Genomic DNA, 61,616 nt, shown 5'->3' with positions numbered 1-61,616 from the left:
GGCGGCGCAGCAGTTTATCTGTGGTGATGACTTCTCTCCGGTAGTTGATTCCCTGGTGGGTGGTTCGGCGGCGATGGCAGCTCGTCGCGGTGGCAGACAGTCCGGTGGCAATTCCTGACGTGGTGGACAGTCCGTGAATTCTAGTCGTGGTCAGCGTGGCGGTAATCGTGGCAGTGGCGGCCGAGGGGCTCATGGTGGTCGTAGTGGCAGAGGACCGCGGTGTCAAATTTACAAGGCTCATGGGCACTCGGCTCTCCATTTTTATAGCCAATTTGACTCGCAGTTTGGTGCACCGGAGGTTACTACACCGCGTTCCGAACCGTGGGCTACTACACCAATTGTAACGGGCCAAGGAAGTGATGTCTCGACTACGGTTACTGATGGCGCTAGGCAGATTCACAAGCTCGTGGCGGCTTCTGGCGGTGATGCCACTCACGGTCACGAGCAGTCCGCATCGAGTGAGCGGACTGTCTCGGACCAGCAGGTTGAGCAGCGCGGTAGGCCGCGCGGACGTCATCGACATGCTACTCCGCCTCCTCGGTCGCATCGCATGAACACTCGCAGCTCCGGCCCGCATCAACATTTTGCCTTAACCACTATTTCCACTATATTGCCTGAGCCTACTTGTTACTCTCAGGCTGTCAAATTTCCTGAGTGACGTGATGCAATGGACGCGGAGTTCAATGCCTTGGTCCATAATCATACGTGGCGTCTCGTTCCATCTCAACCAGGTATGAATGTTGTTGGTTGCAAGTGGGTTTTCAGAACCAAACGGAAGGTCGATGGTTGAATAGACCGTCATAAAGCAAGGTTAGTAGCCAAGAGTTTTAATAAGGTTTTTGGAGAAGAATTTTTTGAGACCTTTAGTCCTATGGTTAAGCCCACTACGGTTCGTCTTCTCTTATCTTTAGCCGTATCTCGTGGGTGGTCTATTCGCCAATTGGATATTCACAACGCCTTTTTAAATGGCCAGCTAGCTGAAACTGTTTACATGCGACAGCCACCTGGTTATGAGGATAAGTTGTTACATAATTATGTATGTTTGCTTAAAAAATCTCTATAAGGTCTCAAAGAGGCTCCACGTGCTTGGTTCACAAGGCTACATGATTTCTTGTCTCTGTGGGCTTCTCGCCTTCTAAGACGGATGTGTCTCTTTTTATCTATTCTCGTGACAATATTCGTCTTTAGTTCTTGGTGTATGTTGATGACATTTTAATTATGGATTCTGACTCAGATCGTGTTACTACTCTTATTGATAAATTAGCACTTGAATTGAAGGTTCGTGATATGGGTGTGCCTTCTTTCTTCTTGGGAATAGAAATTGTCCTGTTATCTGGCGGTATGCTTTTATCCCAACAACGGTACATGAAGGATATTCTCAAACGTGCTGGCATGGTGGACTGCAAGCCAGTAATCACGCCTGTCTCTTCTGTGAAAATCACAGACGACGTGGCCGTTCCCTATGCCGATCCAACACAATACAGGAGTCTTGCTGGTGCTCTCCAGTATCTTACGGTAACCCGTCCGGATCTATCTTATGATGTTAATCTATTGTGTCAACATATGCATGCTCCCACTACTACAGACTGGGTCTCTCTAAAGAGAGTCATGCGGTATGTCAAAGGCACCCTGAATCTTGGCCTGCGTATTTCTCGGTCTACATCTATGGATATTCACGCCTATTCTGACTCAGATTGGGCTGACGATCCGAATGACCACAAATCTACTAGTGGCTTTGCTGTGTTCTTGGGCAGTAATCTAATATCTTGGATTTTTCGGAAGCAACGGACTGTGGCATGTTCTTCGACTGAAGTAGAATACAAGGGACTCGCTGATATATATATGCAGAAGTTACATGGCTCGTTTCTCTGTTACATGAAATCGGCGTCCCTCCTGCGTCTCCTCCTCGACTATGGTGTGATAATTTGGGAGCTACTTATTTATGTGCCAATCCAGTGTTTCATGCCCGCACGAAGCACATTGAGATTGACTATCATTTTGTTCGCGATAAAGTAGCCAAAAAGGAGTTAGAAGTGCACTTTATTTCAACCAAGGATCAAATAGCGGATATTTTCACAAAGTCTCTGTCGTCTCTTCATTTTAACTCTCTCTGTGACAAGCTCAATGTTTTGGCTAGCCAACCTTGTGTTTGAGGGGGAGTATTAACACTATATTATCCATATTAGACTATGACTATATTATCCATATTAGATTAGGACTATATTATTCTTGTTAGACTAGGATTCTATCTAGCATCTCTATATATTCGCTACATGTACTCTCAGACATTATTATTAAATATTTGAATACAACACAATTATATTCTCATCGTATACACGTTCTAATCTTATTCTAAATGTGAACTATAGATAAATTAATAAAATGAAAGTATATTATTTAAAAAAAAAATGGAAGTATATAATGTGCTAATTAGAGATTATATTACATCATTTGGACCAAAGTCTACAATACGTATGATGGACCCTAGACCATGATATAAGGATTATCCAAACCCGTCCCCAAAGGCCAAAACAAACACCCTAAGTGCAGCAAGAAGTCAAGAACCACAGCAGCCCGCAGTACCTGCAGCCAACCCCTCTACTTGCAGCTCAGTGGAAGCAGCAAACCCTGCATCAAACAAAATAAACTTCAGACCCCCACAAGTATCATAAACCCCACACTGATATAATAACCTAAATAAACTTACAATAATAAAACCTAAATCACATGCATTTGAACTTGCATTATTGCAATTCAACCAGCCAACCTAAACATGCATGCATGCATATGTAGAAATTTCAAAGGCCTGATGCTTCCAACCATTACACTCATCCTCTACAAATTTCATTCCAACTCTGCAAGAATTCAAGAGCAGCCAACATATATAAACTTAGGATTGTGATGAATCCACACTTCTGAATTTGATATCATTATTCCTCAAAATCTCCTTCACTATCATCCTTCTAGTTCCTCTTTAAGTTCACCTTCAAGTACCTCTTCAGCATTTCTCTGAAATTTAGATAGATACAAGAATATATTAAAGATGGGAACGGAAAAAAATTAAATAAAATTAAAATAGCACACAAAAGTTTGAGTGATGAGTTATATAGATACCCAAATATTGTAGGCACAAACAACAAGTTCATTATTTCCATAATCTCTTTGCACTTGTTGTATTTGGTTGGCAGAGTTGACAAGCCGAGAATAACAATGACACAACTCGATCAACTCTAGAGTGAGTATATCTTCAAAACTAGAAGGGATTGCTTCCAATTCATAACATTGTTTAAGAATTAGGCGCTCAAGAACAGGGAAATCATTACTAGTGGCTTCCCAGTGCCTCAAATCTGATCCATAAATAAGCAACGATTTTAACTGAGGAAAACTAGCTTCACTTAGTTCCCAATGTTGTCCCTGGCAAGCTCCATTTATAAGTTTAAGCAGCTGGAGGTTAGGCAACATACCAATAACTGTCATAGCATCCCATGGCACCAAAGTTCCCTTCAATTTCAACTTTTTGAGCTGTACTGGAAAAGCATCCACAACTGGAAGCAAAACAGGATTACTGTGTCTGCTTTCAATTTTTAGTTCCTCAAGTTGATGTAAATACCTCAAATTATCCAAACAATTCGGCTCTCCAAATTCCACACTGCCCTCCATGAAAACTCCCATCACTTTTGCATTCGGAATCCTTAAGAACACTTGCTCTGTACATTGGAATGGGCGCAACCATTGAACTGTCTGTATGTATTGATGAACCGCAGTTGGAGTACCCAACACAAATGTTGTGCAAACTTGGAGATGTCTCAACTTTGGCAACTCCCAAATTTCAGCAGGTATCAAAGGATTGGGGTCGTCGTCTGCACTTGTACTACTGCAACCCCAACTTTCTAAAAGCACAAGAGTTTGTAAATTCCAATCCTTTAACACAGGTAAACTATTAAGAGACTTGGATGGGCGTAGAGCTATGTATCTCAAAAGAATTAGATCTGCAACATATGAAGGTATACCATTAATGAAGTGGAGAGAACCTAAATCTAGTACTCTCAACCTCTTGAAATGAGAGTTTGCAGGAAGTTGATAACCTTGACTCATATGACAATCATCATAAAAGCAAAAGAGGGAACCATACCGGTTGAAGCCATTGTGCACATCAAGTTTAGGATACATTGATTCAAAACTTAACCAACGTTGAGTCGTCCTTACAGATGAATGTGGTTCATCAAAATATCTACTTATTGCAACATGTAGGAGGCCCTCCTTCATTGCTTCATTCCTACAAAAATCATGTACGATGTCATGCACCTTACATGACTTAATCTTGCCATCTAAGCTCGAACTGTCAATCAAAACTAAACTCCTAGATACAAGATCCTTTAAGTAATCTTCAGCATCTTCTTCTACCTTCACAAACCCTTCTGCTATCCATAATCTAATAAGCTTTTTCATAGGGATTGCACTATCTTCACGAAAAACTCCCACATATAAGAAACAAACTCTCAAGACATTAGGTAAGTGGTTGTAACTCAACCTGAGAATCTCTGAAAAACTATCAAGAAGGCTGTTGGTCACAGTGGCACATAATATTTTCTCAATCTCCTCTGATTGAGATTCCCATAGTGACTCATTGATGGCTTGTACAAGTCCTGCAACTATCACAATTGCAAGCGGCAATCCTTTACAATACTCAACAATGTGTCTCCATATCCCTTCAAGTTTCATAGGAAAGCTTAAGCTTAAGCTTCCATAATTGAGAATCCACTGATTAAATAATTCCCAACTTTCATCTGGATTTAAGAAAGGCAAGTTTAGCCAATAATTATGTGATCCTCCTGTAGAAATGGCCACTTCTTGAAGTCGAGTGGTCACCAATATTCGACTTCCATTACTATCTTCTGGGAAGCACCTTTGGATTTCATCCCAGAAGTCTGTGCTCCACAAGTCATCTACAACAATGAAATACCTCCGACCCATTAAGCATCTACGTAATCGGTCTGCTAGTTCTTCGTTGCTTTTATTGATGATTTCCTTTTCCTGGGAGATTTGCATAGTAGACAAGAGCTGAAGAAGCATTTGTCGCATGACAGGTTGTGCAGACACAGTTGTCCAAGCAACAACGTCAAAATGTGATGAAACTGTTGGATGTTGATACAATGTTTGAGCAAGCTTTGTCTTGCCTATACCTCCCATGCCAACAATGGGCACAACCCGTCTTTCTTTCCATGAATCTTGAACAAGTAACTCCGAAATCATATTCACTTCGTCATGACGTCCTACCATTATTGAGCTCCAAAGTAGCTTTGAACTAGCAGAATGATGATGATGCTCAATCTTTTCACTGGACGAAGAAGGAATGTCATCATCTTTTATTTGCAAATCTTTCATCCGCTGTTTGTTCTTCACCAACTCCATAAACTCTCCGGAGCCATTTTGCAAGGTTGTAAGGAATCTTTGAGGTTGTATGCAGTCGTCAACTCTTCCAAGGAATCGCCATCTCGGATCCTCTCTGCCAAAAACATCAATTATTTCTGATTCAATTTTGTGTTCTATTCTTAGTGCAACCTCTTTAATTCTCCCTTTCCACTCTTTGGTCGTCTCGTCATCATCATTCAATTGATTCTCTGAAACATTATCAAGAAAGGCTAGCATCTGAGCAAGCCTTCGATGGAGAGCTTCCACTGCTTCTGTCTCTGTATGGTCAAGAACAAGACGCGGATGAGGTTGCAGGAACTCAAGCTCTATTGTTCGCATCAGTGAAGTTGCAGCAAACCAAGCCATAGCGAATACCAAAACTTGTTCCTCTGTGTGTGTGTTTATGAGTGTGCTTGTGTGCAATAATTATGCTCTTTAATCTGTATTATTATTATACAAAATCTGTGAACAATGCTCTTTAATCTGTGTTCATATTTATATTTTTCTTTTGTTATTTTTTCGGTTTCAATTGGTTTAAATGGTTTAGGATTTTACTAAAAATTGGTTGAAAAATATGGTTACTAAAAATAAGAGGTTACCTAAAGTTCTAAACCAATTAAACTGCTCGAAACCAGAAAAATTACAAAAGAAAAATATAAAGAGACAAAAATGTCCTTACTAAAAATAGAAAAAGTCATGAGAAGGACTAAAAGTGTCCAAAAAATAATAGTCTGGGATGTAAAATGGCAAAAATGATAGGCTGGGACTAAATTTAGAATTGCCACAAAAAATAAAGGACCTCTAGTGAAATTAACTCTAGAGCAACAGGCCTCTCGGTGCTCGTTAATGGTGTAAGTTGTGGTTTCTTTCGGCCTTCAAGAGGTGTCAAACAAGGTGATCCGCTCTCCCCGTTGCTTTTCATTTTGGCCTCTGAAGCTCTGTCGCGGTCTCTCATTCTGAAGATGGGTGTCGGTCTTCTCTCGCCATATTCCACATCCCCGAATTGCCCGATCATCACTCACTTGGCGTTCACGGATGACATTGTGATCTTTGTGAATGGCTCTTCGGGTCGTTGAGAGCTTTGGTCGAAGTCTTGATTAAATACCAGGAAGGCTCTGGCCAAAAGATTAATTACACCAAAAGCTAGCTTCTTTGTGACTTCTACGAGATTCACACACGGTAGAGCTCTGGAAATGGCGCGCATTTTGGGCATGCAACAATCGGCGTTGCCTTTTCGTTACCTAGGTGTGAGTCTGCTTAAGGGCAGGAATAGACCTATTTATCACCACCACTTGCTGGAAAGAAAAGACAAAAGATTAATCAGTTGGCAACGCAATCTTCTTTACCCGGGAGGAAGGTTGATTTTGATCCGCCACGTCTTAAGCACAATACCCATGTTTATTGCAGCTTCAATCCCTCTCCCGCGACAAACGATAAAAGATCTGGAATCCAGGTTCGCCAATTTCCTATGGGGATTTGAGGGGAGAAAACTGAAACACCATTGAGCGGCTTGGCGGAAGATCTGCTACCCAACAGACGAAGGAGGACTCGGGATTAATTCGCTAGAATCAGTGCAACAAGCCTTCTCTGCCAAGCTTCTCTTCGGATTCATGAGGGGTGGAACTCTGTGGAGTGAATTTATACTCCCTCTAGCAGTCTGATCGGCTTGCGGCATCGATTACCTGGCGTCGAATGCAGCAGCTTCGGGATTTTGTAGAACACAACACGCAGTTTGAGTCTGGCACCCCAATTTGGATGCCTGATTCCTATGGAGACTTCACCCTATCGTCGGCCCATGAGGAGTTGCGTTCCAAGTCAGCCAAAAGCCTGTCGTCCGATTGTATTTGGTGTAGTTGGATCCCGTCGAAAATTTCTGTGTTTATGTGGAAACTGCTTCAGAATTTTCTACCGTTCCCAGATGTTTTGCAGTGTTTTGGGATATGTATGCCGTCGGTTTGTCCACAGTGTAATCATGCCTCTGCGAATATGGAGCATTGTCTTTATCAATGTCGGGTGTCTCGCCAGGTTTGGTGCCACTTTCGGGGTCTCTTTGAATTGACGACTGCTGCTTCTTCTATTCGCTCAGAATGCCACGCCTGGTGGCTACTCTCTCCTCCGGGTTCGGCGATCAATTGGTGTGCCAGGTTGTTGCCAAGCGTTGTTTTATGGTGTCTCGGTGCTCTTACAACCGGGGCGTTTATGGCGAAGGAGCTGCGTCAGCCTTGCGTTTAATTGGTCAAATCAAGCAAGAGATACTATTGATTGCTCGGCAGGTTTGTCACATGGGTCCAGCTGATGATCTGTTGCTGTCATCTGGGTTGCTGATTGTAGCAAAAATAAGATGTGAGCTCGGGTGTGTTATGTCGTCCTCAGGGGATTGGGGATTATGGCACGCAATATGCAATCACAAGAAACTAGACACTAGCATAAGGAAATTAACAAGAAGCTAAGCAAATCATAGCGAGATTGAGGCTACGGTAACTAAACAAAGTAACACAAACACATATTAACAAGATGTAAACACGAAATAAAGAAATAGGACTCAAGCTAGGGAGCATTATCATCTAGATGCTTTAACAACCTAAGGGATTAGGGAGAACAAGTAACCAAGGAATCAAGCGAGAATGCATGTAGGTATCCTAGTCTACGAACCATTCTCATGATTAATAAACAAGGATTAGAACAAGGAATTGCCCCACTTTCGTGGTGAATCAATTCCAAGTCCATCAAGCACACAAAGCATCTAAAGCCCCCAATTTCCCCTATTTCCGTAGGAAGAAATCGGGTCTATGCAATGGGTGGCTTGGATTCATCACCCAACTCTCGTTGAGGCAAGGAATCCTCCAAAAACAAGCTAATGAATGTGTACATCAAACATTAACAAGATATAAATACAAAACCTTCACAAACACATGAACCCTAGGTTGGAGTTCTTCCCCTTTTTTGTAATAATCACAAATCAAGAATCAAGATAGATAATACAACCCTAACTCAAGTCCAAAAACTAACTACTCATGATTAAATAGCATAAAGAACACAAAAACATAAGCATGAAACATAAATCTTGCAAAATAAAGAGATAAAAGGAAGAAGAACTTATGTATTGAAAATGGAGGAAGAATCTTCAAGTGTTGGAATCCAAGCTTCAAATCCAAGATTAAAAGCTTCAAAAGTGTTAAGAAACATAAATCTAAGCCAAATCTAACCTAAAAATATGAAGGAGAATGAAAGAGAGAAGCTAGGGCTCAACCATGGGTCAAAACCCGAGCTAAAATGAGTGAAAAACGCAGATTATAAAGTTGCAGAGGGCTGACCACGGGTGTGGCCACGCCCTTGGCCAGCCCTGTGGCCAGAAAGGCAGTTTACACTGCCCAGTGGCCACGGGCGTGGCCAGACCCGTGGCCACAAGGCAGTGTGCACTGCCTGTGCACTAAGTTTGTCTTCTAGGTCATTTTTCACCCTCTAAACGTTTGAATTAGCATTTGGTTCTTGAATCAAAGTTGTATCCCTTCAAGTTATCTTTCCAATGGCGCAAGAATAACTTCATTTGGACATTCCTAGGCTGATATATGGTCCAAAAACCAAACAGTGGTCAGTTTTGAAGTGTAAGTTTGGAACTTCAACTTCAAGGATAATTTCGACCCCTATGTCTTCCTTTTTAGGCTTTGATGTCGAATATAAGTTGTAGCTCTTTGAGTCTTCTTTCCAATGGGACAAGAATCACATAAATTGGATATTTCTAGACCGAGATATGCCCCGAAAACAGAACAGTGGCCAAACCATGCGAGAATTTCAACTTGTTGACACTTGTTCCACTTTTGCCTTTGGTTTAATTTGTCCATATGATCAACACCATTGAAAACATCACTCTTTGGCTCCTTTGGAAGTGTTCCATCCATCTCCTTAGCTTCACATTGGCTCCCCTTGACTCCAAATGCATCCAACATGATCTAAAATCCTTCATTTCTACTCAAAGATAATGAATTGTGCATAATGGATCAAATGAACAAAATAAAGATCATTTTGAACAACATTGTGAAACTTCATAAGAAAAACAAGGCTAAATATGGGGTAGACATGGGTATAAATATGAACAATTATGCACTTATCAGTTGCTGCTGCGGTTTCAGCCGCCACCAAGGAAGATCACAGTCTGGGTTAAATGGTTAACCCCGCCAGCGGGCAGACTCAAGCTCAACACGGATGCGACTTTTGGAGCCGCTGGGGCTGCGGGAGGAGCTTGCTTGTGGGACTCTCGCGGGAGCCTTATAGCGGGGCTTTACTTTCGTATGGAGGCCTCGTCGGCTTTGGAAGCCGAAGCTTTATCTCTTCAGCGTGCTTTTTATTGGTGTACTGCCTTTGCCAAAATACCGTCCGTCGTGGAGGTGGATTCTCTAGCCCTTGCTACTTTGTCGGGGTCCGAGACTTCCAGGATTCCATGGCGAATTGAACATGCGGTGCTCTTCATTCACTCTTGTCTGAGTTCATGGGGTTCTACAATCAGACATGTTTATCGGGAGGCCAACCAGGTGGCGGATGACCTTGCAACGGCGGGTCTGAATGCTTCTTCCCCTAGGCTTTTTACTTCCGTTAATTCTTTGCCGGAAAAGGCTAAAGTGGCTTTATTGTATGATCTTGGAGGTTTCGCCTCCCTTCGGGCAGTTAATAAAAATGACACAACCACAAAAAGAGAAATAAGAGCTTAGAGGATCATGAAAACTATGACCAAATAATTGACCTTTTCAGTAATTCCTTAGTTCATCATTAAGATGATTATTATTGTATGGAACCACTCGGTACCCATTTATGACATTTTTTTCCATTTGTGATTTACAAAATAAGCTACTTATTTAACTTTTGTAGAGGCTTTCACTTGATTTTGCTTTTTAATTAAACATTCTAAGTTTGTCAATGATGGATTCCTTCTTCAACAAAGGGTTCAAAGCAGCCCAATGGTAACCGTTTCTTATTTTTCTTCAAAATTTCAGTTTTTTTTTTCCATAATTCACAATTTTTATGTGGATTTTAATTTGAATATTATGTGCGGAACAGGTTTTGATTTGCATTTCGATTTACTGTAAGAACTGATTGAAATTACTGAACAGGGTTTTGAATGTGTGTATTAGAATGTGATTTTTCACTTCGAGTTGTGAGTGATGGCAGTTATTCATTTTGATTTGCAGTAAAACCTTATTGAAACTAGCGATTCCTCGAATTAAGCATCTAAGGAACCGGAGAGAGATTCAGATGAAGCAGATGCACAGAGAAATAGCAAAATTTCTTGAAACTGGTCAAGAAGCTACTGCTCTGATTTGGGTAAAAAAAAACATGATTCTTTTTTGTGGTTATATATTTCCATTGATTCCATTTCGTGAGTGAAATGATCATAAGTCAAACAGTTCATTAAGGTGGTTTTTTGTTTTATTTCAGGTAGAGCATATTATAAGAAACGAGAAAATGATGGCTGCACAGGAGATACTTGAATTATTTTGTGAACTTATATCCATTCGCCTTCTAATTATTGAGGCGCAGTGGTAAAGATTTGGTTTTCTGGACTGTACTTTCAATGGAGAAAATGAGTTTCTATTTTGTTCCTAAACCATCTTCATGTCTTCTTGTACTAATTGCTTTTCAGCAAATACTTAATTTGTATGTCTTATAGAATTGAATTCCCCTGCCTTCTTCAATTGTTCCAGGGAATGCCCTCTGGATTTGAAAGAAGCGATTTCCAGTATATGTTTTGCTGCACCGAGATGTGCAAATGTTACAGAGTTAGTGCAAGTTTAAATGTTGTTTGCTGGAAAATACGGGAAAGAATTTGTTGTTGCTGCGGCTGAACTGATGCCCGAGTGTGGTGTCAATCGCCAGGTTATACACATTCTGGTTTTATGACATAGCTAAAGAATCAGCTCAACTGAGCTTCATATACTTTTTAAAGGTGTTTTTATTACTGCGTATTTGCAGTTAATAGAGCTATTATCTGTTCGAGCTCCTAGTCCCGATGTGAAACTCAAGCTGCTAAAGGAAATTGCTTTGGAGCATGAACTAGAGTGGGATCCAAGTGCATCTGAAACTGAATTATCGAAACCTTGTGAAGACCTACTTGTATGCTTTATCTTCTAACCATGTCATTTCGCTTTTATATTTAACATTTGTAACCTTGATTGTGCTTCTGTTTCTTGTAGAATGGACCAACGCAATTTAATTTCATTTGATATTTGTAGAATTTTAAATTTTATTTTTTTGTTAGTAAATCTTACCGACCACCTTAGTGGCCTCAAATTTTAATTTTTTCTTTGTAAATTTTACCGACCACCAGTGGATAGTAATTTCGACCAATTACCGACCACCAGTGGTAGGAAATGTGCTCCTTTTATCCGACAATCACTAGTTTCAACGACCTAAAAAAGAAAGTCGGTATTTCCGACCACCTTGACTAGTTGTCGCTAATAGCTAGGGCTTTTTTTTCGAATCCATAAAGTGGTCGCTAAGTTGGTCGGAAACTGCATTTTCGACCGGAAATGCCCCTTTTCTGACCACTTTTTGGTGGTCGAAAAAATGCAGATTTCCAACAGTGAAAAGTGTTGGATCCGTGAATGTTGCCGGAGGTGCACATTCAGATGGTCGGAACGGCAACGATGTAGCACATTCCGTGATGCCGGTTGACGGCAGCAACGTTGGAAATGATATTTTCATGGGAGTTGCAAAAACACACGATGGTGCTCCAGAGAACGTTGGTTCATGAACCGGTAGACCTGTGGCTCATGGCACACAATTGGTACCTATTGTGTTGCCTAATGGATCGGCTAAAAGCCACGAAGGATCCTATGATGGTGTGAACACAGTACTACATGGTCTGAGGACTACTGTAGTGTGACCAATGACTTCAACCGTAATCAAAGAAAAGGGAAGTGGAAGCTTAGCTTTCAAAAAGATTATGAGAAGAAGGAGAAATGCCACTATGAAGCGAACCGTCATCCTGGTGAAAAGGTTGAGGACAATTTCGCTATGTTTAAAACATGTGGATGGTTGGACGAGTGAGGTCACAACCGAGGTACCCCCGATGTGCGCTATGGACCACCCTTCATGGAGTGGACGGTTGGAAAATGGAACAAGGCACACGGGTTGAAGGACTACTACGAGATAGGAATAAGGAATTTGTTTCCAATTTAGTTTTTCCTATTTATTTATTTTGAATAAATATTGTAGTATCCTTGTAATATTTTTATTTGAATTAAAAATATAATTGTTCCATTGAGTTGAATCTTGGTACATACGAATTATTTGCTAGAATAATGTCAAATGTATGAAATAACTCAATATGGGTGTGTAGTGCATCATGGAGCATTATGTGGAAAATGCTAAAATGGCTTAACGGCCGGAACGAAATGTAACAAGCGTGTTACATGTTTGAAATCTCGTAAAAGGACTTCGGTTCTAGTTCATGTTGAACGATACAGATTTCAAAGTATGATCAATTTGTCAAAAATTGGGATAACTATATAATCGTGAGCGTCACAACTCAATTGTTGAATATTTTATATAATATTCTAAGAACGATTATATGAGTTTGATTCAACTAGTTGGAGATTTGGTTGATTAGTTCTTGTTAATTGTGTTATAATGAACTTGATCAAAATTCCAAATTATACTAGTATGAAATGTGATTTGAGACAAATTGTTGGGACGTTAAAATTAAGCTTGAGCTTAATGAAAAATGCTAATTAAACTTAGCATTGTTGAAGTGCTAATTGTGGTGCTTAATAGCACTAGACGTCCAAAATGTTGAATTAGCACTATGCAAAAGGCTAATTAAATTTAGCATTGTAAAAGGTATTATGTGATTAGCACAGAAGGAGGTTTGGTTAATTGTGTAATTAACTAATAATTCTAGTGCTACGTAGCACTGGAATTATAAATTAAGCAACGGATGGTTGTTGTGAGTTTATAATTTAAAGCAATAGAGATTGTTTTAGAATCGGTGCGTTAGTTTGGAAGTAATGATTTGTGCTTGGTATAGCATGATTCGTGCTTCATTACTGAGCACTGATTCGTGCGTCAACGTCGGAAGCACTGATTCGTGGTCTTGGCCTTTCGGTCAATCCCGAATGGTTTCGTGAGGGCTAATATGTTAGCACCAACAAAATGTGTTAATGTGTGGCACATTTTTATTCTTTATAAGAATAAAGAGAAAAACCAAATTAATCGTGGATTAATGCGGTTACGAATGATCGATGTAGTGAATATGAAACACCTATTGGTGATTTCTGCGCAAGCATTGGTATTGTACTCGAGAGTACGGTACGGTATTCACCTCAATCGAACGTTGTTGCCGAACATAAATATCAAGACGTTGATAAGTTCGGGTCTACCTCAAAGTATGTGGGGTGAGGCAATACTTTGGACAAGTAAGTACGTTTTAAATAAGGTTACCCGCATGGAATTCTTACGAATTATAGGTACGTAGGAAGTTTTCCTACTAATGCCTGAAATGTGGGGGTGTCTTGCCAAAGGCGTATATTGGGTTCATAGTACACGAGTCATATAGTTTGGATGTACATAAGAACACAATAAATTGAATCGAGAAATTCATCGTTCTTTGAAGATGTATTTTGTGAAGGTTCAATAAAGGACCTAGCACGTTGTAAGGAACTTTCGGCGTAGCTATGGTTGAAGAGTATGAAAGATAACCCGAGCTCGAAGCTAGACGTAGCAAGAGAGCTAGGATTGAAAATCCTTTGGTCCATATTTTCTGACGTACGTGTTAGAATGTAGTGCGCATATTCTAACTGGTTTACTAGAAAATAATTTGAATTTTATGACATGGTTGTTAGAAAAACGAGCCTCGAACGTATGTAGAAGTGTTGACTTCTACAGATGGACCAACCCGAGAGAGGCTACCGAGAGTGAAGTAGATTCGATCTTAGAGAATCATACTTGGAACTGGTTGTTCTTCCTCCAGGTTGTAAAACCTCGGGATCCTAAGTGGATCACTAGTCGGAAGATAAAAACCGGTTGATTATATTGAAGTAAAATGGTCGAGCCTGTAATTATAGATTACATGCAACGCGAGTGCCACGATTACTTCGATATAAATATTCTCTTGTGATGAGAATGAAATCCATTAGGATGATACCTGCCAAGAGCTGCTTAGCAAGACTTGGAAGTTCATCGAAATGGATGTATCGCTTTCTTAGTAGACATGGAATGACCTAAGGGTTTGTGGTTCCACGATGTGAAAAGAAAGTGTGTAATTGGTGAGATCATTGTATGGTTCGAAACAATTGCCTTAGTATTTGGCATGTGAGTTTGATCATACAATGATGACCAACGAGTTTGGTATAAACGAAGGTGACAAGTGTGTCTACGTAATGCGTACGATAGACAGAGATATCACTGTTTGTTTATAAATGATGAACTCATTCTGGGTAGTAACGATCAAATGATCAATTCTACCAGGAACATGTTAAATTTGAGATTTGACATGAGAGGTGAGGGTTTGACAGATTTAATCTTCGAGATTAAAATCGTGAGAAGACCGTACCGTATGGTCTCGTGTTAGACCAATCTCATTGTGTTGATTAAATCCTTCCAAAGGATATTAATCAAGTGGCTTGGACGCCGTTAGATACTAACGTAAAACTAGTCAATAATCACGACGATTGTACTTCTCACGGAGAATACATTCAGATTATTGGTAGTTTAATTGTATCTAATGGGTTGTACTATGCCTTTGCGGTTAACGAACTCGATAGACATACGAGTAACTCTAGTGTCACTCACTAGAAGGTAATAGTGAGAGTTATGAGATACTTAAGGTATGCTCGTGACTCTGGACTGCACTACGTAGGATATCTAGCTGTACTTGGAAAGTATAGCACGGATATCAAAGGATACTAAGTCCATTTAAGGCTACATGTTTACGTAGGCCAGTGCAGTTGGTTGAATGGAAATTCTCGAAACGATTTGTGACAGCTAAGATCTATGACAGGATCTATGCTGAGAGCCTTAGACTCGTGTCGCGAGTGAGTAGGTCGAATGGCTATGCCATTTTTCGGGAATGTTCCTAGAGATAAACTCGTACCTCCAATTGTGTGCGTTGCGATAGTCAAGCCAAAATTGGTTAAGTACAGAGTTAGATGTGCAATGGTAAGTCTAGACTTATGAGTCATAGACATAATACCATTAAACAATTTCTCACAACAGGGGTTATCTCTAATCTCTATTGACTACGTGATGTCAAAAGATAACGTAGCGACCGCTAACTCGCTAACCCGAGGGTAAGCAAATGGTTGTTGAGAAGTTGGAACGAGGAATGGGTCTAAAGCCCTTGGACTAAAAGTTCTATAATGGATACCCAACCTAGCTGGCACCTAGGTTCAATGGGACAACTAAATTGTGGAACGGAGCGTGTCACTGTGGGGTCTCGGACTCCCTACCACTCCTCGTTAGAAACAGTGACTCCCACACGAGGCTAGCACGTTAATGCTTTAATGATTCGAATGTCGGTTGACATATGTGAGTATGTGGGATACTCGAGAAAGAATCACCTATGTAAGAGAGAAGTGAGGGTCGCTTCAAAGGATAATTGTTGGGTACAATTCTTTAGAAACTCTCACAGAACCAAGAACGGTGACCCACGACCAAAATGGGCACACTCATGAGAACAGAGCATGGTTGGGAGGTTCCTGTGTGAGATATGTCATCGTCTACACAAACGGCAGTCGGTTCAAAGACATCGTGTTTTATCGTACGGTCAGTAGAGTAAACATATCTTCACAAGGGAAGGTTCAAAGGGTATAGTGACTCCCTACATATCCTATGCAGAGATCGACCGTTTGAACACAATTTTTCCTGATTTCAAAATAGCCTGAAAATCAATTTTTCATTCATGTGGGAGATTGTTGGAAAAAATAGCATTAAAATGGCACTTTAAGTGGCTATTTTGTGGTACAATTATCAGTGGGGTGGTACTCATTTGTCATCATTTGCTTGCATTGTATTTTAAAAGTATAAGTTTATACAAGCAAGTTGCATAAAGTAGGAGCAGATATTAAAGACTTCTAAGAGTTTGCTAGAACAAGAATGAGAAAAGTTGATTCAATGATGTGAAATGAAATATTTAAAAGTGCAATAACAGTAAATCAATAAAATTATTAAGTATACATTGTAGGAAAATCCATATGGCATTAACTCTATTGTTTTCTCTTGTATGTGTTTCATCCCAATCCATAATTCTTGAATGTAACAAAATTCCAGGGGACTGTTGAAGATGAAAGAGAATGAAAAGGATTTTGAGGAACAAGAACTCCCGCCTAGAAGGTTTGTATCAAACCTCTTGAAATTTTAGGCTCGTTTGAATCATTCAAAAAGAAAAAAGAAAAAAAAAAGAAATAAATTAAAGCTATTCTCTGAAGGAAAAAAAAAAAAAAAAAAAAAAAAAAAAAAAAAAACCTAAACTCCAAAATTGGTAGAGTCCTGAGAAACAAGACCAGATATTTCTTTTGAAAAGTTAAAGGTGTCCAAAGATTAGTGTGGTAAAAATGTGAATGTTACAGCTTATTATAAAAGCTTAATTGGGAGTTTGAGGTATCTGGTGGCAACAAGGCCAGATATTTCTTTTGGAGTTAGAATACTTAGCAGATTCATGGAAGAACCAAAAGAATCACATTGGGCTGCAGCAAAGCGAATTCTGAGATATGTCAAAGGTACGAGTAATGATAGACTTTTTTACTCTACTAATGAAGCTGTGGAACTTGTTGGGTACACAGACAGTGATTGGGCTGGAGATGTTGAGACCAGAAAAAGCACATCAGGGTATGCATTCTATCTTGGTTCAGCTATATTTTCTTGGTCTTCAAAGAAGCAGCAGATTGTAGCACTTTCAACCGCAGAAGCAGAATATATTGCAGCAGCAAACTGTGCTACTCAAGCAGTTTGGTTGAGGAGAATTTTGGAGTTCTTACAACACAAGCAGGAAGCACCTACCTAAACTCTACCAATTTGTCCAAGAATCATGTCTTTCATGGTCGCAGTAAACACATTGATATCAAGTATCACAAAATCAGAGAACTGGTTGCTGAAAAACAAATCAACATTGAATATTGGTCAAGTGAATGTCAAGTTGCAGATATCTTTACGAAGTCATTGAAGACGGAGACATTTCTTAAACTGAAGAAAGATATTGGAATGACCAATATATCCAACTTGGTTTAAAGGAGACAATGTTATAATATTATTATTATTATTATAATTATAATATTTGTTAAACCAAGTCTTAAGCACAAACATGGTAATGGAATACATGGGTGTACGTGCAGTGTGGCAGCATTACGTGGAGTTGTGCAAGCTTTATTTCCCTAATTTCATGCTTAATTAGTTTCTTCTTTCACTATAAATAGGATGTATTACTCATTTTAATTCATCAATCAAATTCATTTCTCTCTCTCTTTCTCTCATATATAAATACATAGATATTAAATATTTAATATATCTTATAGATATATTATATTTAATATAGATATATTATATTTAATATATCTAACAAGTCTTTAAAAGTCGTGTGGTATTCTATTAAGACTTTTAAAGTGTCTTTAAAAGTCATGTGGTATTCAAAAAGTTATGAACTTTTGTAGACTTTTTAATTTTAAGACTTTTGTAGACTTTTCCTTCTCAAATCTAAATAGTTGAAATCCAACCATCAACCCCAAAATTTCAAATTTTCTTTCTAACAACTTTGAATGTTTTCTCTCTCTTTTTAAACTCTATTTTTTCTCCATATTTAAACTCAATAAACCTATCTAAATTCAATAAATAAATAAAAATTCTTCACTATCCTATATTTTCCTCCTACCTAAAATCTACCAATTTGTCTCTCTCTCTCAAACTTTAGAATCTTCATCTAAAAATACGAAATAATATTATTTTTACTTCATTATTGCTTGTTTATATTAATTTTTATTTTTTTCTATGAATTTTTTATCCCTAACTTTCTCTAATTCTCCCTAAATACATGAACAAAGCAAAATTTTCATCGTAAAATTTTATTATATGTTTCATAATATTCATATAAATACTTATATATTTTAATTTTTATTCTTTTTATGTTTATATTCGTAATATATATTTTTCTTTTTCTTTTTTAACAACAGGTTACTACGAATAGCGAATTACTGTTCGCAACAACAATTTAGGGTTACAAACAATAACACCTTGTTGTTGTTTATATTCTCAAATTGCTATTTCAAATAATAATTCTTTGCGTGATGCCTAGCAATACATCAAGTATAATTTTATATATATTATTAATATTAGATTTTTTTTTATGCAACTTATAATTATATTTTTAAAATATTTTATTTGACCAAGTCTTTTATTATAACTTTTATTGTTCAATATTGTTATGAATTTATAATGAAATAGTCTTTTTTTTTTGTTGATGTTTATTAATAATATATATAAGTAATTAGCATATAAGTCTCAGCATACTATGTATAAAAATAATAATGTTGATATGGGTGAAGAACTATGTAATAAGAAGAATTTTATGATATATTATAAATGTTTTGTAAGAAAATTGTAAATGATAAGAATCAAAATCATTGAAAGTTTGTAAGGATGTATTCAATTTAGAATTTCAATGACTTTTGTAGACTTTTTAAAATAAAAAGTTGATAAAAGTCTATAATTATTTTTTATACAGACTTTTATATAGTCTTATAAAGTTTTAAAAAGTTATGAACAACTCTGTGAAAGTCAATCAAAGTTTATTAAAATCTACCATTTTAAAAGTCTTTAAAACTCTAGTCATGATTGAATACACCCCTCTAAGACCGAGTCCTTATCCATTTGTAGATGCATACATGTGGTGGCCCAAAAAAACAAATTATTTAAAGCATCATACTCATTTGTCATCATTTGCTTGTATTTTAAAAGTATAAGTTTATACAAGCAAGTTGCATAAAGTAGCTAGGAGCAGGAAAAAAAAAAAAAAAAAAAAAAGACTTCTAAGAGTTTGCTAGAACAAGAATGAGAAATATGATGTGGAATGAAATATTTAAAAGTGTAATAACAGTAAATCAATAAAATTATTAAGTATACATTGTAGGAAAAAGAAAACAATGTCATTTAAAAGTAAAATAATTATCAGAAAATATATTTGGGATAAAGTACAAATAAGTCACTGAACTATTTGGGAAATAGTAATTAAGCCATCGAACTCAAATAACCATCAAATAAGCCATTGAACCCAGAAAAAAAGAGCAAATAAGCCATTGAACCCTGAAAAAGGAGCAATTAACATTTTTTATAAGTTAACTCCAAGTTTTTGCTGATTGGATTGCCAAATGTTTATTTTATTTACGTTTATTATTTTTTTATTAATATTATCCACTTGGATAGTATTATATTTTAAAATAATTATAATCAAAATAGTTTTATCTTGTCAAGATTTGATTTGTTTATTTATTATTATTTTTTCACTAGATCTTTTGTTTAAAAATAATAATAATAAATAAATAAATTAGATCTAGATAAGACAAAATTACTTTGATTATAATTACTTTAAAATAATATTACTATGTAGATGGATTATAATAATAAAAAAACGTAAATAAAATAAACATTTGGCAATCTAGACAGTAAAAACTTGGAGTTAACCTGTTAAAAATGTTAATTGCTCTTTTTTTCCGAGTTCAATGGCTTATTTGGGTTATTTGAGTTCGATGGCTTAATTGTTTTTTTCCAAATAGTTCAGTGGCTTATTTGTACTTTATTCCAATATATTTATATACATATATATTTTAGAAGTATAATTTTATACAAGGTAAGACATGGTAAGATTTTTTTTTGATGTATCAAGAACTTGATGGTGTGAGAGATGAGTACTCTAAAAAAGGGATGGCCTGTAGTACTGACAAAAGGTAAGCGTGATTTTATATTGGAAAATCTCCAAAGTCTTCTCTTGCATACGTCTGTAGAATTTTATATTTAGATTCATTGGCGATTGCAAAACGTAAGCCAGATTTCAATCGAAAGAGTGCAAACTATTTTAATGAATTAAAAAAATACAAAATAAACAGGTTGACTAATCTACCTAATCTCTTAACTGCTTGAATAATTTATATTGTAAAATACCAAAGGCACAAAAAGTGTATACTTGATAAATTTATCTTGCTTCTTTCTGGGAACGCATTATTCTTTCTGGGATCGCATTATTATAGAAACAAGTGGGTGATTTGATGGCTTGGTTTACTGTAACTTCGTTGATGCGAACAATAGAGCTTGAGTTCCTACCACCCAATCCACGCCTAGTTTTTGATAGCACAGAAGCTGTGGAAAAACTCCATGGAATGCTTGCTCACTTGGTAGCATTTCTTGAGGAATCTGAGAATCAATTCAGCGGCAATGACGGTGGGACGATGGAAGATTGGAAAATGAGAGTTAAAGATTGTGTTCTAAGGGTAGAAGATGAAATTGAATCACAAGTGATTGATATATGCGGTGGAGAAGAACACGCAAGAACTCCGCCGTCGTCTCTAGTTCAAACACTTCTCAGGTCTTTTCAACGGGTTTCAGGGCTTGATAAATGGCTTCTAGCTCAGAAATTCCATAAACCCTTGCAAAATGGGATTGAAGCCATGGGAGAATTGATGGTGTTTATGAAGAAGACCAAACAGTCATCAGTGAATGATTTTACTATTCCTTCACCGAGGGAAGAAAGGGTTATTCTTGATGGTGGTTCCTCCATTTCTGGTCTTCAAAACGCAAAAATGGTGGGACACGTTGATGAATTGGATGAGATGAAGAAGCTGCTCCTTCAAGAGAGCTTTAAACGAAGACAGGTTGTCCCGATAGTGGGCATGGGAGGAATTGGTAAGACAACTTTCGCTCGGAGATTATTCGAAGACCCATTAGTCTCATCCCATTTCGATATCGCCGCTTGGACCACCGTGTCTGCACGTTACGGGATGCGAAGAACCCTTCTCGAGCTTTTGTCTTCCATTACGCCAATCACCGACGAAATCAACGCTAAAACCAGCGAAGAACTGGCAGCCCAATTGCGCAAATGCCTAATGGGTCGTCGGAGGTATCTGATTGTCCTGGACGACGTATGGAGCACTAATTCTTGGGATGAAATCCAACGTTGTTTCCCAGATAACAACGATGGAAGTCGAATATTGTTGACCTGTCGGCTTCACGAAGTAGCTAGCTACACAACAAGCTCGCATAATTCTTTCCTAAACATGCGATTCCTTACCTCGGATGAAAGTTGGCAACTATTCCAGCAGAGGGTTCTCAACAATGGAAGATTATTGCCTGAAAATCTCGAAAGCACTTGGAGACACATTGTTGATTACTGCCAAGGATTGCCATTCGCAATCGCCTTAATTGCTGGACTTGTACAAGCAACTGACGAGTCGCTATGGGAATCCAAGGTTCTTGAGGGAACATTATATGCATTGGTGTCTTATGATCTTGCTGAAGGTATATCAAAGATTCTTGGTTTGAGTTATAACCACCTGCCTAATTTCTTGAAAGCTTGCTTTTTATATTTCGGAGTTTTTCCAGAAAACACTGTAATCCATGTGAAAGAGCTTATTAGGTTATGGATAGCGGAGGGATTTGTAAGGGCGGCAGAAAGTAGTCAAAGGAGCTTAGAGGAAGTTGCGGAGGATTTTTTAAAAGATCTTGTGTCTAGGAGCTTAGTTCTGATTAACAAAATTAGCTTAGACGGCAAGATTAAGACGTGTAAGGTCCATGATTTTGTACATGACTTTTGTAGGGAAAAAGCAATAAAGGAGAACCTCTTATATGTCAGAAATAAATACAACACTGGATATGTAGGTTCCTATCGTTGGACAAGTTTCGAAACAATGTACCCTAAGTTTGTTGTGCCTGATACCTTCAATAGGTCCCGTTCCCTTTTTTCCTTTTGTGACGGTCATATGACTCGGGGCCCTCAAATGTTTGCAAATAATTTCAAGATGTTGAGAGTACTAAACTTAAGTTCTTTCAGCATCATGAAGGATATTCCGTTACATATTGTGCATCTAGTTCTTTTGAGATACCTAGTTCTGCGCCCATTCGAGTCTCTTAAAACTCTACCCGTGTCGAAGAATTGGAACCTACAAACTCTTGTGCTTCTAGCAAGTAAAAAAGACACAAGTGATGAGGTAGCCAGTTCGTTGGTATCTGAAATCTGGGACTTGCCAAAGTTGAGACATGTCCAAGTTTGCAAAACATTTGTGTTAGATGCTCCGAGAATGGTTCAACAATCCCTGCAAACAATTTATTGGCTACACTCTTTTCAATGCACAGAGACAGTGTTTTCCAGGTTTCCGAATGCAAAGGTGGTGGGGATTTTCATGGGGGAATTTGGATCACTACACCCCAATTGTTTGGATAATCTTAGATGTTTAATTAGCCTTGAGAATCTAAAGATCAAAAGCCGACAACATAGTCCTGTCTTGCTTCCTAGTCTTGAAGCTTTTCCAGTCCATCTCAAAAAGCTGAAACTCAAAGGAACTTTACTAGCATGGAATGCTATGACAGTTGTTGTTGGAATGTTGCCCAATCTCCAAGTGTTAAAGCTTAAGGATGGAGCTTGCCAAGGACAAGAATGGGCAGTAAGTGGAGGTCAGTTTCATGGATTAAAATCATTGGTCATTTATGGAACAGATTTGATGCATTGGACAATCAGTAGTGATGATTTTCCTGTACTTGAACGGTTAATACTTAATGGATGTTATGACTTGAAAGAGATCCCTTGTGGTTTTGGAGGTGTAGCCAGTCTGCAATTGATTGAATTGTGTCATTGTTATTCTTCACTCGTTGATTGTGCCAAACAAATTCAAGAGGAGCAAAGAGATTATGGAAATGATGTGCTTGTTGTTCGCAACTATAGTACTCGGGTATAGTATCTCCACTTTTTATATATTATTTGTATCTCCACTTTTTATATATTATTTTCAAGTTAATATAGTGATTTTGTCACATTTAATCATAAATTTTCAAATTGATTACTTGTGATTCTTCAACTTTGAAATTGTTACTATAAAATTTAATCATAAACTTTCAAATTGATTACTTGTGATTCTTCAACTTTGAAATTGTTACTATAAAATTGTTACTATAAATAATGGTCCAAGTTAATCATCCATAGTTCTTCAATTATCAAATTTTAACCAACCGTGGTCTTTCCAGGAGGAGCACAGCTGGTTAAATTTTGAAAGTTGAAGGACCGGTTAACTTGGACCATGGATGGTAACAATTTGAAAATTGAAAAGTTTAAGACTAAATGTGACAAAATCATTATAGGCAGAGGATCCTATATGGCATTAACTCTATTGTTTTGGGACCTTCAGGTCCTCCCTTTCACCAAAAAAAATTAACTCTATTGTTTTCTCTTGTATGTGTTTCATCCCAATCCATAATTCTTGAATGTAACAAAATTCCAGGGAACTGTTGAAGATGAAAGAGAATGAAAAGGATTTTGTGGAACAAGAACTCCGGCCAAGAAGGTTTGTATCAAACCTCTTCATAGTAAAATTTTTATGCTCGTTTGAATCATTCAAAAAATAATAATAATAATAATAATAATAATAATAATAATAATAATAATAATAATAATAAAGCTATTATTTGAAATCTTTTTTTCTCCTTTTTTTTTCTTCTTCTCTGTTTAGGCATATAGTCATTGTTTGGTTGACCCCTTTATTTAAAAATCTCATTTCCTAATTAAAAAACAATATATATATATATATATATATATATATATATATATATATATATATAATTATCAAGCTTGAACCAAACTCGAGTCGACTTGTTTCATAACCGAGCCGAGTTTGAGAATCAATTTTCTAGCTCGATCGAGCTCGAGCTCGGCTCAACTCATTTACACCCCTCTCCTAATCTCACAGTCTCCACCGATAACTAAAGATAAAAATAAAAACAAATTAAAATCCAATATGTTATCTAATCCAGTAATTTATACCAAATTTGAAACTTTTTATTTTGGTTTTAATATTTACCCTCACTGATTTTTTTTTTTTGGTCTACCCTGTATGCATATGTTACTCAAGTTTAAAAAGAAATAATAAAAAATGCATGGAATAAGTCTGTCATAATATTTACGTCAATGGTCAGTTCCACACAATTACGCTTTGAGAATTAAAAATTAGTAATGAGACAAATTAATTAAGAATCCGATTGAACCAAACACTTGTAACACACCCAACAAAATTTTCCTAGAATTATGTTCATATTCGTGGTAGCAAACTTCTCTTCTCACCTTATAAATACACACTCCCGATCATTTCAATTTCCCATCAACAATCCATCTCTATCTCAACCAGTATAAAGGAAAATAAAATAAAATAAAATAAATACACAAAAAAAAAAAAAAAAAAAAAAAAAAGATGGGTTCCAATGCGATTCAAGCTGCATTGATTTTTTTCTATGTGGCATATCTTGTAGCAACAGTACAGGGCGTTGAAGTTAACGTTAAAACATCTGGTGCAAAAGGTGATGGGGATTGCGATGATACTGCGGTACAAACATACATGCAATAGTATTGTCTCTTTCTCTCTCTCTATATATATAAATATATAGTTTGATTGTGTTTTGTGGTTTATTTGAGTAGGCTTTTAAGAAAGCTTGGGATGAGGTATGCAAAGGGACAGAGCCGAGCACGCTCAAGGTTCCGAAAGGCAAGTATATGTTGGGTCAGATTGGGTTTCTAGGTCCTTGTAAGAGTGCCGTAACATTTGATGCGGCGGAAGGTGCCAAATTTATCGCGCCAACCGATCTCAGTCAGTTCAAAACAAAAGATGGATGGATTTTGTTCAGCATGATTAAAGACTTTACGCTCTCCGGCGGTACTTATAACGGCCAAGGTTCCGCCGCCTGGAAGATAAACAAGTGTAAGGAGAATATGAATGCTCCCCTTTGTAAAAACCTCCCCATTGTAAGTACTCGATCTCATCTTGGATATGATTTTATTATTATTTTCTTTGCTTTTACTTATTATTTTTAAATAGAACATGAACTTGGGTACGTTGACGAACTCGGTGGTGAAAGGAATAAAGTCTGTGGACAGCAAGTTTTTCCACATGAATGTGATACAATGCAAGAACCTGACGTTGAATAAAATCAAAATCCGTGCGCCGGCGGACAGCGCAAACACCGACGGAATCCACATCGGGCGTTCCGAAGGGGTTTCCACATGAATGTGATACAATGCAAGAACCTGACGTTGAATAAAATCAAAATCCGTGCGCCGGCGGACAGCGCAAACACCGACGGAATCCACATCGGGCGTTCCGAAGGGGTTACGGTGGACGATGCCGAAATTAAGACCGGCGATGACTGTATCTCCTTCGGGGATGGCGCCAAGAAGGTGACCATCGAAAATGTGAAGTGCGGCCCTGGCCACGGAATCGCTATCGGAAGTTTAGGAAGATACCCTAACGAACAACCGGTGGAGGACGTGTGCATCAAAAACTGCAAACTCACCAATACTATGTTCGGAGTTAGGATCAAGACGTGGCCGGCATCTCCAGAGGGCGTCGCCACTGGCATGCACTTCGAAGATTTGAAGATGGACAACGTGAGCACTCCAATTTTGATCAATACTGCCCCTGGAATCAATGCAAGGCTGGCGTCCCGTCGAAAGTAAAGATCAGTGACGTTATCTTCAAGGACATAAAGGGGACGTCGGCGACGAAGGTGGCAGTGAAGTTACTATGCAGCCCTGGAGTACCGTGTGAAAAAGTAGAGATATCCGGGGTGAACTTGGAATACCATGGAACCAATGGCAGCGCCATATCGGAATGTTGCAACGTGAAGCCAACACTCTCTGGCAAAAACGTCCCTCCAATTTGTGATGACGTTAAAGCTTCTGCGTAAGCACGTCTCCAAGAAGAAGTATTAGACTTTATTTAATTTGTAAATAAACAACTTAGATCTGTCAGTGTGGACTTATGTATAGATATGGATGCACCAGATCAGATAACCCACAACTGATAAGGTGAAATTTGTTATGCTACTATTTATCAATAGTACCATACATTTTTTTTCAATTTCAATTCTTTCCAACTTTATATTTCAATCATTATTAAGTGGCAAGCAATATCTAGATTATTATGGAAGTGTTCACCACGTCCATCTGTAAGGACGACTCAACATTGGTTATGTTTAGAATCAATGAATCCTAATCTTGATGTGCACACTGCCATCAACAGGTTTGGTTCCCTCTTTTGCTTTCATGATGATGATGATCATATGACTCCAAAAGTTTATCAACTTCCTGCAACCTCTCATTTCAAGAGATTGAGAGTAGTACATTTAGGTTCTCTCAACTTTATTAATGTACCTTCATATGTTGCGGATCTAATTCTTTTGAGATACCTAGCTCTGTGCCCATCCATGTCTCTTAACAGTTTACCAGTGTTAAAGGATTGGAATTTATCGTGGTTTTAGAAAATAGTGCAGACGACGACCCTAATCCTTTGGAATACCCAACATTTGTGTTGGGTACTCCAACTGTGGTTCATCAATACATACAGACACTTCAATGGTTGCGCCCATTCCAATGTACAGAGCAAGTGTTTTTGATTGAGGATTCCGAAGGTAGTTTTGATCAGTTAAAATCATTGCTTATTTACGGATCAAATTTGAGGCGCTGCGAAGCCTCCCTGTCCTTGAGCGCCTAATTCTTAATGATAATTCTTAATGAATGTTATGAATTGGAAGCAATCCCTTCAAATACCTTACTTTTGTATGCTATTTTAATTCTTATTTCATTCCCATCTTTAATCTTTAATTAATATATTCTTGTATCTAACTAAATTTCAGAGAATTGCTGAAGAGAAACTTGAAGATGAACTTAAAGATCAAAGTAACTAGAAGGAAGTGAAGGGGATTTTGAGGAATAATGATCTCAAAACTGTGGATTCATCACAGTCCTAAGTTTATGTTGGCTTCTACCTCTTGAATTCTTGTAGAGTTGGAAAGAAATTTGTAGAGAATAAGTGTAATGGTTGGGAAATTTCTACCCATGCATGCATGTTTAGGTTGGCTGGTTGAATTGCAATAAGTTGAAATGCATGTGATTTGACAGATGAGATTACAGGTTATATTGTAAGTTTAGGCTATTAGTGTGTACTGGGCAGGTTTACGTTCTTAAGCAGCTTCATTATTGACAATTAAAAATAATGTGTTCATTACATACAATTTTTTTTTTTTTTTTTTTGCTTTTGATTTGTAATACACAAGATCAGAGACGCAATTAAGTCAAAGTAAAAGAAAAATCCAAAAGACAAGCTAGCATGAATCCAATATTATATATAAGACAAACCAAAATCCTATGGTTTATTATTTTTCCTATAATTTATCTTTAGAAACAAACTTCTTTAGTTTAGCTGTATATATATTTTTTGAGTCCGTGGATGTCCCCCTTCCTTTAAAATCACTGCTAAGCTTATTAAAGGAATGTGGTTGAAGCAGTGGACAGCTAGCTACTGACAATATATATATATATATATATATATATATATATATATATATATATATAATGCTTTCTCTATCATATTCTAGAGCGACTTATCATTAAACATTATTGTATTCATTTTGCAATTATTTGAGTTGTTTGGTAGTTTGTTTTTGCCCTTTTGGAGACCGGTCTGGACAATTCTTATATTGTGGTCTAGGGTCTACCATACGTATTGTAGACTTTAATTCAAATGATGTATCTGCAATTAGCACATTATTATGTACTTTATTTTATTTACCTATCCACATATGAATTTAGAACAACATTAGAACATGTATATAATCAGGTAACAAAAGGTACATATATAATACATTAAGAGTTAATTCCAGTGGCTAACTACCATATAGTTTGATAGCATCTTGGTTACCATTCTAAATGGGTAGTCATATTTTATTATTATTATTATTATTTTTTTTTTTTTGCATTTAACACCCTAGCTATCATATTCTGGACATTTTTGTCCTTCCAAAATGTTTTCGGATGACTTTTCCGTTGAAATTGTATTTTAAAAAAGAGTATTTTTGTCTCTTCAATACTTTTTATTTTCTCAATAAATTAATTCCACCGGAAGTCTCGTCTTTAGTGGCAATTTCAAATTTAGTCCCAAACAATCAATTTTGTCAGTTAACAACCTAGACTATCATATTTTAGACACTTTTAATCATTTCGATGATTTTTTCATGTGAAATCCTATTTTAGGCAATGACATTTTTCGACGACAAAGAAGATGTTTCTTTGCTTTTTATTTTTTTTTAGTTTTTTTGCTAATAGTCTAATTTTTATTGTCAAATTTAATTTGTACTCATGATCTTGTGGTCAGCTTTGGGGGGCTAAGTTCGACAACGGAGCCTTGGGCCCTTTGGTGAACTATGGGGTTGAACTATTCCGGGTTGTTTTGACCTGCATCTTCGAGTCGATTTGCTCTAAACACGTCTCAAATATATCTAGGGTTGTGCATAACTCGATCGACCTGAAAAATCCGCCCAGTCCGAATTCCGAAACCAAGCTCCCCGACCCAATCCGCATCCGAACATCACTACCCGAACAGCAACCCTAAACGATGCCGGATAAGGAATTTCGGGTGGGGTTGTATATTTTCATATCTGACCCGCCCGAATATTCGAAATATATTAGGGTTAGGTTTGGTATACTATGATAAAACGTGAAGCCAACACTCTCTGGCAAAAACGTCCCTGCAATTTGTGATGGCGCTAAAGCTTCTGCATAAGCACGTCTCCAAGTAGTATTAGACTTTATTTAATTTGTAAATAAACAGCTTAGATCTATCAGTGTGGACTTATGTGTAGATATGGATGCACCAGATCAGATAACCCACGACTGATAAGGTGAAATTTGTTATGCTACTATTTATCAATAGTACCATACATATTTTTTTCAACTCTTTCCTACTTTATATTTAAATCATTATTAACTGGCACGCAATATCTAGATTATTAGCTGGAAGTGTTGAATTGAGTATCTTATTTTAACTTAATTAAAAAAAAAAAACCTAAATTTTTTTATTCAAAAATTGAATAAAAAAAATAAATAGAAATAAAGGAGCAATACCCCATCTTGTTTAGAACAAGAAAGTGGTTATTGCTCCCTTATTTTCAAAAACTCCTATACACTAAGACCGAGTCCTTATCCATTTGTAGATGTATATAATTGGTGGCCAAAAAAAAATTATTTAAAGCATACTCGTTTGTCATCATTTGCTTGCATTGTATTTTAAAAGTAAGTTTATACAAGCAAGTTGCATAAAGTAGGAGCAGATATTAAACACTTCTAAGAGTTTGGTAGATCAAGAATGAGAAAAGTTGATTCAATGATGTGAAATGAAATATTTAAAAGTGTAATAACAGTAAATCAATAAAATTATTATGTATACATTGTAGGAAAATCCATATGGCATTAACTCTATTGTTTTCTCTTGTATGTGTTTCATCCCAATCCATAATTCTTGAATGTAACAAAATTCCAGGGGATTGTTGAAGATGAAAGAGAATGAAAAGGATTTTGAGGAACAAGAACTCCGGCCAAGAAGGTTTGTATCAAACCACTTTATAATAAAAAATTTAGGCTCAGCTCGTTTGAATCATTCAAAATAAATAAATAAATAAAGCTATTATTTGAAATCTTTTTTTCTGTTATAGTCTATGTTAACTATGAGATTTGATTACTCATTTAATTAAAAATCTCATTTCCTAATTAAAAACAAGTATCATTTCATCTTATGGGTAATTCAATTTTTAAGTTTGAATTAGTGTTTTTAGATTTTTGTTTTGATTTTTTTTTTGTTCAGCTTTGGATAGATGTTATTATATTACGATTATGATTTGTCTTGATTTTTTTTTTTTTGTATTTTTAAAATTTTTATTCACATAACCAAACATCAATATTAATACGTAATCATTCCAATTTGATCCACACTACTACCAAACACGAAAAATACTTTCATCAATTTCACAGAAAATACTACCAGCACCTAGTGCAACATAAAAATATACATGATACACAAAATTACAGAATATGCATGTAAATTATTTATAAAATTATTACTATTCGATTGACATGGACGATTGTTGGTCTTGAATTTTGTATGTTAAAAGAAAATGTATTGGGGACAATCAAATATTTTTTTTTTTCGTATACATCAATTCCTATTGTTTATGAAAAAAAAAAAAAAATTAAATGAAAAGAACAGAATAGGCGGCATTGGGTGAAACACTTAAATAGTAACCTACAAATAAAACTTGCAATTAAGTCATTTATCCAGAAAATTAAACACAATCCAACCCTTTATATAATAAAGCTATATGGTTTGGAAAATAATTAATGTTATAATTAATGCCACAACATCCTTTATTATAAAATAAAATAAAAATAAAAAACACAACATTTAAAAAATAAAATAACTATATATTATATAATCATATAAAAAATATACTTTTGAAAAATAAAATAGCTATATATTATATAATCATATAAAAAATGTGTTCAATTAGAGTTTAAATTTACACATACAAAATTTGAAATTTGCTTTCCAAATGTAATTATCTTAGTATAGATGAAATACAATTAAGAATAAATCAATGTAGAGCACTGGTCTAGCCTCTGTGATTAATGTTCAGTTGAGTCACCATGATTTACAACCTCCCACCGCTTTGTCGGGCCGGGGTGTGGGAGCCCTTAGGGTTGGGGTTCAACCTTTTTGGAAGAAGAATAAATCAATGTAATTATGTAAATTATCTCTATAAGTTTATTTGAATATGCACATAATTAGAGATTATATTAACCATACAAAATTATAATTATAATTATAATTATAATTTTAATTGTAATTTTGTATTCTATAAAAATAATAACTACTTGACCAATGGAAGCTCAAAAATATTATTATATTAAATAATTTAAAATATTTTAGTTTTTCTATTTTTTATTTATATTTATAATAGCATAATTTTTTTCCGTGCATCGTGCGGGTGAATTACTAGTATAATGTAAATGCATAATTTGATCGAACAATATATCTTCATTAAAAATAAACAAAATTTTCATTTCAAGCCGCTCTTATTTTATCATTTCTCAAAAAAACTAAAAGGACAAAAAAAATAACAGGCAGCATATATGGGCATGCATGGGTATAGTTGTATGGCCTAGCTAGCTCAGTCTTCTTTGCCTTGACGGACGCATTTTGCTTGGACGGCCAAAGTCTTTACGATTTTGGGGCACAGATCCTTTCCCTCCACGAACAAGCTCTTCTCCACCGGAACTTCGCACTCGGTCTTCCCCAAACACGCCTTCTCCACGATTTTAATGGCGTTGGGGAAACTGCAGCTTCCGGTCATGAAGTTGCCGCAAACGCCTTCGGGGTTGCCGTAGCTGGCGAACTCTATTTTCTTCATCACTTTGGCATCCGGGCAAGTGAGGTGCATCCTGGGTTTCAGGTCGTCGGTCGTCGCCCGGAACTCGTCTCCCTTTCTCTCCCAAATCTTCACGTCGGGGGGATAGTTCTCCGCTACGGAACTGCAGATTGTGTCTCTATTCACCAGCATCACCTTTATGCTATCCGGGTCGCCCCCGAATTCCTCGAACACTACTAAAAGGTTGTTCTTGGGCTTCAACCAGGGTCTCGGGATGTGATATTCTGTCTGGGTTGGCTGCCCGAGTGGGGTCAGGAATGAAACCCAGTAGCGGCCGATGCTTTTCCCGTTTACCCAGACCATACCCTTGGACATTTTTTCCATGTTCACTGCTATAGGGTCATTCCCTTCTGGGAGATCAAAGTGGGTTTTGTACCATGTTGCTCTCCGGGTGTTGTGGTTGCCGGTCACCGGACCCCATTTCGCCTTCTCGGCGCCCTCTTCCGTGAATAACTTTAGCTTCTCCCCTTGAGTACCAATGGAGTAGGACCAGGAATTCTTGGTGATATCCTGGTTTCCGGTCATTAGCGCAAGCAATAACACGGATTTGGGTCCGGCGTATCTCCTCTCCATCCAGGCGCCGCTGTTGGGGTAACTGAGAATGGAGCAGAGGAAGGTGATGTCGTTAGTTCCGGGCTTCAAGTTCACCGGCTGAAGAAGAATGAATTCCTTGGCGACGTTATTCCCGTGGTTGTACCCCGCGAACTCCCCGTTGATAAACACAATCATGGCGTGGCCCATACTCTCCACGAAGAGAACCGGGTGGATGTCGGGCCTCATGGGAAGATCGCGTTTGTTCATCACGACCCTCGTACTGAACCAGACGTAATCCGTGGTGTGTTTTGTCAAGGTGTACATCTCCTTTGGGGCGGGGGACTTGGCGGGCAGAGTATCGATTGTGGGAATGGATTCTTGGAACATCTCCCATTTAAGATTACCGGCCACCTTGGAAGGGTCGAAGGTCCTGTGATTGTGCTGGGCAAGGATGTGCTGGGTGTTGAAAATCATGTTCTTGCAGTCGGGGAGAATGCTGACGGATTTGGCCGGAAGGTAGTAATCTGTGCCCCTGAAATTAAGGGTGGTTGGTTTTAAGGTATTGTTGTTGGACAAAAAGGCGGCGCAGAGTTTAAGGTCAGTATTCTCGAAGGTAGTGATCTCGTGATCGCCGTTGATTTTGTTGAGATTTGCGGTTCCCCAAAGCAAAGGCTTCTTGCATAATTTAAGAGCTCTGTGGGTATCTCTGAGATGGCTCCATTTTGGGTCTCTGTTAAACCCGTAAATATCCATCGGACCTTCATCGTAGTAGGCCGTGCTGACGAAGGAGGATCCCGTCATCCCAAAATTGTTGCCACCAAAGTACATGTAATAGTTGACGTATGTTCCGCTCTTGGAGTAGAAACGTACGACGGAAAACGAGATATCTTCGGCGGATCTCTGGCCGGGAGGGTCTCCGAAGACTCGGTATTGAGCCGTCCAGTTTTCCGTCCACAAAAGCGGCTTGTTGGGGCCGTTTGTGCCGTTGAAAGTATCGGCGCAGTGTCGGCCATTGCAGGTGGTGATGACGATGGGGGGAGCTGTCTTTTGCTTGCACATGATCCATGGGATTTCCTTGTATGCACCCACCGCCATTTCTGCTGCCCAGTGGACATATTTTACGCCCATTTCTCTGTACGAAGCCTCCACGGAGCTGTACTCGTTTTCTATCTGAGCCATAATGATGGGGCCTCCTTGCGGCGCGAATAGTTTCTCCTTTTTCATCATATTTACAATCATCTCCACGAACCTCTTCATGTGTTTCTGCATATATATTTTTCATTTTTGGTTAGAGAAGACAGGCAGGTCACCTTTAAGTCTGTATTATACATAGATTAATTTTTATTTGGGACAAAATACTGACCAAATTGATTTTTTTATAGGTCAATCAAGCTGGTTAGTTTGTGATCATGCATATTCACAAACTTCACTTTGCTTGTGATTTGACAAAAGATCGATCACAAGAAGGTAAATCAACCTAACTAGGTTGCCCATCCATATTGACCAGCCTCAAATCAAGAAGACTGGGAATTCAATGACGTACCATATATGGCTCGTTGTAGGTACGCCAGACGATCCCAGGAACCTCCTTCAGCCAGTATGGGAATCCTCTGCTCCCACCATATCAATACGTAATATACAGCATTAATATATATATAGAGATAGAGAGAAATCTAAATTTAAAGAAAAAACTTCAAGCTAAGGTTTGTATCTATCGGATATATATAAATATTTATGCATTCCAATGAATACCCCAAGTTCCATTCAGCCTCAAGGTAGGGTCCAACCCTGAGTGTGACGTACAGACCCATATCCCCAATCATCTTGATGAATTTCACCACGTCATTGTTGCCTTCGAAGTTGAACTGCAAACACCCACATATATATCGTATATATACATGCACATATAATCACAATGTATATATATATGTATACATACTTGGCCTTCAACAGGTTCATGAATGTCCCAGAAGACATAAGTTTGGATGACATTCAAACCTCCTTCTTTAGCTTTTCTGATGATGTTCGGCCACTCCTGCCAAAATTTAATAATTTCTGTCTCGTAATAATACTTTTAATGTAATTTCATATGAAATTTTTTCGTTAATCAAATCAGACATTATAAAATAGAACAGATGAATTGAATAACAATATATATATATACCTCAGGAGGCATACGAGGATAGTGAACGGAGCCTGAGAAGAAGATTTCTCTGGCTCCATTAATGATTATAGATGTTTTATCATACGTCACCGTCTTGACAACGTGAGTTTTGTTACCCTTACCCACCACTGTGCTCGCAGCCAGCATCCATAGCAGCCCCACCACAAGAACACAACTTGCCGTACCCATTCCAATGCTTTACTGTATTTTTTTTTTTTTTAATGATATAATAATAATATTATTGTTCTTGTTTTTTTTATTTATTAAAAAAAATCATGTAGTTTTGATCTGATATCAAGCACTGTCAAAATCAACAGTGATAGTATGCATATTTGATTTTGTATAGATATATATATACATATAAAAGAGAACTAAACTCTACTTGCTTGCCTGAACTTGAGGATCTCCATTTCTTTTCTTTTTTGTGTCTGTGCTGTGTTGTTGAACATTTCTGTTGATGGACTTCGTAGGAATAGGATTAGCACGGTTATATAGCCTAAGCAATTCAAGGAGGATTTTTGATAATTAATACTATGTTTTAATTATTTTTGCAAAAAAAAAAAATAATAATAATTAATTAATTATTAGGACCAACCAGCCCCACATTATCATTAATATTTTGATCTTTTAATCATCAGGATTAATTAAAATGTTCCTTTATTATATAAGTTTGTAGAATAACTACATAAATTAGCTAGTTTTAAATATATCGATTTTTTTACCACATTTCACAACCATCCAGTTCAACGATACTCCACACCTCCTAACGACTATATTACCATAACTTATGTCGAGAAAACAACCACATCTGATCTCATCCTTACCTATATCCTAAGCACATTTACACGCAATCATACCCTGTCCAGATTTTCACATTCTGTGACCAGTTTCGGAAATTGACCTATATCTGGAGATCTACAGGTCAATTTTATATGACATTTTTATATGTTGTAGATCTCTTCTGGGGTGTTTTTTGATATACATATATATATATATATATATATATATATATATATATATATATATATATATATAAACAAAATAAATAAATAAATATAAACATAAATTGAAATTAAAAAAAAAAAAAAAAAAAAAAAAAAAAACACACACACACACATATAATCTTTTAAAATTATAATTCAACTTTTATATCAACTAATATGTAGTTTGATGAGACCTCTATTACCATTTCAATCAACAGATTAGCTTAGTATGTACTAGCTAGCTACTAGATAGTCATCAGTAAATTACATTGTGATAAAAATATAGGACTGCCCAAGTGATTAATGCACATGGAGTAGGCATATATCTCTCCATGAGCACCCAAATTTACCCTCAATCTCTATTAAAAAAAAAAATGTCCCTCTTTTTTTCCCCTATTTATGTTGCACTAATTTGTATGATACATATATTGTACCATAATGACAAAAATATTGTATTCAGATTTAAAACGTATGTTATTGGTAAAAATTTCAGTAGTAATCAAATTGGCATAATTATCACGTTAGTACATATATGATGGTATTAATTATTATTGAGTATAAAAGATACTAATGTTGATTAATTAGCTCCGTAAATTTTATTATGCTTTTTATTGTTTAAGAAAGAAGATTATAATTGAAATTGAGTGAGATTGTAGGGCGGGTAAACCTAAACATTGCATGTTTAGGGGAGTTGGTTAATGGGGACATGGGGTGATTAATTTGGGGATCCAAAGTAAGTTAGGAGGGAGGGTACCATGCATTATATATATTTAGTACGGAGTATTATTATTATATTATATTATTAGTATTATTTTATTGATAAAAGAAATCATTTTTTATAAAATTATGTGAATTTGGGACATTTTTGATAGAGGAGAAAGAATTGCATGGATGGAGTGAGAAAAGTAAATAATTGCATAGATCAAGTCAAGGTGAAAATGTTGTTGAATAGATACTACAATGTAATAGAGTCAGTATTCAAAAAAAAAAAAATCTTTTATTTTTCCATGGATGTTTCATTATACAATCATTATTGTGTGGACCATAAATAAAAAATACTCCCAGTGATGTAAAACTCGGCCGCCTAGCCGCCTAGGCGCCCGCCTAGGCGCTAGGCGGCCACTTACCTTGGAGTTTTGGCCTATAGGCGGCCAAAACTCGGTCGGCCGCCTAGGTGGCCTGGGCGGCCGCTAGGCGGCCTAGGCGGTCAAACTCGGCCGAGTCGGTCAACTAGGCCAACTCGGCCGAGTCGACCGATTTCGTCCGATTTTGACCGTTTTTGACCAATTTTGACCGATTTTGTCTGATTTTGACCGATGTCGTCTTTCATTAATTATTGATTTTAATATTATTATGACATTATGACTTATAAATTATCATTATTTCATTTATTTAGATGTGTTATTTGAGTGAACGTTGAAAACAACCTCATTATAATTGTCGAACTACAAGTCTGTCACTATTTTTTTTAATTTTTTTGGTGCCCGCCTAGCCCCGCCTAGAATCCGCCTAGGCGCCGCCTAGACCGCCTAGGCGCTAGGCGCTGCCCGGCCGCCCGACTAGCGCCTAGCGCCTACTGCAACCTTGAATACTCCACACATTATGTATATAAAATACATTATTTGAGTACTGAAAATACATCATTTTATCAATCGTTATATCCTACACCACGGCGCACATAGCACTGTGCGCCGCGCGCCTCCCAAAACGACGTCGTTTTGGGGTAGTGTTGGGAGGCGCGGTAGGAAGTTGCTGAGATTATGTGTATTTGTTCACAACGTTATGTGTATTGGTTCATACAGTTATGTGTATTTTTTATACAATTATGTACATTCTATTTATACAATTATGTACATCCGAATCAGAAAATTTGTGTGTATTATGTTAAGAGTTGATGTGTATTATGTTAAAAGTTTATGTTTATTATGTGTATTATCTTTTAAAAAGAGTATGTATATTTTGTTATATAATTATGTACATTCATGTATAGCATTATGTGTATTCTAGTATAACATTATGTACATTCTTGAACAGCGGATTTTTTTTTTTAAAGAAAAAACTACTGCCATTCACTGGGGCGGGAAATTTCAAAAAAAAAAATAATAATTAAAACGACGTCGTTTTGCATCTGGGCGCATAGTGCAACGCGCGCCGTGGTGTAGGATATAAATTGCCTCATTTTATATACTATCAAATTATGTATATTTAATACACAAATATTATATTTTTAGTATGTTAAAATGTACTTTTTATGGCCCATACAATAGGCCATGATCTATATAATTATTTGCTCTCATTATACAGTCGTTATATCATAGACCGCGGTGCACACATGCACCGCGGTAAAAAACGGCGCCGTTTCTTTAAGTAAAGAAACGACACGCCGTTATAGTTAACGGAGTCCGCTTGTTTGGTGTATTAAACACCAACTGACACTACAGTATATCTAAACCGACACTGCAGTTATATCAAAATGATACTGTAGTTATAGTGAAATGAAACTGCAGTGTATATATAAAATGAAACTGAATAACATTTCACATATTTGAGTGTATATTGTACAATGAAGCTGTAATTATATCAAAATGATCATGTAGTTGTGTTTTAATGAAACTATAGTGTATATAAAATAAAATTAAATAACATTCTCACATATTTGAGTCTATAAATATCGAATGAAACTATAGTTATATCGAAATGAAACTGTAGTTGTATTAAACTGAAACTGCAGTGTATACAAAATGACACTGAATAACAGATTTACTTTTTGCGAAAGGGTGTGAAACGGCGGAAACAAACACCGTTTCTTTTCATTTAACAAAAAGACGCGCGGTGCATGATCGTGGTGCATGATATAATTTGCCTTCATTATAACGGTAGTGTTTTGGGCCATTATTTTCTTGTTCCACGAAATATATAATAAGTTTAACAAACCTTAATCATTTTAAAGTCCAAGTTTATATATGCATGCATATGAAGTTATGAACTTATCATTTCCTTGATTGAACTCTTATGCATCTCATCACACAATTTTTTTGTTATCCCCTCATTTTCAATTCACTAAAACAAATTTTACTATCCAAAAAACTATCATGCTCTAACATAATCATGTAGAGTACAATCGTTACAACTATTGTCACAAGATCGTAATTGAGTCTTGACAATTTAATTCCTTATTTGTTTTAGCCCGACTCTAATTGTATAAATAAAAATTGGTGTTTATTTTTAGAGTGAATTCCATTTTTGGTCCTACTGTTATAGGGGCATTTTCAATTTTAGTCCACCTTAATTTTTTTTGCCACTTTATAACCACTATTATTAAATGTTTTCCACTTTTAGTCCCACCGTTAGTATTCTCATCAAGAGGCCGTGTAATTTAGGGGTATTTAATTTGACATTTCTTCTCATCCAAAACTATGTTTGACTAAAGAAATGAGAACATTAAACCTAAAACCTAAGAAACCTCGCCGGCCCATGTTGGAACGAACGAAACGATGTAGCTTTGGCTTCCCATTCTCGTTGTTCGAAGAGCCATATTCGAATATCGGAGGAGGAGGACGAAGCGCCTGGATTAACAGAGAAGAGACAAACATAAAAAAGACCAAAATACCCTTGGATTATACGGCCTCTTGACAGAAATAATAACGGTGGACTAAAAGTGAAAAACGTTTCAACAGTGGTTGTAAAGTGACAAAAAAAATTAAGGTGGACTAAAATTAAAAACACCCCTATAACAGTAGGACCAAAAATGGAATTCACTCTTATTTTTAGATCACTTTTCATTTTTCTTTCTCTCTAAGCCTCCTAGGTAGAAACACTAAATTTAGGGAAGATCAAGGTAGGAGATCATAATTCAAACTCAAATTTAAGGCTAGAATTATTCCACTTAATGGGTACATTTGCAAGATGATGTGGCAAAATGCCACATCATTTTTAATATTTTTAATTTTTTTTTTATGAACATGGTTTGCAAATTTACAAACCCTGACAAAAGCTGCCACAGTTTTTGTTTTATTTATTTATTTTTTAATATTTTAATATAATTAATAATGTTATTTTAATATATTAGATCCACTTTTGAAAGTTGATTAAATTTGCAGGAATATAGTGTGAATAGTAAATGATTTGTAAATTGGATATTTGTAAGTGTGACTCATTTTTAAAAGTGAGAGATTTGCAGGGATAAGGGTAGCCTAACTACCATTTAAGATTAATTGGTGAGTTAAAATTTTCCGGTCACATTTGGTCGGCTTGACCAAAATTGATAAAAATTACATAATCAAGGTAATAAATTAACAGTTTTGAAAGTCAGGGGTTGCAATTAACACAAGTTCAATAGTTAATGGATCAAAATTGAAATTTACTCTGTTTTAGAATTATGTTATTTTTTAGAATTAATTGTGTTTAGTATGTCATTGTCGTTTTATATTACAAGTATTATTTTAAAAGCTCATATTACTATTTAAAAATAATAATTGTAAATAAAAAAATTTTTAAAAAAAATTAAAAAATGCAACGGAATCGTGACAAAATATAAGTTTTGCGACGAAATATTTTTTGCACTAAATGCAACGAAAAACAATTTCATTGTCAAAATGCGACGGAATCGCGACGAAAAAAATAATATGGCGACATAATATTCGTTTTCAAAATGGCGATGAAATTCGCGTCGGAATAATTTTCGTTGCCAAAATGCAACGGAATCGCAACGGAAAAAGTTCTGTCGCAAATTTGCGATGGCTTATTCTGTCGCCATATTTTGCGATGGAATTATTCCATCGCGTACAAAATACGACAAGCCAATAGACGACGAAATGAATTCCGTCGCAAAATGTAATTCGCGACGGAATTTTGCTATTTCACAAAGGAATTTTTTCGTCACGATTCACAATTGTTCTTGTAGTGTTTGTTTTAGCCCGACTCTAATTATATAAATAAAAATTGATGTTTATTTTTATATCACTTTTCATTTTTCTCTCTCTAAGGCTCCTAGGTATAAACACTATTAGATTTAGGGAAGATCAAGGTAGGAGATCATAATTCAAATTTGGATTTAACTACTTTCAAGTTTATAACATTAAATTGTACTACTTCAAAGCTAAGTCTTTCAATTTCTCTTTTCATTTCAACTAGTATTTGCACTCGTGTGATGCACGGAATGTACTCGTTATAATATATGAATTATAATTTGTTTCATATTCGATAGTGTAAATTTTAACGTTGAATTAAGGTTTGTGTGAATGTTTCGGAATTGAATTAATTAATTGGTCTCATTATCTTTATGTGTAGTAATTTAGCTATAGAAATTTCTGTAACGGAATATATACATAATATGTGGATATGTAACAATTTTGTTATATTGGTGCAAGAAGAATACATAATATAACTGTTGTGAATTACACATTGTTGAAAATCTCTATGTAGACGATATTAGTAGTAGTAACAGAAGTTTGTCCATCCTCGTCTAGATCTAAAACCTTAAGGCCATCAGGATTAGTGACTCGGGAAAAAAGCCACAAACAATTGACCGTGATTAAAGACTGTTTTTTTTCAACAATAAGCGAACGTGAGTTAGTGTTTGACCCTGGCTTTTGTTGATAGTCATTGCATATGCTAGCATCAACGGGAATTGTTTACGCTGTAACTTGAACGGAAATCTCGTATCAGAAAGGGTGAGAGACATTCGTGGTATAAGAACTTTGTTTACTTGCTGCGTTCCATTAACTATTCTTGCTTCGACAATATGATCCGCCAATCTTGTAACGATGAGGCGAGTATCGTTGCAAAGACCAAAAGAGTGGTCTATGTTCTGCAGTAACATAACATGTGCACCAACCTTTATTGTCAATGAATGATTAGGAAGTCCAGACAATCTCAAGCTATTTAAAAATTCAGGAGTGTGTACTTGTGAGTGATTATCACCATCTGATTCTGCCTTACACAAAGAGTCACAACTTAAATACGTCCGACCTTCTGCAGTGTTCATGTCACACATATACTGATTAATTTGATCAACATCTAAAGTCAGTGAGAGGTTCGCTCGTCCTTCTAGGTGCGACTCTTCTAGCATTCTATATTTCGCGGTTGGGGAGATGCTTTCAACGATAGTTGCAATTGGATCAGGTCCACACTTCAACACAAACCTTGGTGGAATATCGATCTCAAACAAACCATTGTTTACAAACCCTGTAATCCCATCTCCGATATCTGCAATCCATCTTGAGAACCAATCAACCGTCTGTCTATCTTCGTTTGAAGCTAAGCTCTGTAGTCTCAGGTTGTTCGTGAGTCTCAATACGTTGCAATTCCTCCAGAGGTATGAAGAATTAATAGTGGCTCCCACAACCATTGGTCTCGTTGCTTTTGGAATAACTGGAAGAATCTGTCTAAAATCACCGCCCAATACTACTGTCTTTCCACCAAATGTTTTCTAATTTAATCACTACCAGGTATGGTGAATCTCAATATATCCCTCATGGTTTTGTCTAAAGCCTCAAAATAGTATTTGTGTGTCATCTGTGCTTCATCCCATATTATTAATTTGCTCCTGATTATAAGTTCGCAAAGGTCACTACCTTGCGAGATATTGCATGTAGAATCTTCATTCACTGAAAGTGGTATAGCAAATCGAGAATGCGTCGCCCTGCCACCGGCAATAGGAAAGATGCTATTCCACTTGAAGCAACGTTTAGAACAATAAGGATCTCTTCTTTTTTTTTTTTTTTAATTTACTTTTTCATTTTTCGTGAATTAAGGATCTTTTTTTTTTTTTATTTTCCTATTTTACTGCTAGCTTTTTTACTGATTATTATTAGTATTATTAATTAGAACGGAGTAAATTTTTTCCTTTTCTATTATTTGGACGGGAATGCAAGGAAGGATCATTTTGTTTTTAATAATAGTATATATAGACTATAGAAATTATATATATATATATATATATATATATATATATATATATATATATATATATCTTAATAATAAAACATCAATTACATTATATGGTTTTTACATAAAATAGAAAGACATGTTACAGTATATAGACATGTATTAAATAGTAAGATATGCTAAAATAAAAATTACCTAATTAAAAAAAAATGATTTTCTTTCATGCCTCAACACAATCACATATTATTTCCATCTATAATCAAAACCATATTCACCTTTTATTTTTTATTTTTTTTAATTTTTTTTTGAATACTATCACCTTCATTTTCCTAATCATCCATTTTAATTTGTAGGAAATTAGGATACTACTTCAAACCTATTCCCATCCTCTTTGTGTGTTTCCCTGGAAAGACTAATGAACAGGTATTGGTGGGGGCAGTCTGGCAATGAAGGTGGCATTCACTGGCTAGCTTGGGATAGAATGTGCAAGCCGAAGAAGTTTGGTGGAATGGGGTTCAAGTGACTACGTGAGTTTAATTTGGCTTTACTGGGTAAGCAAGGTTGGCGATTACTAACCAATCCCTGTTCCTTGATGTCTCGCGTTTTTAAGGCTCGGTATTTCCTGACAACGTCTTTTTATGAGGCGGTGATTGGGGGAAACCCAAGTTATGTGTGGAGGAGCATTATGGCCAGTCAGGATTTGCTGAAATCTGGATGTAGGCGCAGGATTGGTAATGGTAGATCGACTAAGGTATGGACAATTCCCTGGTTACCGGATGCCCATAACCCATATGTTGAATCTGATCAGGTTTTTGCTAATCAGTCATTGCTAGTCTCGGACTTGATTGATAATAATACGGGGAGGTGGAATGTTGACCTTTTGCACCAGGGGTTTAATCCACGGGATGTGATGTTAATATCTCAGCTACCTGTAAGTTTGGATTATGATGATGTGTGGTATTGGGAAGGGGATTTAAAGGGATGTTACTCGGTCAAGAATGGTTATAATAGATTGAATTTTATAAGCTCACAAGTCTCTCCTGTATGGCAAAACATATGGAAGTTACAGGTTCCTCCGAAGTGGAAAGTGTTTTTATGGCGTGCCCTCTTGAATATTCTGCCCTCACTTGACAATCTGAGAATTAGGAGGGTGGATTTATTGAATATTTGCCCATCATGTGGACTTTATGAAGAATGTCTTTTACATATATTTTGTACGTGCCCGTTTGCCGTTTCTGTCTGGCATTTGTCTCAGATTCAAATCCCCTCTTTTGCCAACAGGAATTTCTTGCAGTGGACTGAAGATTGGCTCGGTAGTGCGTCTCAGATTCACGAAGATGTCCGTGGCCGTATCTGTGGTGTCCTTCATGCAATTTGGACAGCTAGAAACACGGCGGTGTGGGATGGGTCTTTGCCGACGCCATCCGCTCTTCTCCGGCGTTTCTCGGCTGCGTGGACTGCATGGTCTGACTGCGAACAACGGCGCCAACAAGCATGCTGCCGGACTGCTACGCTGCAACCGGCACTGGCTGCTATGCCACCACAGGCCCCCCCGCCTTATCACTGCTATGTCGATGCAGGTTTTCACGGTGATAACCATGCGGCAGCGTTTGGCTTCTTTGTTGTGGATAGCGGCTTCTCATATGTGGTGGCAGCCAACGGCCCTCTTTTGTGTCCGCATGATCCCCCGTTAGCGGAGGCAATGGCGCTTCGCGAAGCACTCTCTTGGTTGAAAGACAATGGATTATCAGGTGGAAGGCTTTACACGGATTCATCGGTTTTGGTCTCAGGATTAAAGTGTGCCAGTTCATTTCGTAATTATTTTGGTTTTGTTTTATTATCTTGCAATCGTTTAATTAATGCTATGCCCGGAATACTAGTTAGTTTTGTGAATAGGGAGGCTAACCATGTGGCTCATTCCTTATCAAAACACATAACTGCAGTAGCTAGCCGTACTGTTTGGAGGGATGTACCTCCTGCTTTTATTCAACCCTTGGTGGCAAATATAATCTGATGCTTTTGGCTTTCAAAAAAAGGATACTACTTCAAATTGGAAACTACATAGGAGGATTTTATTTTTATTAATAGTATACATTATTATTATTATTATTATTATTATTATTATTATTATTATTATTATTATTATTATTATTATTATTATTATTATTATTATTATTATTATTATTATTATTAAGTTAATTCGAGATCCTTATTATTATTAATTAGTAATTTTTGATAGGATTTTCCTTGTTTACTGGTATTCTTATTATGGCCCCCCTTTTTTATTGGCACAATCTTGCCTTTCCCTTTCCATTTTCAACGAATTGAGGATCCTTTTTTATTTTTTTATTTTAATACTAACTTTTTTACTGATTATTATTAGTATTAATTTATCAGTCAATCCGTTTCCTTTTCTATTTTTAAATTACGGATTCTTTTTTGTTTTTTTTCTTATTTTACTACTAACTTTTTTACTGATTATTATTAGTACTAATTAATCAGTGAATTTTATTTAATTAATCAGTGAATTTCATTTACTAATTTTTTTTTTTTGCACAATCTTACCTTTCCTTTTTCATTTTCTATGAATTAAGTATCTTTTTTTTTTCCTATTTTAATGATTATTATTAATATTAATTAATCAGTGAATTTCGTTTCCTTTTCTATTTTCAGTGAATTACGGATTCTTTTTTATTTTCTTACTAGTATTTGCACCCGTGCGATGCACGGAATTGATTTGTTAAGAATATATGAATTTATATATAATTATTTAAATTAGAACATCAAATATTATATAGTGCAATTAAAGATATGATTTAGATCGTTTATATATTTTGATGATATCATTTCTTGAATTTGTGCAAATAATTGCTAAAATATATGTTCAAAATTATGTTCACAACACTATGATCATAATAGTATAACTATATATTCATAATTATGAACAATTTTGGAACCGTGTTTATCTTGCAAGATGGATACGGTTCCACGACACAATTTGCCCGGTCAATAGTACTAAAAAAAAAAATTAAGAGACTTTAAACTTTTCATTTGTAAAAAGCCTTTGGACTTCTCAATACTTGCCCAGATTGATGGGAAAGCAATTGTATGGTTATATAGAGGAGATCAAGAGCTCCTATTTCCAAACATTTTCAATGTGGGATCAAAATGATCCCACATCATTTATTAAGGGGGCCACCTTTGTTTTCTTCTTTTTTTTTTTAATTATAAATTTATTTTGTATATAGTTTTGTTTGGATTATTATTATTATTATTATTATTATTATTATTATTATTATTATTATTATTATTATTGTTGTTGTTGTTGTTGTTATTGTTATTATTTTAATTTAATTTTATACTCGAACAATAATATATTTATATTTATTATACTTGAACAATAATATTATCAATTATCAATTATATTATATTATAGAATATAATATCATATATAATATTACCAATTAATAGATTTTATTTAATTTCCATTTGACATTTACTTACCAAATAAGTTTTGAATCTCTATATTCATAATTACATAACTATATGTTCATAATAATGCTCACAACACTATGTTCATAATTATAGAACTATATGTTCATAATTTGAACTATATATTCATAATTCATAATTATGAACAATTTTGGAATCGTGTGTACCTTGCAAGATGGACACAATTCCACAGCATAATTTATTTATCGGGTCAATAGTACTAAAAAAAAAAAAATCTTTGGACTTCTCAATACTTGCCCACATCGATGGGCAAGCAATATAATTATGTTTATAAAAGGAGCATTGCTCTTCTTATATAGAGGAGCTCAAGAGCTCATTCTCTAAACATTTTCAATGTGGATCAAATGATCGAACATCATTTACAAAATGGGAGTCCATGACACCCTTTTGTCTTCTTCTTATTTATTTTAGTTTTAATTTTATTTTGTATATCATTTTGTTTGGATTACTATTATTATATTATAAAGCCAAAATTTTAACAAATTCATCATTTTAACATTTTAACTTTAATCAAAACCCCCCAAAAATTATATAGTAACTCAGTAATTTGCTCCAAATGGCTAAAAACTAATACAACATATACAGTTTGTGTTAATCTTTCACAACCTCCATTAATAATAAATAAATAAATAAATAAATATAAACTAAAATAAAAAAGAGACAAAGTTGAGGCTTCTTAAATAAGAACCTTTTGACATCTCAATACTTGCCCAAATTGATGGGCAAGAAATTATGTTTGTAAGGGGATCATTGATCCTCTTATATAGAGGATCGGAGCTCTCTCTTTTCAAACATTTTCAATGTGGAATAAAAATGATCTCAAAATCATTTACAAAGGGAGCCCATGACTCCCTTTTTTTTTTTTTTTCTTTTTTTGTTTGTTTGTTTGTTTGTTTGTTTGTTTTTAATTTTAATTTTATATTGTATATAATTTTGTTTGGATTATTATTATTGTTGTTGTTGTTGTTGTTATTGTAATTTGATTATTTGACAAATTCATCTGTTTAACATTTTATATTTTATAAAAACACCAAAAATATTATTTAATAACTTAACAATTTGCTCGAAACTGCTAAAAACTAAAACAACTCATATACATTTTTGGTTAATCTTTCCCCAACCCCCTAATAAATTAAAAAAAATTAAAAATTAAAAAAAATTAAGATAAGTTTTTTTTTTTTTTTAAAGAGACATTTGACACGTTGGATTTTAATGGGTTGTGGAACCATGTCCACCTTGCAGTTCTATGTTCATAAATACAAAACTATAAGTTCATTATTATAAAGCTATATATTCATAATCTTTGAACTTCATATTCATAATTATTGAACTCTATATTCATAATTACAGAACTCTATGTTCATAGTTATTGAATTATATGTTCATAATTATAAAGATATATATTCATAATTTTTGAACTTCATATTCACAATTATTGAATATCTATATTCATAATTAGATAACTATGTGTTCATAATTATGTTCACAACACTATGTTCATAATTATAGAACTATATGTTCATAATTTTTGAACTATATATTGATTTTTATTGATTATTATATTCATAATTATGAACTATTTTTGAGCCATGTCTACCTACCTTGCAAGGTGGACACAGTTCCACAGCATAATTTGTCGGGTCAATAGTAGTACTATAAAAAGCCTTTGGACTTCTCAATACTTGCCCACATTGATGGGCAAGCAATTGTATGGTTATATAGAGGAGATCAATAGCTTCTCTTTCCAAACATTTTCAATGTGGGATCAAAATGATCCCACATTATTTACAAAGGGGGCCACCTTTGTTTCTTTTTTTCTTTTTTATTTATTTATTTAATTTTAATTTTATTTTGTATATAGTTTTGTTTGGATTATTACCATTATTATTATTATTATTATTATTAATATTATTGTTGTTGTTATTGTTATTATTGTTATTATTTTAATTTTATCAATTATATTATATTATAGAATATAATACCATATATAATATTACCAATTAATAGATTTTATTTAATTTAATTTCTATTTGACAGGTACTTACCAAATAAGTTTTGAATGTCTATATTCATAATTACATAACTATATGTTCATAATTATGCTCACAACAATATGTTCAATAATTATAGAACTATATGTTCATAATTGTTGAACTATATATTCATAATTCATAATTATGAACAATTTTGGAATCATGTCTACCTTGCAAGGTGGACACAATTCCACAGCATAATTTATCGGGTCAATAGTACTAAAAAAAAAAAAAAAAAATCTTTGGATTTCTCAATACTTGCCCACATTGATGGGCAAGCAATTATGTTTGAAAAATGAGCATTGCTCCTCTTATATAGAGGAGCTCAAGAGCTCATTTTGTAAACATTTTCAATGTGGGATCAAATGATCCAACATCATTTACAAAGGTGAGTCCGTGGCACCCTTTTGTCTTCTTTTATTTATTTTAGTTTTAATTTTATTTTGTATATCGTTTTGTTAGGATTACTATTATTATTATTATTATTATTTTGAATGCTACTAGCTCTATTACAATGTAGTATCTGTTCATATACTTTCTCAACCTACTGAAACACAAAGAGCCAATAACGCCTCCACTGAGGCTTGAAATCACAATCTTCCAAATGGAAGTCCAACCCGGATACCATTAGACCACATAGTATCTGTTATTATTATTTGATTATTGATAAATTCGTCAAAATTTTAACAAATTCGTTATTTTAACATTTTAACTTTAATCAAAACCCCCCAAAAAATTATATAGTAATTCAGTAATTTACTCCAAATGGCTAAAAACTAATACAACACATATATTTTGTGTTAATTTTTCACAACCCCCATTAATAATAAATAAATAAAAACTAAAATAAGAAGACATAGTTGAGGCTTCTTAAATAAGAACCTTTTGACATCTCAATACTTGCCCACATTGATGGGCAAGAAATTATGTTTGTAATTAAATCATTGATCCTCTTATATAGATGAGCTCTCTCTTTTCAAACATCTTCAATGTTGGATAAAAATGATCTCAAAATCATTTACAAATGGATCCTGTGACTCCCTTTTGTTTTTTTTTTCTTGTTTTTTTTTTTTTGTTTTTAATTTTAATTATATTTTGTATATAGTTTTGTTTGGATTATTATTATTATTATTATTATTATTATTATTATTATTATTATTATTATTATTATTATTATTATTATTATTATTATTATTATTATTATTATTATTATTATTATTGTTGTCGTTGTTGTTGTTATTGTAATTTGATTATTTGACAAATTCGTCAAAATTTTAAGAATTCGTCTGTTTAACATTTTATATTTTATCAAAACACCAAAAATATTATTTAATAACTTAACAATTTGCTCGAAACTGCTAAAAACTAAAACAACTCATATACATTTTTGGTTAATATTTCCCAAACCCCCTAATAAATTAAAAAAAAAAAAAGAATTCATTAAGATAAATTTTTTTAAATAAGAGTCATTTGACACGTTGGGTTTTAATAGGTTGTGGAACCGTGTCCACCTTGCAGTTCTATGTTCATAAATACTGAAGTATAAGTTCATTATTATAAAGTTATATATTCATAATCTTCGAACTTCATATTCATAATTATTGAACTCTATATTCATAATTACAGAACTCTATGTTCATAGTTATTGAATTATATGTTCATAATTATAAAGATATATATTCATAATTTTTGAACTCCATATTCACAATTATTGAATCTCTATATTCATTCATAATTAGATAATTGTGTTCATAATTATGTTCACAACACTATGTTCATAATTATAGAACTATATGTTCATAATTTTTGAACTATATATTGATTATTATATTCATAATTATAAACCATTTTTGAACCATGTCTATCTTGCAAGGTGGACACAATTACAGAACATAATTTGTTGGGTCAATAGTAGTACTATAAAAAGCCTTTGGACTTCTCAATACTTACCCACATTGATGGGAAGCAATTGTATGGTAGTAAGAGGAGCATTGCTCCTCTTATATAGAGGAGATCTAGAGCTCCTCTTTCCAAACATTTTCAATGTGGGATCAAAATGATCCCACATCATTTACTAAGGGGAGCCACCTTTGTCTTCTTCTTTTTTGTTTTTTTGTTTTGTTTTTTTTTTGTTTTGTTTTTTTGTTTTGTTTTGTTTTTTTGTTTTTTAATTTTAATTTTATTTTGTATATAGTTTTGTTTGGATTATTATTATTATTATTATTATTATTATTATTATTATTATTATTATTATTATTATTATTATTATTATTATTATTGTCGGTGTTGTTGTTATCGTTATTATTTTAATTTTATTTTATACTTAAACAATAATATTTTTATTATACTTGAACAATAATATTCTCAATTATATTAGTATATTATAGAATATAATACCATATATAAATTACCAATTAATAGATTTTATTTAATTTCCATTTGACATTTACTTACCAAATAAGTTTTACTACAAAAGTTTTGGGAGGAAAATTTGTTAGGAGGATTTTACTTTTATATATATATAGATATAGATATAGATTTTACAACTAACTTTTTACTGATTATTATTTGTATTAATTAATCAGTGAATTTCATTTTCTTCTCATTTTTCCGTAAGGATTTTTTTTATTTTCATATTTTATTGCTAACTTTTTTTACTGATTACTATTAGTATTATTAATTATTAGTTAGTAACTTTTTTCCTTTTCTATTCTTTGGGTGGGAATGCAAGAAAGGGGAATTTTGTTTTTAATAAGAGTATAGATAGACTATAGAAATTTTATAAATATATATCTTAATAATAAAAATTCAATTATGTTATATGGTTTTTACATAAAATTAAAAAAAAAAAAAAACACGTTACAGTATATAGACTTTATAGTAAATAGTAAGATATGCTAAAATAAAAATTACCTAATTCAAAAAAATGATTTTTTTTCATGCCTCAACACAATCACATATTATTTTCATCTATAATCAAATCCATATTCACCTTCATTTTTTTTTTGAATACTATCATCTTCATTTTCCTAATCATCCATTTTAATTTGTAGGAAATCAGGATACCACATCAAACTGGAAACTACATAAGAGGATTTTATTTTTATTAATAGTATACATTATTATTATTATTAATTTAATTCCATATCCTTATTATTATTAATTAGTAATTTTTATAGGATTTCCCTTTTTTACTGGTATCCTTATTATGGTCCTTTTTTTGTTTGACAATTTTGTATTTCCTTTTCTATTTTTCAATGAATTAAGGATCCTTTTTTATTTTCCTATTTTCCTATTTTACTGATTATTATTAGTATTAATTAATCAGTGAATTCCGTTTCCTTTACTATTTTCAGTGAATTGCGGATTCTTTTTTATTTTCTTATTTTACCGTTAACCTTTTTACTAATTATTATTAGTATTAATTAATCAGTGAATTTTATTTTTTTTTTATTTTTCGTGAATTAAGGTTTTTTTTTATTTTCCTATTTTACTGCTAACTGTTTTATTGATTATTATTAATATTATTATTTAGTAACTTTTTTCCTCCTCTATTCTTTGGGTGGGAATGCAAGGAAAGAGCATTTTGTTTTTAATTAGAGTATAGATAGACTATAGAAATTTTATAAATATATATCTTAATAATAAAAATTTAAATACATTATATGATTTTTACATAAAACAGAAAAACATGTAACAGTATATAGACTTTATAGTAAATATGAAGATGTGCTAAAATAAAAATTACCTAATTAAAAAAAAAAAAATTCTTTCATACCTCAACACAATCACATGTTACTTTCATCTATAATCAAATCCATATTCACCTTTCGTTTTTTTTTTTTTTTTAATACTATCATCTTCATTTTCCTAATCATCCATTTTAATTTGTAGGAAATTAGGATACCACATCAAACTGGAAACTACATAGGAGGATTTTATTTTTATTAATAGTATACATTATTATTATTATTAATTTAATTCCATATCCTTATTATTATTAATTAGTAATTTTTATAGGATTTCCCTTTTTTACTGGTATCCTTATTATGGTCCTTTTTTTTGTTTGACAATTTTGTATTTCCTTTTCTATTTTCAATGAATTAAGGATCCTTTTTTATTTTCCTATTTTCCTATTTTACTGATTATTATTAGTATTAATTAATCAGTGAATTCCGTTTCCTTTACTATTTTCAGTGAATTGCGGATTCTTTTTTATTTTCTTATTTTACTGTTAACCTTTTTACTAATTATTATTAGTATTAATTAATCAATAAATTTTATTTTCTTTTTTATTTTTCGTGAATTAAGGTTTTTTTATTTTCCTATTTTACTGCTAACTGTTTTATTGATTATTATTAATATTATTATTTAGTAACTTTTTTCCTCCTCTATTCTTTGGGTGGGAATGCAAGGAAAGAGGATTTTGTTTTTAATTAGAGTATAGATAGACTATAGAAATTTTATAAATATATATCTTAATAATAAAAATTTAAATACATTATATTATTTTTACATAAAACAGAAAAACATGTAACAGTATATAGACTTTATAGTAAATATGAAGATGTGCTAAAATAAAAATTACCTAATTAAAAAAAAAAATTCTTTCATACCTCAACACAATCACATGTTACTTTCATCTATAATCAAATCCATATTCACCTTTCATTTTTTTTTTTTTTGAATACTATCATCTTCATTTTCCTAATCATCCATTTTAATTTGTAGGAAATTAGGATACCACATCAAACTGGAAACTACATAGGAGGATTTTATTTTTATTAATAGTATACATTATATTAGTATTATTATTAATTTAATTTCATATCCTTATTATTATTAATTAGTAATTTTTTATATGATTTTCCTTTTTTACTTGTATCCTTATTATGACCCCCTTTCTTTTTCTTTTTCCACAATCTTGCCTTTCCTTTTCCATTTTTAATGAATTAAAGAACCTTTTTAATTTTCCTATTTTACTGATTATTATTAGTATTAATTAATCACTGAATTCCGTTTCCTTTTTTATTTTCAGTGAATTACAATTTTTTTTCTTATTTTTACTGCTAACTTTTTTACTGATTATTATTAGTATTAATTAATCAGTTAATTTCATTTTCTTTTCCATTTTTTGTGAATTAAGGATTTTTTTTATTTTCCTATTTTACTGCTAACTTTTTTACTGATTATTATTAGTATTATTAATTATTAACTTTTTTTCTTTTCTATTCTTTCGGCGGGAATGCAAGGAAGGATGATTTTGTTTTTAATAAGAGTATAGATAGACTATAGAAATTATATAAATATATATCTTAATAATAAAAATTCAATTACATTATATGATTTTTACATAAAATAGAAAAACATGTTATAGTATATAGACTTTGTAGTAAATAGTAAGATATACTAAAATAAAAATTACCTAATTAAAAATAATAATTTTCTTTCATGGCTCAGCACAATCACATATTATTTTCATCTATAATCAAATCCATATTCACCTTCTTTTTTTTTTTTTTTTTTGAATACTATCATCTTCATTTTCCTAATCATCCATTTTAACTTATAGGAAATCAGGAAACTACGTCAAAATGAAAACAACATAGGAGTATTTTGTTTTTATTACATTATTATTATTATTATTTTGAAACAAAATTATTATTATTATTAATTTAATTTCATATCCTTATTATTATTAATTAGTAATTTTTATAGGGTTTTCCTTTTTTACTGGTATCGTTATTATGACTTTTTTTTTGCACAATCTTGCCTTTCCTGTTTCATTTTCAATGAATTAAGGATCATTTTTTATTTTCCTATTTTACTTATTATTATTAGTATTAATTAATCAGTGAATTCTGTTTCCTTTTTCCATTTTCTGTGAATTGCATATTCTTTTTTTATTTTCATATTTTACTACTAACTTTTTTACTGATTATTATTAGTATTAATTAATCAGTGAATTTCATTTCATTTTTCATTTTTTGTGAATTAAGGATTTTTTTTTTTTTTTCTCTTTTACTGCTAACTTTTTTACTGATTATTATTAGTATTATTATTTTTCATCTATAATCAAAATCATATTCACCTTCATTTTTTTTTTTGAATACTATCACCTTCATTTTCCTAATCATCCATTTTTATTTATAGGAAATCGTGATACTACTTCAAACTGGAGTATGTATTATGATATAAGAGTACCACTATATTCTACAACATTTCTAATACATTAATTACACATGGGATACTAAATAATATCTTTAATGTATGTTTGGACCTATATGTGCAATAGTCAACAAACCCAAGAGTTAGAGATAGATGAACACAAGTAAATTCAAACTCATCATCTGAAAAAAAATCACTTTCCGGTTCGATAAAGCGTTTCGTTGCCTGTGAGGAGAAGAAGAGTTTGATTTCTGATAAGGAAAATGCCGGCCCTTCCTTGCTGTCGGAAAATTAAGAAATCAGCTTTGTAGTCAATATATGTTACCAGGGTCTCCATCAACGCCCAATCCGTTAGATCCTTCTGCACTAAAAACACTTCAAGCTACAATTGCAAAATAATAATAATGATCATCATCATCATCTTGAAAACTGTAAAAAAAAAAAAAAAAAAAAAAAAAAACTTACGTTTTCATGAGTGCAAAGAGAACAGGAAGAAGAGGGAAACAGCGCAAAAGGAAAAATTATGATTTCCAAACTCACCAATCCATTGTATTTATAGGTAGAAAATATGAGAATTATAAACTTGTATAATTTTTCAGAAAGGAAAGGTGTAATTATGTAATATTACCAATTAATAAATTTTAATTAATTTTCATTTTACATTTACTTACCAAATAAGTTTTACTACAAAAGTTTGAGCGAGAAAATGAAATAGGAAGATTTTGTTTTTATATATATACTAGTATTTGCGCCCGTGCGTTGCACGGAATGAATTTGTTATAATATTTTAAAAATATTTAGATCGATATACAATTGTATAAATTATAACATCGAATATTATATAATATAATTGAAGAATTGAGTTGCACCGATTATGTTTTCTGATGTTATCAATACTTGAATTCGAGTAAATAATTGCCCAATTAATAGTTAACGTGTAGATATACGCATCCGGTGCTGCAACTTTAGAGATTTTATATATCAGTGTTTAGAATTTGTATTAATTGGACTAATTAGCTCGTTGTCTAGCAACTCAGTTATAGAAATTATTTATACAGAAGATATATTTTCTATGTAGATATATAGCAATTTTGTCATCTTAGTATATAAAAAACATAATATCAATAACTTGAATTATACATTATTGAAAATCTCTTTGTAGACAGCATTGGTAGTAGTAACGGAATTTTATCCATCATCGTCTAGAGTTAAAACCATCAGACCATCAGGATGGATGACTCGAGAAAAATTCACATACAATTAACCGTAATTAAAGACGAGTTTTTTTAGTAATAACTCAACGTGAGTTAGTGTTTGACCCTGACTTTTGTTGATAGTCATGGAATATGCGAGCATTAACGTAAATTGTTTTCGTTAGAACTTGAATGGCAATCTCGTATCAGAAGGGCGAAAGACATTTTAATTGAAGATTTTACTTTTATTAATAGTATAAATATAGATTGGTGTAAATAATAATTAATAAATTATTATTTTCTTATAAAATTACATATAATTTCAAATGGATTTTCTCATTTATTACGCAGAATTTGTTTCCATTATTCTCACAATTATAATGGTTTAATTATTCTCAGCATTTGATAACCATCATCCATTTTTAAGTACACATTGACTTCAATGTGTGATAAAAATTCATTAGATATTAGTTAATTTTCATATAAAATTTTGTTACCAATTAAGCTTTATTAAATTTTTTTTACCAATTAATTAATATTCATATTCATTTGGGCGGGAATGTTGAAGGTGATAATTTTACTTTTATTAATAGTATAAATTATTGTAAATAATAATTAATAAATTATTATTTGTTTATAAAATTACGCAGAATTTCAAACGAATTTTCTCATTTGTTACGCAGAATTTGTATCCATTATTTTTATAATTATAATAATTTAATTATTCTCATAATTTGGTAATCATTTTTCATTTTTATATACATATTGACTTTAATCTGAGGTAACAATTCATTAGATATTAGTTAATTTTCATATAAAATTTTGTTACCAATTAAGCTTTATTATTTTTTGCATTCAAAAAAAAAAGCTTTATTATTTTTTACTAATTAATTAATATTCATATTAATTTGGGTTGGGATGTTGTAAAGGAGGATTTTACTTTTATTCAAGTCATTTCACTAAGAACTTGGAGGGTGTGGTTGAGTGGAAGAGACGCATCCATCCTTATTAACCAAAGGCAAGGATTTGATCATTGCCTTTGGAAATTGAGCAACTTTAAATCTCCAGGCCAGCCCTTTCACCCAAAAGAGGGGTATTAGTCACTTTATCTAATCATGTTATATTAATTTCATTTTGAAATCATTGGTTCACATATTTGATTTATTTATTTTTTCTTTAATTACTCTCGTTGTAAACATAAATGATATTGCAATAATTAATTTATAATATTTATCAAATTGTATTTTTTTAAAATGTAAAATTTTCTCATGTTTAGGGATTAAAAATATTTTAAAATTATTTTTTATTAGTAAGTATTTTTATTTCTAAAATATTTTCCAGCAACTCAAACACTCCCTTAGTCTTTAATAAAAAACTGAAAAATAAAAGTTATTTCATTAAGAAAATTAAAACTAATTAAAGTAAATCTAATCATGCTATATTTATTTGCAATTGTATATTAATTTCATTTTGAAATCATTGGTTCACATTTTTGAATTATTTATTTTTTTCTTTAACTATTATAAACAAAAATTTGATATTTACCAAATTGTATTTTAAAAAATATATAACATTTACACATGTTATGAGGGGTTAAAAAATATTTTAAACTATTTTTTATTTGTATGCATTTTTATTTTAAAATATTTTTCAACAATCCAAACACTCCCTTAGCCTCCCATAAAAAAACTGACAAAGAAAAGTCATTTCATTAAGGAAATTAAAATTAATTAAAGTAAATCTAATCATGCTATATTTATTTGTAACTGTATATTAATTTCATTTTGAAATCATTGGTTCACATATTTGAATTTGTTTTTAATTATTATAATTTATAAACAGAAATGATATTGTACTAATAATTTATGATATTTATCAAATTGTATTGTTTAAAAAATATAAGATTTACAAATGGTATGAGGGGTTACAAAATATTTTTAAATTATTTTTTATTAGTAAGTATTTAAAAAAAATAAAAATTCCACCAACTCAAACACTCCCTTAGCCTCCCATAAACAACTGATAAAGAAAAGTCATATCATTAAGGGAATTAAAACTAATTAATGTAAATGTAATCATGCTATATTTATTTGTAACTATACATTAATTTTATTTTGAAATTATTGGTTCACATATTTGAATTATTTATTTTTTTCTTTAATTATTATAAACATAAATGATATTGTATTAATTAATTTATGATATTTATCAAATTGTATCTTTTTAAATATAGTGTTTTACTCGAGATTTTTTTTATTATGAATTTAAAATTAAATTAGAAAAATAAAAAGATTTTAAAATGTACAATATAATAATATAGTTGGACTTTTATATATTTGGACAAGTATCTATTTTCATAACATACAAAATTAAAATTAAAATATTGTATGGTTAGTATAATCTCTAATCATGTACATATTTAGATAAGTTTATAGAAAAAAATTTATAAAATTAAATTGATTTATTCCAAATTGTATTTCATATATATTATAATTTCAAAAATATGAATAATAATAACTAAGAAAATTGTACTTAGAAATCAATAAAAATGTAAATTCTAAATTTTGTATGAATAAATATAAACTCTAATTGGACGCATATCCTTATATGATTGAATAATACATTGTATATACACATAATATTTATTAATATGTATATATAAAAATTCTATAATATAATTTCATTCATTATAATTTGTATTAATAGATTTATATTTAAAAATTTAAAAAGCTGTGTTATATTTTCAGTAAAATATAAACATATTCATTCGTTTTTCTTAATATTTCATTTCCTTTTGAATATATTCATTTCTTTTTTTTTTTCCTTCATAAAAAGAATTAGTATTGATTTCTATTCATTTTTCCAAATAATTGTCGATTAATTGACCTGATTTCCATGTCGATTAGGATATTAATAACAGATTTCTGTTTGAAATATTCATTTTCTTTCTGATTAAAAAATAATATAATTATAAAAATATAATTACTGATTATATTTTTAATAAAATATTAATATATTCATTTCATTTTTCCTTCATAAATAAGTAATATAAGTATAATAATTATAATCATATAATTATTGATTATATTTTAAATGAAATATGAGTATATTCATTTCCTTTTTCACTCATAGAAAGAGTTAATATTCATTTCCATTTCTTTTTCCTTCATAATTTTATCGTAATATTTCATGTGGTGGTTACTAATTTTTTCGTAGGGAAAGCGGTGTTATATTTTCAATAAATTTTTAATATTAAATCTTTTTTTTTCATTTGGCCTTGATTCCTATGTCTATTAGTAACAAAATATTAATAATAGATTCTCGTGTGTAAAATTTATTTATTTTTCCTGTTCATATTCATTTCCTTTTTCCTTCATAAATAATTAATATAATTATAATAATATAATTACTGATTATATTTTAAGTGAAATATGGATATATTCATTTCCTTTTTCATTCATAGAAAGAGTTAATATTTGTTTCCATTTCTTTTTCCTTCATAATTTTTTCCTAATATATCATTTGGTGGTTACTAATTTTTTTTAAGGGAAAATTGTGTTATATTTCCAATAAATTTTTAATATTAAATCCTTTTTTCATTTGGCATGATTCCCATGCCTATTAGTAACATAATATTAATAATAGATTTTCGTGGGTAAAATTTATTCCTATTTAACAATCTGGTACGTTTGTAATATTCATTTTCAATCACAAAAACAATTTGGTACGTGTTTAATAATCATTTCCTTTTTCCTTTACCTTAATTTTCTGTGTAGCAAATTTGTTATTTACTCATTAAGCACTTTTTTTTTTTAATTCGAGTCCATTTTTAATATTAATTTCTTTTTTCTTTTGGTCTGATTTCTGTGCCAAAAGCTGTGTTATATTTTTAGTGAAATATAAACATATTCATTCGTTTTTCTTCATATTTCATTTCCTTTTGAATGTATTTATTTCTCTTTTTTTTTCCTTCATAAAAATAATTAATATTGATTTTTATTCATTTTTCCTAATAATTGTCGATTAATTGGCCTGATTTCCATGTCGATTAGTAACATGATATTAATAACAGATTTATTTGTGAAATATTCATTTCCTTTCTCGTTCATAAAAAGAATTAATATTCATTTCCACATAATTAAAAATTAATATAATTATAAGAATATAATTACTGATTATATTTCCAGTAAACTATTAATATATTTATTTCATTTTTCCTTCATAAATAATTAATATAATTATAATAACTATAATCATATAATTACTGATTATATTTTAATTGAAATATGAATATATTCAATTCCTTTTTCACTCATAGAAAGAGTTAATATTCATTTTCATTTCTTTTTCCCTCATAATTTTTTCTAATATTTCATGTGGTGGTTACTAATTTTTTCGTAGGGAAAGCGGTGTTATATTTTCAATAAAATTTTAATATTAAATCTTTTTTTTTTCATTTGGCCTAATTCCCGTGTCTATTAGTAACAGAATATTAATAATAAATTTTCGTGTCTAAATATTATTTTTTTTCCTTTCATATTCATTTCCTTTTTTCTTCATAAATAATTAATATAATTATAATAATATAATTACTGATTATATTTTAAGTGAAATATGGATATATTCATTTCCTTTTTTCATTCATAGAAAGAGTTAATATTTGTTTCAATTTCTTTTTTCTTCATAATTTTTTCCTAATATTTCATTTGGTGGTTACTAATTTTTTGTAGGGAAAACTGTGTTATATTTCCAATAAATTTTTAATATTAAATCCTTTTTTCATTTGGCATGATTCTCATGCCTATTAGTATAACAAAATATTAATAATAGATTCTCGTGTGTAAAATTCATTCTTATTTCTGGTCATAAAAACAATCTGGTACGTTTGTAATATTCATTTTCAATCATAAAACAATCTGGTACAATGTTTAATAATCATTTTCTTTTTCCTTTACCCTAATTTTCTGTGTAGCAAATTAGTTATTTACTTATTAAGCACATTTTTTTTAATTCTAGTCCATTTTTAATATTAATTTTGTTTTTCTTTTGGTCTGATTTCTGTGTCAATTAGTAACAGAATATTAATAACAAATTTCATTATTACAATTAATTCTTTAGTTTTTTTTTTTTGAATTAGAATAATGATAATTGTAATTATATTAATTAATTAATTGTATGGATATTTTTTTGCAATGAGATACAGATCCACTAATATGCAATGTACCCAGATGTGTTCTTCTGCCTCAAAGCCTAATGAATCATACACATGTTGCATCTTAAATGCACGTAGATATAGACATTCAATTTTTTTTTTTTTTGAGAATGCTAATCGGTTCATTGATAGTTGAAGGTAGATAACAATACTTATAATATGAAATTAAACCTTTTGGAAGAATAATATGAAATTAAACTCAAATCCAAGTTACTTTACATCTATTAACCCCAAATTGAGATTATATAAAAAGGAAACATAGATTTAAATGATTTCATCTAAGAGCTTGTAAATATGGTGACTGCTTTAGTGTTTTTAGAGAGACAACGTGCTTTACCAATTCGCCACGAAGAACAATCTCATGCCGGTCTGAATCTCGCGGGAAGTGATTATCGACTTCTTGTTGTAGTGGGCCAAGCGAGTCACCTCTTGGGCGAGCTTCAAGAAGATATCGTTGATGAAGCTATTCATGATGTCCAAACTGCAAAACATATTGAAGTACATGAGAATATAGTTAGAAAAATGTAAAAAATTCATACAAAAAGAAAGTAGAGAGATGAGTATGAGATTCTTTGATGGAAGAAACCCTTGTATTTATAGGTAGAAAATACTAATTCAAAAGGAAAGTATAATAATTTATTTATTTAAGGGAAAGTATAATAATTTATTTATTTAAGGTAATAACATTATTATTATTATTATTATTATTATTATTATTATTATTATTATTATTATTATTTATTTATTTATTTATTATGCATTTGACATTTACTTACCAAATAAGTTTTACTACAAAAGTTTTGGGGGGAAAATTTGTTAGGAGGATTTTACTTTTATATATATATATAGACTAGTATTTTCACCTGTGCGTTACACGGAATGAATTTGTTATAATATATTAAAAATATTTAGGTCGTTATACAATTATTTAAATTATAACATCAAATATTATATAGTGCAATTGAAGATATGGTTTGGATCGTTTATGTTTGTTGCTGCTATCATTACTTGATAATTGCTCAAATTAATAGCTAA

The 61,616-nt window shown here is 32.9% G+C and overlaps 6 protein-coding genes and 1 pseudogene across 6 annotated transcripts; 4 read left to right on the top strand and 3 right to left on the bottom strand.

Moving 5' to 3' along the window:
• The first annotated feature begins 871 nt into the window (after positions 1-871).
• LOC109191750 (uncharacterized mitochondrial protein AtMg00810-like) lies at positions 872-2,672 on the top strand. Its single transcript, XM_019342401.1, has 3 exons — positions 872-1,036; positions 1,189-1,917; positions 2,502-2,672. The coding sequence occupies exons 1-3, from the start codon at positions 872-874 to the stop codon at positions 2,670-2,672; spliced, it is 1,065 nt and encodes a 354-aa protein (XP_019197946.1).
• A 154-nt stretch (positions 2,673-2,826) lies between these two features.
• LOC109191749 (putative late blight resistance protein homolog R1B-23) lies at positions 2,827-5,778 on the bottom strand. The gene is made up of 3 exons (XM_019342400.1): positions 4,374-5,778; positions 3,115-3,989; positions 2,827-3,009 (listed from the first exon to the last, which is right to left on the bottom strand). The coding sequence occupies exons 1-3, from the start codon at positions 5,776-5,778 to the stop codon at positions 2,956-2,958; spliced, it is 2,334 nt and encodes a 777-aa protein (XP_019197945.1). The 3' UTR covers positions 2,827-2,955.
• A 4,303-nt stretch (positions 5,779-10,081) lies between these two features.
• LOC109191763 (IST1 homolog) lies at positions 10,082-11,660 on the top strand. The gene is made up of 5 exons (XM_019342414.1): positions 10,082-10,367; positions 10,596-10,728; positions 10,843-10,946; positions 11,109-11,280; positions 11,377-11,660. Exons 1-4 carry the CDS (start codon positions 10,324-10,326, stop codon positions 11,197-11,199), a joined length of 372 nt encoding a protein of 123 aa, XP_019197959.1. The 5' UTR covers positions 10,082-10,323; the 3' UTR covers positions 11,200-11,280; positions 11,377-11,660.
• LOC109191748 (putative late blight resistance protein homolog R1B-14) lies at positions 11,200-23,897 on the top strand. Its single transcript, XM_019342399.1, has 4 exons — positions 11,200-11,280; positions 11,377-11,517; positions 20,634-23,324; positions 23,871-23,897. Exons 1-4 carry the CDS (start codon positions 11,200-11,202, stop codon positions 23,895-23,897), a joined length of 2,940 nt encoding a protein of 979 aa, XP_019197944.1.
• Positions 23,898-24,766: 869 nt separating this feature from the next.
• Positions 24,767-26,501, top strand: LOC109191739 (annotated as a pseudogene).
• A 5,004-nt stretch (positions 26,502-31,505) lies between these two features.
• Positions 31,506-34,896, bottom strand: LOC109191736 (beta-galactosidase 13-like). The gene is made up of 5 exons (XM_019342389.1): positions 34,592-34,896; positions 34,367-34,462; positions 34,180-34,292; positions 33,971-34,037; positions 31,506-33,690 (listed from the first exon to the last, which is right to left on the bottom strand). The coding sequence occupies exons 1-5, from the start codon at positions 34,778-34,780 to the stop codon at positions 31,636-31,638; spliced, it is 2,520 nt and encodes an 839-aa protein (XP_019197934.1). The 5' UTR covers positions 34,781-34,896; the 3' UTR covers positions 31,506-31,635.
• Positions 34,897-40,970: 6,074 nt separating this feature from the next.
• LOC109191747 lies at positions 40,971-41,923 on the bottom strand. Its single transcript, XM_019342398.1, has 2 exons — positions 41,212-41,923; positions 40,971-41,074 (listed from the first exon to the last, which is right to left on the bottom strand). The coding sequence occupies exons 1-2, from the start codon at positions 41,921-41,923 to the stop codon at positions 40,971-40,973; spliced, it is 816 nt and encodes a 271-aa protein (XP_019197943.1).
• Between the last annotated feature and the right edge of the window lie 19,693 nt (positions 41,924-61,616).

Source organism: Ipomoea nil, unplaced genomic scaffold, assembly GCF_001879475.1.
Source record: "Ipomoea nil cultivar Tokyo-kokei standard unplaced genomic scaffold, Asagao_1.1 scaffold1720, whole genome shotgun sequence".
Classification (NCBI taxonomy): domain Eukaryota; kingdom Viridiplantae; phylum Streptophyta; class Magnoliopsida; order Solanales; family Convolvulaceae; genus Ipomoea; species Ipomoea nil.
The sequence above is the reverse complement of the archived record's forward strand: the minus strand, read 5'-3'. Positions and strand labels throughout refer to the sequence as shown.

Coding starts and splice junctions, on each gene's coding strand:
- LOC109191736 (XM_019342389.1), bottom strand. CDS start 34,780: ATGGGTACGGCAAGTTGTGTTCTTGTGGTGGGGCTGCTATGGATGCTG. Junction 34,038..34,179: donor GAGGCTGAATGGAACTTGGG/GTATTCATTGGA, acceptor TGGTGGGAGCAG/AGGATTCCCATACTGGCTGA. Junction 33,691..33,970: donor CCTACAACGAGCCATATATG/GTACGTCATTGA, acceptor ATATATATGCAG/AAACACATGAAGAGGTTCGT.
- LOC109191750 (XM_019342401.1), top strand. CDS start 872: ATGGTTAAGCCCACTACGGTTCGTCTTCTCTTATCTTTAGCCGTATCT. Junction 1,037..1,188: donor ATAAGTTGTTACATAATTAT/GTATGTTTGCTT, acceptor ATTCGTCTTTAG/TTCTTGGTGTATGTTGATGA. Junction 1,918..2,501: donor GTCTCCTCCTCGACTATGGT/GTGATAATTTGG, acceptor CCATGATATAAG/GATTATCCAAACCCGTCCCC.
- LOC109191749 (XM_019342400.1), bottom strand. CDS start 5,778: ATGGCTTGGTTTGCTGCAACTTCACTGATGCGAACAATAGAGCTTGAG. Junction 3,990..4,373: donor TGCTGAAGATTACTTAAAGG/ATCTTGTATCTA, acceptor CATATGTTGCAG/ATCTAATTCTTTTGAGATAC. Junction 3,010..3,114: donor TTTGTGCCTACAATATTTGG/GTATCTATATAA, acceptor TCTAAATTTCAG/AGAAATGCTGAAGAGGTACT.
- LOC109191763 (XM_019342414.1), top strand. CDS start 10,324: ATGATGGATTCCTTCTTCAACAAAGGGTTCAAAGCAGCCCAATG. Junction 10,729..10,842: donor AAGCTACTGCTCTGATTTGG/GTAAAAAAAAAC, acceptor GTTTTATTTCAG/GTAGAGCATATTATAAGAAA. Junction 10,947..11,108: donor CTAATTATTGAGGCGCAGTG/GTAAAGATTTGG, acceptor CAATTGTTCCAG/GGAATGCCCTCTGGATTTGA.
- LOC109191747 (XM_019342398.1), bottom strand. CDS start 41,923: ATGGTTGTGGGAGCCACTATTAATTCTTCATACCTCTGGAGGAATTGC. Junction 41,075..41,211: donor ATTTCCGTTCAAGTTACAGC/GTAAACAATTCC, acceptor TTTTTTCCCGAG/TCACTAATCCTGATGGCCTT.
- LOC109191748 (XM_019342399.1), top strand. CDS start 11,200: ATGTTGTTTGCTGGAAAATACGGGAAAGAATTTGTTGTTGCTGCGGCT. Junction 11,281..11,376: donor AGTGTGGTGTCAATCGCCAG/GTTATACACATT, acceptor GCGTATTTGCAG/TTAATAGAGCTATTATCTGT. Junction 11,518..20,633: donor AACCTTGTGAAGACCTACTT/GTATGCTTTATC, acceptor GCATTATTATAG/AAACAAGTGGGTGATTTGAT.